At 41.6% G+C, this 60,492-nt stretch overlaps 1 protein-coding gene across 1 annotated transcript; it reads left to right on the top strand.

The window, feature by feature from the left end:
• Positions 1–5,677: 5,677 nt before the first annotated feature.
• Positions 5,678–57,825, top strand: whrnb (whirlin b; the record flags this gene model as incomplete). The annotated part of the gene is made up of 12 exons (XM_084551467.1): positions 5,678–6,385; positions 30,018–30,194; positions 36,021–36,146; positions 41,602–41,864; positions 43,445–43,481; positions 47,754–47,939; positions 48,024–48,215; positions 51,443–51,520; positions 52,614–53,322; positions 53,577–53,752; positions 54,937–55,068; positions 57,560–57,825. 12 exons carry the CDS (start codon positions 5,678–5,680, stop codon positions 57,734–57,736), a joined length of 2,961 nt encoding a protein of 986 aa, XP_084407593.1. The 3' UTR covers positions 57,737–57,825.
• Positions 57,826–60,492: the final 2,667 nt, after the last annotated feature.

Raw genomic sequence — 60,492 nt, 5'->3', positions numbered from 1 at the left:
TGGGCCAGTCAAATAATTTAGGTGAGCTTTATACGGTGATGGTCAGATGAGTAACATCGGCATGGCTCTGACTGGTTGTAGGACTAAAGGTATGTTCCAGGAGGCAGTAATTTATTGAGGGTTCATCTGCTTTTGTGGTTATTGTGGTTTGATTTGGTCACAGTCAAATCAAACCTTGAATCCTGCTCTTTTAGAGAAGACCAAACAAGCAGTGCTTGCACAAACACAGACACAATGATGAGCAGTTTAGTGTGGTCATTTCAAAGCAATGGCATGTAATTGCACATGTGCTGCGTGACATTTCTGAGCAAGTTTCTGGATTATGTCTGTTGTAATATTTTGAGGCATACATGAAATGAAAGCTTAAATTGGGGCCTTCATAATAAACCTAAGCAAGTTCACGATACACCTTCAAAGGAGAAACAGCATTCAAGGATTCTTTTAACAAGAACACTCTACCAAATATTCCTAACATCAAGAAGCTCTTCGGAACATTGTCAAACCATGCTAGGATAATGTGGTTATGGGTTTAAACAGTACTCTTTAAACTACAGATTGCCTTTGGATTCATTGCTTCTCCCAAAACTGAGGACTAGAGCACATTTAAAGTTACCATTTTCTGCAGCACACAGCTCAGTCCAGTCCTAATGGGTTTGTTTATGAAGGTCTTCAATGCAGGTGAGTTTGTAGCTTGTAAGGTTACTGGGAGACACTCGACACAGCATTGGCGCAATAATGCCATGTTTTAATGCAGGGTTGCTGCTTTCTAATCAACACAGTATTGATTTATTAATTTGTCTTCTGTAGTACTTTCTCCAGAGACAGCAGGAGGAGAGATGGGAGTCATGTGAACTCTTGGATATGGAGTTTTGACTCAGAGGGGTGGTGGATTAATGCAGCAAAACCAAAGCCCTCACCCACTCCACATATAATTTAAAACCAGAGTAAAGTCTGTACTTGAACGTATCTGTCCGATAAAGCGCTTTAGAAGAGGTTCTACTGTCTGTGGGAGGTCTGTTAATAAGGGTGGAAATGTATTACCTATGCCCTAGGGTTATGAAATCTTCAATGCAGCGAATACTCCTTACTATATATCCTTTTCAGAAGTCCAGGTGGAGCTGGAAGAAGCTTCAATATACATTTCAAGGTCTGTGTTTACTGCACTACTGGACTGGACACACTGAATATTCTGATATTCCTTCTGTTGGATGTTCTCAGATGCTGCTCAAGCAGTTATAAATGGATCACCTTCAAAGTGTTGTCATTCATATTTATGAAGCTACACATAAAAGCGACTATTTTTGGAAGCAATGCGGGCAATATGGATAAAAATTAACATTTTGTATTGTAAGATCATGCTCCATATGCTGTGTGAAGGTCAAAGTTGGCGGACTACACGTTAAATTATATTTATATCAACACAGATGCAATACTGAGCAAAGGTTTTTGGCACAAAAGTAAAGTGAGGATGCTCAAAATAATTCTGCCTGAACACTGAGGTGGTAATTAAGCTAAAACATTGGCTAAAGTCTGTGTGGAATGCAAGTAAAAAAGAAATGTCATGGGTGCATTTATATTTCCAGTGTGTTTGTTAAGTAGTAACAGTATAATTATTTATTTTGTGATGTCTTTGTAATCCTGGACATCTCACTGCAACATTTGGGATGAACATGGATTATGACCGAGAACAAGATCATGTCTCCCAGCAACAGTTTAGGCCATCACTAATCGTAGTGTGGCTTAGGGAAACATATCTATGCAGCCAGGCTCCTGGTGGAAGTCTCTGACTAGGAGAGTGGATCCTGCCCTAGCTTCACATTATTGTGCACAGCAGATCAAGACCTGTAGGTGTAACGTACGGTACTAGTTCTGGTCTGCGTCAGTGGGCTAGTATTAATAGCTAGTATTATCCTGGAGGCTAGTAGACTTGGAAGCTAGGAAGCTAGGAAGTGATACAAACCGTCATACAGGGCTGGCCTCTCTGGAATCACAGTAGTCTATTGGTCTACTGTTCATGTTATGTGATCATATTATTGAGAAAATATTTATATATTTTATGTAAAGATAAAATGAAAAGACAAAACAGGAAGAACCTCCTGGATCCCCTTTAAACTTAGTCGTTTAGTGTACTTGCTTCACTTCAGCTTATGTTCTCGAGCACTGGTTCTCTAAGGTGAAGAGTTCACCATGCTGAACATGTCTGAAAAGTTGCCGACAAGGGTCTGACTAGTGATGATTGTGTGAAAACAAGAGCCGCGCACAAACACTCACTGATGGCTTGACATCAGAAAATGGCTGACCGCCGGCTTGATGTGTCAAGGTCTTAAGACTGCCCGTCTGGAAGAATTAATAAATCAAATGTGTCAATATGAGTAAATCTGGATTTCTTACAAAATGACATTGTCAGTTTAATAAACATGCCCCGATGTTCATACTTGGTCACATCATGAGTGTTTTATACTGGAGTCACTAGATGTTTCTGGGTCTCACAACAGACACCCTTGTTAACTGCTCACTCTTTAGTCCAAATGGCTACAGGTCTTCCTGTCAGCCAGAGCCATCTAGATGCACTCTCTGCTTCATCCACTTTGTCTCCTGCAGAGCTCTGTAGACCTTGCTGGTGGAATGTCTTGTAAACCCTCAAGTCCATTTCCACTGGCGCGCACCTTGTCCTGGTGAGCTTTTGAATAATATCTTCTTGCCTGTACTTATCATGATATCATGTCAAAACACTGACCAGTCTAACCAAATACAGTCCAGATACCAGGATGTGTACTTGCCCCATTTTATCGAGGCCTCTCGAAATGAATTGTGTGGACTTGATACAGCCAGGTGTCCCAGAATACATTTTGAAGTATGCTGCAGTTCCAATTCAAGAATGAGTGTCTTGCATCCTCTTGTCCTTCAGAGTCCATACTTCAGAGTCAAACTGGTCTGGTCCGAACTACCAAGTACACAAGGCCGAAGTTCTACTTGGTCCTGATAAACACCCCTAGTCTTTTTTCAAGTGATATTGCACTTGGTATTAAGTTAATAGATAAAATTCAACTTTTTTGTGGCATTCTTGTTTTGTTTTTACTACAACTCTTATATAGCACTGTAAATATCAATTAAATGCTCATCAGTAGGACATACAGAGGGATCTAAATGGTACTTCTGCAAAGTGTGTGCACAAGTCTAACTTTGTGTGGGTGACAAAGAACAGGAGAGCTAATGCATAATCTTTAAGACTATAACCACCCCTCAGTTATTTAACAGGCATTAATGCGCCTTCCCTCCCCATGGACAATGCCTCCACACTTTGTGTAATACCCAGCAAATGTAAGACATTCCTACAGCTGGTTTAATATGCAAAACTGGAACAATGGGAGACATTCATTGGATTACTGTACATGCTAGTAGTTTTAGTGTATTTTTGTCACTTTAAAGCACAAGACAAGAAGAGATAAGATCATCATCAAACATGTTAACAGACACACGATTTTTCGTGTGCATTTCATTTGCCGCATTGTCTTATATTAGGTTAAAACAAAGAAACACCAAAAAGGAAAGTTTAAAATATCCAAATATTATTCTGTTCTGAGCCCTTTGTGGTTGTTATCTTGCAGGATTGTTCCTAATCTGTTACCTTTCACCATAACTAACAATAACAATTAAACTAGGCCATTCTGGTTCTCTGAAACTTTAGGTCTGTTAGTGATTCCATAGTCCAGGACACAAGTATTTGGTATAATCTGTGTTAACTCACAAGTCAAACACCACCTCCTCCATGCCACCTAGCTCAGTAGGTTACAAAACTGCACCTCCTGCAGCCTGCAAAGTAACCTGGGATTAAAACGATGTTTTAAACCCCTTCATCTGTTTATATTGTTTGATGGTATTTATCAGTTGCTGACCTTTTTATACTATATTAGATTTCTGTATCATGTGGAGAGTATTAGGGAGATTTGAACGAAAACAGATGCATCTGAGCGTGAGTTGCCAACTTTGCCTTCAGTTTCCCATTTAAAAAGCTGACCTTTGAGTGCCTTTAACTGTGCTGTGTTCACAATGTTGCCTGTACTGCCCCATGGGGCCCACAATTGCTGAATGCCCCTTTAAACCCTCATCCTTTTCCACCATGCACTGAGGCTAATTCAGTTCCTGATTTCTTGTTTTTATCTCATTATAATAGTTATTAAAGTTATTTCTATTTCACCTTGAATTACTTACAGTATGTGGAATGTATTCCTTTTGCCCCTTCATAGTATACATAGTATTTATGTGGGTATTTGTATAGGCCTTTAGAACACGTTCAGCACTCTGCAGGGATAATGGACGTCTGCTGAAGAGGTAAAGTGCACATTCCCCTATTTACAATTTGTTTGCAATAAACCCCTATTAAAACAATCACTACGGTCATCAGCGAATGGAAGACTGTGGGTGGCAGCTAGGCAATTATATATAGGAGCCTCCAGAAAACCATGTTCACCTGATGGGAAATACAGTAATTTAAGTGATTTTTGTGTGTTTAACAGCATCAACTGAACAGCTCTTTGGGGACCCGGCTATGCTGCAGCATCCAAGGCAGCACCCTGGTGTGGCAGAAAAGTTCCCTGGGACTCTCATTTCGCCAGAGGGCCAGACAGAGGGAGCTCGTTACTGTCATGAGGAGGAAGACAACTCTGGGCTCCCATAAATAGCTCTTTAAAAATAGCCTCAGGCCTTGGATATGACAAGGAGCCTCAGGAGGGCATTTGCTGTAATACAGCTTGATCAGCTTAAAGGCTGACAGGCAGACGCCTCCTGTCATCTGCATCCACATGAACCGTCAAGACACTGTCCCAGGCACATCCTTTTAAAGGTGTCCAGATAGATTGTCCCAAGCAGGGATTCACCTGACACAGGTATGTCACCCTATGTTTGTGGAGTTACAGTAGCCGAACTGAAAGTCCTGCTTTCACTCCACACTGGATGACATCAGCTCATGCCCTGCCAAAAATAATCATTTAAATAAGAGTGAGTAGTGTTAGTTTCTTAGCAACGCATAGCAACAAACAGGCTCACGTTGCTGCGGACTCACACACACACACACACACACACCTGCGTCATTTCCTACACACAACGGGTCTGAGAGCATCCAATTCAGCGGTCCCTGCCAGTTGCGCACGGAGGAGGCTCCATCAGCTGGACAGACCCTGGAGTTTGTTTCATGGACGCAGTGGGCATGAAGACATGAAGAGGATCATATGTTACTATCGGGCACCTTTATATGACATACAGTGATAAACCCTCCGTGGAGTTTAAATCTGCCGGCGTTCTGGTATCACACGGGACTCTATCTGAATCGCCGAGGCTCGTCCCGGTGAAGGCAGCAGCGACGCTTGTGCTGTGCGTGAAATAAAAGATTCGGAAAGGACGTTTACACCGCGATCAGCGCCCGAGTAATCTGGACATCGACTGGGAAAATGTTTTTTTTTTTTTTTTTTGTCAAGGTGTCACGCAGTGCTTGGCGCGCATCAATGCCGTCGCGCGTCTAGGTCACCGGTCACCTGTTGAAGTTGCCTGATGAGCGGTGCGCTTTTTCACATTACACTTACTCAAACGTTGGGATCTCCTTGCGCGGCGCTTAGACAAATGCAACACGAGCCGACCTCCCTATCTGCACAGTTTCCCCGTTATGTTGTAGGACTGTAGGATGAGCGCTGATTTGGAGCGCGCTTCGCCCAACAAATCGGTGAACTCGGCCGGCTTGGGCGGCCGTGCGCTCTCCGCCAACGTCCGGAGGCTCCACAACGCTCTCAACCTGCTGCTCAGCGACCTGGAGAGAAAGCAGTTCATCCACTGTCTCAATGTTTACCACGCCAAGCGCAACGTCTTCGACTTGGTCCAGACTCTCAAAGTGATTCTCAACACCCCCGGCAAACGACAACTGCTGCCCATGCTGCGCCTGGTCATCCCGAGGTCCGACCAGCTGCTGTTCGACCAGTACACGTCCGAGGGACTCTATCTGAAGACTGACTTGCTTTCTAGCAACGGCGCGGAGGGCTTTGGGGACGAAGGGGATTTAACTCTGCAAAAATATGTCAGTTCTATCCAGGAGCACCAGCTCGCGTCGGGCTGTCCGGACGGTTTCTGCATCGCCGCAGAGCTGGCGACCTCAGTGGCCCCGCAATTCTGCGAGAGTCCGTTTGGAGAGGTGCGCAAAGTCACCCTGACGCGCTCCAGGAGCCACGAGGGCGTGGGCTTCAGCATCCGCGGGGGTTCGGAGCACGGCGTGGGTATCTATGTATCCCTCGTGGAGCCGGGCTCATCTGCCGAGAGAGAGGGTCTGAGGGTCGGGGACCAGATAGTGGCCGCGAACGACATGGCGTTTGACAATGTCACACACATAGAAGCGGTGAAGGTAGGATTTCATGCATATGTGTGAGTGCGTGCATGACTTTGTGCAGATTATGTTTTTTAAGATGTAAACAGTGAATGCTGCAGGTGATGAGAACCTAATGAAGCACTGGTCCATGCAGCGCTGCCCCCGAAATACAACAGTATTTCCTCCGTCCAGTTGGAGGCTGCCTCCTTCTTCTTAAATTAAATCTCACCACTTGACTTAATACTCTGTGGCGCCAGGCGAAGCGAACCGGGACGAACTCAGATGTTTAAAAGCATGGGATAAATGTGGTCACCGCAGTAGAACGGACATTTGTGCCACACACAGGGAAATCTTTTCAGACACAGTGGATAACCCACAGAATATGGTAGCTTCTCTGCACAGATGGTATCAAATGTTGGTATCAACTGACTTTCTTTCTCTCACCAAGTTTTCATATAGTTTGGAGTAAACGGCTGCAATAACACCTGCCTGCAGAGTCAACATTCAAGTCCTGTTTATTGTCACCTCCACAATATGTTAATAAAAACATACAGACAAGACACACAATACCTAATACAACTGCAACTACTGCTGCACTACTTTAATACTCTATCTACTCCCCCACAACATATTACGATGCAGATTACAAAAAGATTGTCTAAACCAGGGGTGTCAAACTCATTTTAGTTCAGGGGCCACATCCAGCCCAATTTGATCTCAAGCGAACTGGACCAGTAACATGATAGAATAATAACCTATAAATAATATTTCACTTTATTTTAGCAAAGCAACACAAGTACAGTCTAAAAATGTATACATTTAATAAACTAAAACAAAAAATTTTATGTGTGGAGTTTGCATGTTCTCCCTGTGTCTGCGTGGGTTCTCTCTGGGTACTCCAGCTTCCTCCCACCGTCCAAAGACATGCTCATTAGGTTAATTGGTGATTCTAAATTGGCCGTAGGTGTGCGTGTGAATGCTTGTCTGTCTCTCTGTGTTAGACCTGTGATAGACTGGAGACCTGTCCAGGGTGTACCCCCGCCTCTCGCCCGATGACAGCTGGGATAGGCTCCAGCAGACCCCCGCGACCCTTAACAGGAATAAGCGGTTACAGAAGATGAATGAATGCATGAAATTTCATAAAAATAAGTGCAAATTCAGTGCATTGCTGTCATCTGTTGTTTAGTTCTGGGTCTCAGTGTTATGTTTTGTCTGCAACTCTTACTAAAGCAGACCTCCAGTAGAAGCCAAAGCTAAAAGAACTGTCCTGAGATAGACTGGAGATCTGTCCAGGGTGTACCCCGCCTCTCGTCCAATGGCAGCTGGGATAGGCTCCTCCCCACGGCTTCTGTCTTGTGGATTAATATGACTAATGGCAGTTGATTTAATTACAAGGCTAACATGCTCTCTGCAGCTAATTGTGGGTGCCTAACAGTGAGAGGCGTCGGTGCCAACTGTCTGGGGCCTTTCTGTGTGGAGTTTGCATGTTCTCCCTGTGACTGCATGGGTTGTCTCCAAGTACCCCAGCTTCCTCCCACAGTCCAAAGACATGCCCATTAGGTTAAACAGTGATTGTAAAATGACTGCAGGAGTGCATGTGAGTGACTGCTTGTCTCTCTGATTTATCCCTGTGACTGTGGTGATTGGCGACCTGCACTCTGTGTTTAATATCTGACAGGCATACCTCCAAGAATTTTGTCAAAGCTGCTGAACATAATGTCCATTAGGCAACCTCAAGTCCACCACTGGAGAAAAGTACTGTAGCTGGAAGCTTCAAATAGACATCAACATACCAAGCTACAGCCAGTTCCTTGTCAACTCAAACAGTGTAGTTTGCTCAAAACCTGACACTATTCAACTGCAGCTAAACGTTCATTATTATTAACTGGGAAACAAGACTGAAACACATCCAATGTTTTTTTTCCAGTGGACACATTTAAAAATAGTTATTATATAGACCCGCTTGCCACAACATTCGGCACACTGCTGTAAATCCGCTTTCATGGCTGTTCTGATGTCCAAAAGAAGATGAAACAGTCTGAGAGAGGCGTTAATGATCATCACAGAGGTCTTCCCAGTTATCCATGGACATCTCGTTAAATACAACAGAGTTATTTAGCCTAGTCCACTGACAAAATGGGGTTGTCAAAATAATAGAAACACGTGTCGTTGCAAAACAGTACAATTCAACAATACAACAAAACCTGTCAGTTATTTTAATCTTTCATTAAGGTAGGAGTTAGTTCAGGACTGTTACATTAGAATGCATTCTGCCCACCCTTGGATACTCTTATCATCTCAAGGGGTTTGCTTGGTCAGTGTGTACAATCAAAATTTGCCATTTTATTTTTAACTCAGGGTAAAGAGGCTTGCCCAAGCTTAGAAACTCCAGACCAGACTTGATCCCAGACCTGTCCCTCTCAAACTGCTTAAATAATCAGAAACCTCTATAAAACGTATTAAAAATGGAGAAGAAAGCAACACAGGACAACTGATTATTAGGGATCTGTCAGACAGACTGGCAGAGATATTTAAAAATCCCAACATCCTACTTTCCAAATGTTTTCTTTTTTTTTCTGTCACTCAAATGAAATTGTAGCCCAGTGTTCGTGCAGCACTCTAGACTGAAAACTGTCAGTAAGCTCATCCTCTCATTGTTGATGGAACATCTAAACCCATCAACGTGAGGAGAGAGCCAGACAGTTCCTATCATACCCTGAGGTTGTATAGTGGGTGGGCAGCAACTGCAGTGCCGCTTCTATTTGAGGTATCGTCATCTACGTTTGCGTTGCTTTAAGGCTTTTATGTACAGTTATTGTTATTCGGTAGAGGTGAAAATGTCACTTTTTGCTATGAGTCTTTCAGACCTCACTCTGTGGACAAGGTGAGTTGTTGTATTTCAAAAGTTTCCCCAGTTCTTCATAGAGCTCAAGGTTGTCCAGCGTATAGTGGGGGAGCTGTTACTGGAGGGGTTTTAGCGCCTGACTGGGGCCAGACTGCCTCCTAATAATCACATAACAGTAGTGAATAGAAACGCACATATTTTAATTTTCTTTTGCAGATATTCCTATCAGGCCTGAGAAAAACCAGCACAACGAATTACAATCAGATCAGGGACACATGCAAGTAAAGCTGTGTTATCGGCTTTGTTGTGCTCTTTATTCCAAAAGTAGAAGAAGCTTTCTCTGTCCAGAAGGTTGTGATTGATTGATCATATCCTATGAGAGAGTGTTAGTCATCAGAAAACCTGCCAGCCTGCAGTCCTAAATGCTCACAGTGGTGTCACTGTAAGGACTTTTAAAATTGGCATGTGGCCATAGAACCTCTTAGTGGTGTGCACCTTTAAACACACATATCCAAGAATCATTCAGCCATTTAATGGTCAGGTGCAACAGGTGATTGGATGATTTTCTCTACAGAGAATCTTCATCTGCCTAATGAAGTACACAAGTTAGCTTACACGTACATGCATCCACCAAGGTTTAATGATATGGTTCAAGACTTTGTCCGGATCCTGTTTGACCCTAAACCAACAAAATGTGGTTTCTGGGACCTCTGCACCAGCCACATAATCAATACTTACCTGGAAAACTTCTTGTATGCGATTTCAGAGTTGTCATCTGCCTCCTGTTGGATTTATCCACGCTCTGCGGTCAATAGCAAGCTTCTGGCAGCTGTCTCCAAAATGGCGGCTTTCATGGCTGTTTGTACCGATCGAGGAAAATCTTTGCTAATTTTGAAAAGGTTACCGTAAGAATACAGGATTATACTTATATTTTCTTGAAGCAACCTTTAAATACTTAATACATTGATTTACTTAATATTATAGAATTTTCAGGTATTTATGTTTGACATTTCTATGCAACTTGATGTTGCAGAGGTTCACTTGATAGTTATTCATAAATAAAATATTTAAATAAATATTTTTCTATTTTGGTTTTCATTTAAAAGTCTTATTAGCACTTCTATTTCAGCCTAGTATTTCATAAGTAAGGATTCACTGGGTTAGAGAAACGGAAGAACAAGGCAACCACTAAATTTACCGATCGGTACAAACAGACTTAGACAAACTTAGTTGTGTAGTAGCATGGTCACAAACAAAGGGTTTAATCAGATGAGTTCAGACAAACTTGGACAAAGTGGTCTGAGCAGAGCACACAGAGTCATTTGGAAAGACAGAATTGTCATTTGGGCTTGAGATTCTTTAACAGTGACTTAGTGCGAGTGAGGAAAAAGCACGTGGGAGGAAGAATACTTAACACAAAGGACGAAGCAAATGTCTCGAGCAGCAAGTGAAACGTCATCCTGTTGTCGCTGTGTTTAAAAATACCTCTGATGATGCACTGCTCCAGAGGCGTTGTTAGAACCTTGGAACAACGTGGGGGTGTCAGCCAGTGAAAGATGCTCCAGCACAGAGATGACGGGCCGCACTAATGGTATGATGCGGTGTAAACTTCCTGTCTCAGCGTCGTCCGAAGTGTCGTGAACATTTTGTAAACATTCTGCTAACGTCACATATTTACAACAATGTTTAGGATTAGGAAAATTAGTTTTAGCAATGGCCAAAGTCTGGTTTTGAACAAGATTGCAAGAGTGCATGAAAATCAAATGAGGTTCATGTGGTTCATCTGTATATGGTTTAAATAGGAACATCTGAGATCACAGATATGTTCCTATTTAAACCCCAACTCCACTCAAGTCTTTTAGAACTGAAGACTTAAATTAACATCTTTAACAAAACCTACAAGTCCAGCTGCCCCAGTTGTTCATCTTGTTTATTGGATATTCCATTTCTGTATTTGCTTGTATTGTATCTGCAAGAAAATTAAGATCCTTGGTGTCAAAGAAGCCATTTTTGAACTCTGGCAAACTGTGTTAACTCTGGTTCTGATGTGTCTGTCTGATACCCTCCTCTTCTTTGTTGTCTCCTCTTTCTGTTGAATTCGTCTCCTCTGCTCTCACCCCTCTTACTTTTTGTTCCACATTAGTATCAAAGTGCAGTACTGGTTCTCAAAACCACTACTGCAGCGATGGTCCACTGCATCATCCTATTATCCTGGACTGTTTTATAGGCTACGTGCATTTGAACCATCTGTCTCCAGAACTTTTTTTCTATGACCTTGCAAGCTTTTCTCACTGAGTCACACTCTAATACATTCAACCTGCAGCAGACTGAAAACAGGAATAGCCCTTCTTCTGGAGACTGAATGGATCAAGCCTTGGGCAGCATCTTAAGAGCTAATAAAGACGTTTTTCTCTCGCCTGCTCTACCTTTATTGAACCGATCCGACATGAGGGGAAAACAAGGTCCACTTCTTTGACAACACAGAAGATGTTTGGCAGATTATCTAGTTCACTCTGTCAGAGAGAAATAGTCCATTCTGAATATTAGATATATATCTATATAACATATAGAGGGAGCTGGGAGCTGTTTTGTTTCGTTGCTAGCATTGAAAATTCCACAATAGCAATTGCAGACATAGCAGAGACCTTTAAGTTGGATAAATGTAACATGACAACTCTTTTCCAAGAGAGAGTTTAATGAAGAGATACTAGTGGGCCCTTTCACACGTAACATTAGCATCCCTCCTGGGCAATCTGATTGCAGGTGTCCGGCTTAAGGTAGAGCTGTGAATACACCTAGGACGCACTGTGGTCACATTTATGAGATCAAATCTCAGGCCACATTTGGAGGTGGTCTTGGATGCATTTAACGTCCTTCCTTTGATAGTGTCAACACACAGTGAGTCCTAGGTCACATTAAAGACATTGGTGCTCTGTGGAAGAGGAGTTTTTCCTCCTTTATTCAGAAAAAAAACACCATTATTATAAATGATCACCTGAAAAGGAAAAGGCAATGCATGTGATGTCTGTCATTGGTAATGCCAGCCTTTTAAAACATCCTTGTAGCTGTTAACTAGCTAAAAAATAAATAAATGTAGACAAGAATTTACAAATGAAATGATTGAATATGAGTATATTTTGTGTGATTCTGTCATTACAAAAATGTGTCCATTTGCATACAAAGCGTAAACATTTTCATAAACCGAGATCTGGTTAGGGACGCATGCAGATGTGCATTTTGATGCCCGGTGTGACCACAGATTCTTAAAGCAAGCCATTTGCAATTGGATTGCGCAGGTCGGATGTTAATCCAATTGCTGAACGTTGCCAGTCAGAGTAGCTGGTGTCAGGGTCTAGATAACCCAGCTCAGCTCTTTGGAATTTACCTGATCCTGATATTGGAGCAGTTGCATCGGTATTTGAACTTAATCATCTTCATGTGGAAGAAACCTGACAGATAAATAAATAAAATGTGCTGAAAAATGTGCCTAACGTGGTAACGGATATTATCCTTTCCAGTACGTTCCAAAACCTTCTAGTGTGGACTCATTACTTGAACTGAATGTTAGTCTGCAGTTATAAGATGTGATTCTCCCGCTGAGATAAGATCCTTCGAAACACTGTTGCCGTGCTTGAAGCCAGGGAATCAACTGCAGTGTCTTCTCCAGACAGAAAGCACGTGAATGTTGTGATCAGCTCGAGTAAAGCCCACCACGCACCAAGCTAACCACTGGCCATTTGCCTGTGCTGATCCATCGGTGAGCATGTGTGGCCCTAGTTTTTGCATTGTGTGCCATAATGCCACAAGGACATGGATGAATCCAAATAAACCATGTTAATTCAATCTTTTATAGATTTTAAATGCTGGTTTAGATTCTTGATGGAATCCTCATGGATCACTGATATCAGTCTTTTCATCTAACTCTCAAAACCAAATTAAATACTTGGTTCTAAAAATGTGAATGTGAATTATTTTAGGGTAAAAGGTCATGGTTCAATGACGTGTCCTTATATCAACAATAACAGAAGCGAGACATTTAAACTCTGAATTCAATTAACCATCTCTTTCTCAACCAATGAAGGCAACATTACCCAGCTTGGCTGCAGCTAAAATAATCTATGTTTATTGCTTATCCATAATTATAGTTCTACTGGGACAAGTGTGCTATTTCATTATTAGACTCCACTGATATTCAGAGACATGTGAAGAGGCTTATATTTCCAGACCCTGGTAAAGGGCAAGGCTTTCCCTTGTTGCAGGTTCACGCCCCTGCATCAAGAGCTAATTTGTTACAGTTTTAAATGAAGCTGCTAAGATTTAAGGCCAGCTTACATCGTGGAGCTTTCGCTTGTCTGAAGCGTGACTTCAGAGCTGTTTATCAGCAGGGTGGAAAAGATCAGAAAGTTGCTGCATACACAGATGACCTCATCTTTAGTGAAACAGTGGCAGGCCGTGCATTTTCCACCTAGGCCTTCAGTGCCCTCCAACCTTATTCAAAACACCTCTTAATACAATCGTTATGACACCACCATCATACAAATATCCAATAAAACAGGACGTTGCATCGTATCTCACATAGCAAGATGAATGCCATTACTAAAGCAAGAAACTCACTTAGAACTATTCAAAAATTCTCCTCTCACTCACCACTTCCACCACCACCAGCGCCACATACATCAAATCCAGGAGAAACATTACTGTCGACCCAATAAAATGGCAAAAAATATACATAAAAGATGTAAATAGAATTTGTTTTACTCACCAGAACTTAAGAAACAATTTAGAGTTCTCCTCGGACCCTGTCAACCAAGGGTAGCACTCATAGTCGCTGTTCTGAAAGCATTCCCGACTGGGTCAGACTAGCTAGCTCCAGAACTGGGTGGCCTTTCCTCACAATTTCCAGACTTTCTAAGAAGATCTGCAACCAAATTGATAGCCTCTCCTCCTTCCGCCATCATGGTTCAAAAAATAGCAATCAAAATGTTAATGGGGACGATTTGCTTGTGCAGCTTACAAAACACAAACCGCTAGCTTGGTTTAAACGGAGCAGCTCTCTGACCCTCCAATCAGAGGATGCAAAACGCTGACGCTACCATGGGCCACGGAGAAGGCCTAAGAATATGAACTTGAAATGTGATTGGTTGAAGGAACAGCGTCATTACAATGTCTTTCTAGCTTCAGCTGCCTGCAGTTTTAGTTGTGAAGGCCCAGGCAGATTTCTTTGACTCCAGTAACACATGACGGCTGAAATATGATTGGATAAAAGCTCTAATGTAAAGTTACACTGCCAAACGCAACGCAGCTGAGAGACAGACAAGCCATAAAATGAAAAAAAAAATAAAAATAGGCTATTGGGTAATATTTAATAAGATGAATGGGGAAAATATATGATAAATGATATACGTTTCAATATGTTTTCTCTGAAAGAAATCTCTGTAGCAACTGCAAAGCCATTGTCCATATTTATACACAGTCTATGGTCTGTCCTGTGTGCAGGCATTCACTCCACCTCAGGATTTTTCATTACAATACCTCAGGTGATACTTTTCATCTAATGCCACGTTACGACCTGGCTCAAGGGTCGCAACATAAAATAGAAACCAGATGTCAGAGTTACAAAAATACACCTACACCTTTTTCAGTCTATCAGTTGAAACACACCCCATAAGGAAAACCAAATGAAGTGTTACCATTTTATTGTGAACTAAATCAACTCCATGGCAGACGACGGCATGACTACGTCGCCGGTACTTCTCAGTCCAACAATGCATAAAGCCTCACTCCAACCACACTGAATCTAAAATGTTTGACGTATACAGTATGTAGAAAAATAGATGTGGTGTGGAAAAATCACATTTTTTCTCCATCCACCCACCCACACACTGCTCAGGAGCAAACTTTCATTCAAAACATGATGCTATTTATACAGCAGCATTCATAAGGGCCAAGAACTTTATCTGGTATCCTCAAAAAGTGCCAGATTTGATATAAATGACAGGAAGAAAGCACAGTAACAACCAAAATTTATGAAAGTGAGAAGTAATTCTGTCTTCATAGAACTGTTTGATGAGATGCTCAAGACAAGCATGAAACATAGTCCTGAAGAGGAATTTATACTACTTTGACCTAGTCTGGGTGTAAAAAGACTCAGTTCTTGGATTTCATTATACAGAGAAAAAAATCCTGCACATGCAACTGGATAGTCTTACAACTAATCAGAGCAACAAAGTATGTGACATTAACCCTTTATAGGCCACTCAACCCCAGTCTACAAGGAAAAGTAGATACAATAGACCAGTTAAATGATTTATTTTTTTAAAACACATGTTTTCTAACATTTCAGAGAGTGACATTTGTATTTGGTAAATGGGAAAATCTATTCCATAATTTGGAATGAATGAAAATTGACCTCTGCAAGTTAAAATGTTTGGAGGACAAAGATCTAAAAACTGACGAGCTGAACAAGTGTAGTGAATTTGCTAGCTTTGCATGGAAGTCGTAGATAAAAGCGTGGAATGATGACATGATTCAATGCAGTGAGAACAAATAAGTGAGAAATCACAAATGTTATCTATGTCTGTGTAATTTATCAAATCTACACAGATGCAGGGTTTATCAGGGAGGCAGCAGCTGCAACTAGAGGGAGGCTGAGGCCGCAGCCTTTGAGCACAGCAGCAGGTGTAAGTAAGACACCTGTTAAGGCGCAGTTTGTGCGAGGCTTTAAGTCTATGTTGCTGTCGCCATGGTGAGTGTGATCATAGATCTAGGGGCTTTGTTACAAGTCTATCATTCTCACTGTACGCTCTGTTTCCCTTTGTTGGAGCTGTCTCCTTGACTCTACTTCCCGCAGACGTGTAAACTCCTCAGACATGACTATCTCTCTCTCTCTCTCTCTCTCTCGCTGCTTTTCTTCTTTGTCTGTTTCCTCCACCCTTCTTCTCTTTCCCTCTTAATAGCCGTGCCTATGCTTCTCACAAACTGAAAACTGAATCTGACAGAATATTAAACCCAGAAACTCGCCACAGAGGAATGCATATCAACAAACACCATCTCTCCATCCATCTTGAAACGGAATAGATATTCAGCAATGTTTGCTCTGCAGAGGGCATCGATCTGTGTCTATTTATTTCTGTGTGAAATTAGGATTCTGGGAGTTGATGTTTGCTGTGTGCTGTGTCTCAAGCTGATGCTTGATTGTGTAGGGAAAAAGCCTTCAGTGACTTAGTGGACATTTATTTAAATACTATTTCTAATATACGCTGATGCGATTTAATCTACACTTCAGTACACACAATACGAACACAGCCAGTAGTGGGTCTTTTTCATGCTTTGGGCCTCCTGCAAAGCCAGCGTGACAGATAAGGACACAAGCTGCTGAAAGAGGCTGGCCGAGCGCTTGACAGGAGGTTGAACCCCTGGGGACTGTGGTGGAAAGATGCACATGCAGTGAAGTGCAGGCCGTCCTGAGCTGCAGGACAGAGTATTTAAGGAGATGCTTTGTCTTCACAGATATCAGACTTTATTACAACAATTTAGCTGACGGAATTGGCTCAGGACTTAGGTTTAAGCTCAATCCAGACATGTTGCACCGTACTATTTTGTACTGTTTATTGTATATCAGCTTCCATTTTACATGCCTGTAGTTATGTGAGTGAGGAATTAAGTCTGTCTACAGAGAACAGAGAAGGGGAATGATGAGCAGGGAATTCCAGAAACAAGAGTCAATCAAAATCCAATAATCCAAAAGAGAAATCAAGACGAGGTAGAATCCACAAAGAACAAAAGGCCAAGGCACACGAAAGGTCAGAGACAAAACCAGAGAAGACGATCAGGGGACGGCAATGAAACACAGGCAAACTGACAAAAGACAAAGGCAGGACTAAATTTATGCATGCACAAGTAACTGGGAAACAAAAGACAAAGGCGAAACTAATGGGTGGAGGAGCACGCAGACAAAATACACCAGGCAAGACAGGTGAGTGAAAAGATGGGACAGGAGGGAAGAAACCAATACAGGAAGTGAAACTAACTTAAATGCGGTTACGACCCCCTGCAACAGTCTCTCAACAAAGAGGTGCAACACAAACAGAACTTGCATCAAAACTTTATTAGCGACAACACAAATTAGGCAACCAAAACTACAAAGCTCAAAATAAGTAAAAGAATAAGAAGATCAGGCTGCAAAAGGCTGCAGGACCTGGTGTCTATCCTCTAATGGTACCCCATACATTAGAACTAAACCCTAATCAAAAATAAGACAGAGAACACAACAAAAACAACATAGCTCCTTGTGCAGTTGCAGGGAATCTTTTCAATGCAAGGATAAATCTGCTGTCGTCATGAAGGGTAAAGCCTTGTCAGACTTGTGTCAGAGCATCACTGCACTGACACAAGTAAAATACAACGTAACGACCGTGCTTAACGGCTGGCGCTGCTACACTAATCCTGTTTCCTTAATCAGGTTGTCTGCCGTATACCACATACATACAGCTGTGACGAGTGGGCGGGCTTCTCCTGGATGCTGTCCTTGAGACGATGGCATGTTTTCTCAGAAATAGTGGCGGGAGGGGGAACAGTGACATTATGGAATCATCATTATGAATTCAGTGTCATTCACATCCGTCATAATGAAGAGTAGCTAGAGAAAGAGTCCAGAGCAGCTCAACCTGAGATTTTATTCCCTGCATAGAATCATCTGTTCACTGTCATTACCTTTTGTGCTGTAAAGTAACTCTTCATGAAGATGCAGCCACATAGCCGTGATTTCCTACTTTTACATTTGTATATATAAGTGGGGTCAAGTTTTATATATTAATAATAATAATCGTCTTTATCGCCACGTCTGTTCACACATAGTAGGAATTTGTTGTGGGGGTTGGTACATTAAACGTAAGAAGAAATCAGACAATATAAAATATACACTGCCTGGTCAAAAAAAGTCTCCACCTGGATTTATCTAAGCAAATAGGTACGAGCCTCCTATTGGATAATTACTGCATGGGTGATTATCTTTCAGCTGTTCTAACCTGTTCCAAATGTTCTAACCTCCAGTGGATCTTAAATAAAGATCGAAAAGCCTTTAAAACACTTATCAAGTCTTAATCTCATTGTACTTTTGTAAAAAATACATATTCTGATTCTGTCAGTTCATAGAATCAGGCACATTTGAATATGAGGTTTCAAAGCTCTGTGCTGCATGCCGCACTCAAGTTTCTGATCAAATTTATTTTTAAAACAATGACGGCTTCATTCCACTTGTGTGTGGAGGAATTATTACATAATCACAGCAGAAATGACTCCACTCGCACATCAGGCATTCATCAAACTCCAGAAAAAGCAACTCTCCATCAGATTGCTCCTTGGATGGAGGAGGACGTTTTTAGCATGTGAATCTATACTTTGGCATCAGTTTGATAAGGGTGATGTGATGTGGCCGCTTATTATTAGAACAAACCTCCTTGACTGCTCAGCTCCCTTGGCAGTTTTCCCTATCAAACATCCACTGCTGGATGCTGTCGTTGTCAAGTGTCCTTGAATGCAGCTCTTCGTTTTGCAAAGCACATATTCCAGATAACAGGCATCAGTGTGTGGGAGAAGCCGATGGGAATCGGCTCCCTGATGTGGAGGAACGGGCTGCCATGTTCTGAAGCTGCAGTAGATCAAAGAGCAAAACGGCGATTGCAATTTTCTCTATGTGCATTTATTTTATTATTGGGAGGCCTAGAAAAGGGAACGCAGCCCATTTTTGGGGTCCCAAAGTAGAGTTAAAAATTGGTTTTAGATTTCAGTTAAGTTAAGGGTTAGTTAAGCTGTAGATCATCATCTATGATCATATATACTGCTACCCCAAGGATGTGCTAAGGTTATGGACTGTCCCTCGCCTGATGGAAGATGATAATAATGAATCATTTGTTTTCAGGTGTTTTCAACATAAACAATAAAATATTTTCCAATGTGCTCCCACCTGTCTTCATTCTATTCTGTCTATTTTCTTCTTTGTTATTAGCCTTTAAAACTAAACCACAAAACCAAGACTAAAAACACACTACAACTACAGCTAATAGTAACTCTTCCTAGCTTCCTAGCCTCCCAGCTAATAGTAGCTCTTCCTAGCTTCCTAGCCTAACAAACTAATACAAGCCCTCCCAGCTAATAGTAGCTCTTCCTAGCTTCCTAGCCTCCCAGCTAATAGTAGCTCTTCCTAGCTTCCTAGCCTCCCAGTTAATACAAGCCCTCCCAGCTAATAGTAGCTCTTCTGAAGCAATACCTGCAGTGACCACTAGATGTGTGCCATAAAAGCCAACCGCTGTTTATGCAACTTTTAAAGATTAACGTCTCTCTCCTGATCAGCGCTCAGTTGGGAACATCAAATAGCTACCAGGACACAATAGATGGGGGATTTCTCGTTTATAAAGACCAACAATTTTCCAGGTTAGCTGGAGGCAAAGATCAGCAGTACTTCGAGGCTGAAACAGCAGTACAGTCACAGTGGAGGACCCTCAAAGTGGCCACCACAGTCTGAGTGATCAGTGCTGACGTCTGCACTGGCCTTTTGTTCCGCTCATCACCTCTCCTTTAGCATAAAAATATATCCAACCACCTCTGTCATAGAAACAATTCCCTCCCTCACTCCATCCACCCACCCATCCTGCCCAATGCAAGACCTGCTAAGCACTCCTCTTTAACTCACTCCATTCCAGCTTGAGTACCGTGGCGATGCACAAATAGCACAAATTGCACATGAGTATCACTCGTCTCTGTGGTGCTGGTTCTTGCCTCTCTCTAGCCCTGAATGTCTCTGTGCCTGCAGAAACACTGGGCTGAAAATAGAAAGCAAACGCTAACACACAGTTGTGATACAGCGCTGAACAAAGTGAATGAACCCGCCCGCGGAGATTTTCTTTGTTATCGAGCACTTTATGTCTATCATTTGTTAGTGAAGCTCTATTTGCAGACTACCATTGCTCCCTCTAGTTTATCTGGGTCAGTCTTGAATGAGCGGGTACATCCATTAAAGGTCCAGTGTTCAGGATTTAGTGATATCTAGTGGTGATGTTGCAGATTGCAGACAAGTAAACACCTTTACCTTGACCAAGTGTGAAGGAGAAACTATAGTAGCTGCAACATCAATGTAAAAACACATAAGGCCCTCTATGGAATCAGTATTTGATTTGTCCTTTCTAGGCTACTGTAGAAACATACTAGCACAACATGGCAGGCTCTATGGAAGAGTGACCCCTCCCTATGTTGATAGAAAGGGCTTATTCAAGTCAAAGAGATTTTGCATCATTTTGATGAAACACTAATTTAAAACATACATTTCTGCTAATACGTTTATCTGAATCCTACAAACAGTTTAATGTTGTGTTTGTCTTTACTATGTCAGAAGAATGGCTGGAAAAGCAAATTTGTTTGTTGTTCCAAGTCTACCTGAACCATCCCTTGGTTATGCTGCTATAGGTCTAGGCTGCTGGGCGACTTCCCATGATGCACTAAGGACATGTCCTGTATTTTCTTTTCTCACACTCTCAGTGATTTCTTCTCTAATTTCTTTTTTTTTCTTGTTATCCATGCATTTATGTTCTACTAATGTATAGTGTGTATGCTAAATTTAATCAGATGTCTGTAACATCTTGTTCCTCCCTCTCCTCTCCTCTCCTCTCCTCTCCTCTCCTTTCTGTCTCTGGCCTCAAGCAAATGGGTTCCCCCACATGAGGAAGTTTATCCTTGCCACCATCGCCTTAATGCTTGCTCTGGGGGTTTCAGGCTGGGTTATTGACACTGTATAAATGAAAATTCAACTGCAATTGAAAATGACTCTAGTAACACTCCATTTGGATTTTAGTTTGGGACGTGTTTAAACTGGTACAGAGAAGAAACATTTGGCTGCCACCAGCCTTTGCATTGGCTTTTGGCCTGGTTGGGAGAAGTAAAGGGTGGCATTGAAAATATGCCAACTCAGTCCTGGAAATGCTGGAAACAATAGGCAAGGGGTGACCCACAGATATGTTGCACAGGAGCATGGGGCGAGCATGTTCAAAAACCATATGCAGCCCAGTGACAGCTATGTTGAAAGCTAGTACGTATTACATATGGCTCCCATATACAAATCCCAAATGAATGGCTCCTGTGATGGCAAGGGACACACAGGGCAACAAGGTTAACTTTGCCGGCCACAGGCTGTACGTCCATTGTGACTCAGCTGCCTTGGCCCTGTCAAACACGCTGCCTTATGTTCTATAAATGCTGTGAACTGGTGGGCCTCGGAGCGGAAGTTTCAGATGAGATATCCAATGGTTGGACATGTACCTGACGTTGAATGAGGTTTCACTTTTGAAACATATGTATCTGCCAGATCCATACATTACAAATCTACTGTTTTGAGCACAGTGTTTGCAAAGAAGATAAACATTTACAGTAATTGAAATGTGAAGTAATTTGTACTTCAGTTTTCATACTCAGTTCTCAAAGCCTAGCTATAAATCTGTGGTGCCTGAGCACTGTACAAGTCTGTGGAAAGAGTGTTGTTAAACTTCATGACTATCTCAAGTTGTTTTCAAACCTCAAATGTGACCTTGTTTGCCACTAAATCCATTTGCATTCACATGCAGTCTTCTGCTGGCCTCTGTAATCAGACCTGTGAACAGTCCTAGTCATTATATAGCGTGTGGCTACTGCAGATACTTCTATATCTCACACCATGCTCAAGATGATAAAGTCAGCTGTTAAAACTATCTATAATTAGTTCCTTAGTGAGTGATCACCTGTCAGTGCTGCTTTCCGTTATTCCTTCTCAGGGCTCGTCAAACAGAACCAACTGAGCTGTCACACAAAATGGAGAACTTTTCATGCCCCATCAAAAAGCTGTTGTGCCGGCTTAATGGTGACATATCTGGGAGAGCCATGGGATGAGCGTCATCCATCACAGATATAATCAGGGCCGATTGAACCCTGTTTTAATCTTTATTACAAAATCCCACTGAACAAAAGTCAAATATCCTGTGAATACAAGCTGGAGGTAGGAGGTAGGCGGGTCGAAAGTTTGTCTCGATTGCTTTGTCTTCATCGCCCTGTGACCACAAACAGAACCAAGGTTAAATACAGCTGAATACTGTACTGAGTGGTCCTTGAACCTGCCCTAGGGTGCAGTCTGATGCCCTTTCTGTGAATTATCAGCATGTCTATGGTCTATGGTTTATTTCTTGCACACAGTTGCTTCTCAAAAACCAGATGCTTCTGTTATAGTTTTAACATTTATTCATGTTCATGCTATAAGAGTTTAATCGCCCTGGGTACAACATGCAATTGAATGATTTATTCCCCAAATACTCACCACAGAAACTCAGCTTCTTTTAAAGGTTCTTATAGTTGCTATGGTAATAGGGACTCGGTGCACTACTTGGCGATGACAGACTAACATCAGAAATTATAGTTCTGAAAACAGACAATACTTATGTTTGAAACCATTGCTCAGTGTGTTGATTTTTATTTTTTCTCTCTGCTGTAATTTTTCACCCATGTAACAAACGTGGGAACTACTGCTCAGAACACTGCGATGTACCTGCAATAATGAGGGCTCTAACAAACCAACATCTTTATCTACTTGCATGAAACATAAATGTAATCAGTATTCAGGTGAGAATGTGATAGATGAAAAGCTCGTAGACTGACCAGAATGGAAAGGGGACTCAAGGTTTCTTTTTGCATTATGGTGGCACTAGAAGAAATACAGTATGTTCTCCTAAAACGAAAATGACCTGAATCTGAAATAAATAAAACACAATAGTTCATTGAATTTATCAGACAGGCTGAAGGAAAAATGCAAAAAAATTGTGTTTGAAAAATTATGTATTTGTTTGTCTCCAAACTCAATGTTTATGAGACTGCGGTGTCTTCAGGCACTAAGTGCTGAGTGTGCCAACGGTCTACTTAATGAACTAGAACCATCTGCTGGAACTGCAGTGTTTCTCCCTGTGGATGGGGGAGGCTGAGGACCCGGAGTGCAGGGATGGCATTAAAAGGCCTGGGAGCGCCAGCGGCTCTTCAGCTGAGTCAGATAACGTTGGAGGTCAGACAAATTGGTCATTCCCCCACTGGTCAAACTTCCACATTCAATTAGGAGCAATTAATTTCCAAACTGCCATATGATTGATTATCCACTTAATGCACTAGATGGTGTGAATGGAGGCTGAAATGCCGGTAGCCTTAGAGGTTGTTAACAACTAATTCAATCTTTCAGTAGAGTGGGGTAGTTTTAGGACCTTACTTACAGGAAAACATTATGATCTGCTTTAATACAGAACTGATACAGTGTACATTTCAACCTCAACCAACCTGAAGCCTAGTCTTTGGAGTGCTGAATACTTTGAAAACCCTCCATCCACCACATCCACCTCCAGCCAACTTTGATGCATTTTGCAATGGGGGGAGAAAAAGGTTTCTAGGTTCTAGGATAGTGTTGGAGAGGTGCAAGGAGTCTTGTAAGAGATGATATGATCTCAACTTCATGAAGTCAGTTTGGGAGTACATGATAGGCAATACTAAGAGAGTTTAATTCTTGGTACAACCTGCCCAGGTGAAAAGCCAAATAAAAACTGTTCACGCCAGCAGACATGAGCACGATTCTTTTACATGAACCTTGATTAAAAGCTTTACCTCTGCACAACCTGGAGCCTAGCCACAGCCTGATGGTTATAGGGAGGAAATAACACTTTGCAGTAATGAGGATAAGAGGATATATAAAAAAAAAGAAAGGAAGTATGAATTGCTCTGTGTCAAAGACCAAGGAATAATTGAATTTCTTCGGTATCAATCAAGTTTCAATTTGAGTGAACGACACTCAGTAAAAGCTTTATTCATCAACAGCTTTTCTCTCCAGGCAGGTTACCAATATGACCACTAACTGCTTTTATGTACTATCTGAACACACTCATCTGCCGTCGGCGCGATACTCATGGGCTTTCCTCACCACTCTGCACCAGAAACAGAAGGCAATTTTTGTGAAGAAGATCAATCACATTACGGATATTACCTTGTGATTTTTGTTATTAAAAACAACAACCAATTTGCACAATTTCTTAATATTTTATTATTGAAGATCGTATTTTCGCTAGATGGATATTTCAATTTAAAGCAAATTGTTTGAGTAGACTGCATCTCCCTAGGCATTAGTTTACAAGGCTGGCCCAAGCTGCTTTATGCAAACTGAATGGAAATTTGTTTTCTGGGAGAGGGCAGTGATATACAGCAAGTGTTACTGAAAAGGCTGTCAGGGTGAATTATACCCTGTCAAAGGCTGCACAAATTTCTAACTTGGGCACAGCCAACTATGTAGCTAATTCATCATGTCTTGGTAGTGGACTGTGCGGGGCAGGTTATTGTAACTCAAGTGACATTAATGAACAATGCCAAGTCTTATACCTGACAAGACTGATAATGGAACTGTTAAGAGTGCTGGTTTAAAGAGTCAGTAACAATGTGGAGCGCATCTTAAATTAGACGTCCCTGGAACATGCTAGGGTGGCCTACTTAAATTTTTGCATATAACCTACAGTGCCACTTTATGCTTATTAAGTTTATGTGCTCTGAGGATTTTTCTACATTTCTGCCTAAAAGAATACTCAAAACATGAAGGGATTTTCAAAAAAAGTCCTGAAAGTAGACAAAGACGGTAAATGGTCTTGTTTTTAATAAAGCACTTTCCTACCTATTGGTTCTCGAAGCACTGTACAGTCACAGTGACACATCTACCCATTCACTCACTCAAGCATTTACACACCAATGCCGAGCACTGGGAACAGAATGTCTTGCCGAAAGGTCACTTCGGCATGTGGCATGTTACGGGGACAATTTCCACTAACCCTCCCCGCTCTATCTACTGAGCCACAGCCGCAAAGAGAAACAGAAATATTGTACATTTGCATTTGTTTATTCAGGATGAGAGTGGAAAAGTATGTGTGTCTCTAAGATTACAAGTTAATTTCAAGGCCAAATTAGCGTCCATCTGTTCAGAGGTGTTGTCAATCAATGTAATGAGACTCAAGTGTCGTTCAAAATCTGGGATTTGTCACGGTCTGATTTTCACAACACATTTGTGGAAGTGTGTGATGGCACGGACAAGGGAGCTTTCTGAGGACCTCAGAAAAAGAGCTGTTGTTGCTCATCAGGCTGGAAACAGTTGTAAAACCACCTCTAAAAAGTTTGTTGACTGTCACCCTCCATAGGAGTGGTCAACCAACAAAGATGACTCCAAAAGAAAGACACATACAGTCCAAGAGGTCACAAAGGAACCCAGGGTAACTTAAGGCTTCTCTCACACTGACTAATGTTAATGTTCATGAATCCAAAAATAACATTTGGTGTATGCACTTTGCTAAACATTGTGAACATGCCAGAAGCCCATTGGTAAAATGTTTTGTGGATAAATGAGACCAAAGTAGAATTGTTTCTCCAAACCACTGATCAGCAGTAACCAGAAATATTTAGTTGCTGTTATTGCTACAAAAGGGGGTCACACCAGATACTGAAAAAAAGGGATTATATACTTTTACAACTCACAGGTATGGACAAATTATTAATTTGATATTTCTGGTTCGGTTTTATGTATCTGGTTGTGCGATGACTTGTGTGATGTTGTGAGGCATTGTGACGCAAAAATGTAGAAACTTCTGAGGCATAAACTTTTAAGTGGCACTTAATATGTATGATCTTCCAAAATTTAGTGCCCTATACACCTGCCTCATGGGGGGGCCTTTTTCAAAATGAGTGCAACAAGAATGTCTTCCTAGAAAAATTTGGAAGGAACCAAAGCTGAAGAGAGGGAGGAGGCTTACATAGCTCCTCCAACCACAAGTTCATATTTGAAGAGTCCATCGTCTTTGCTGGTGACAAGAGATGAGGTTAACTAAATTAATTTATGTGGAAATCTTACCACACTTGTTGTCAACCCTTCATCCTCTGAATGGCACTTTGTCAGCTACTGTATCTCCGCAGACACAAGTCAGACATGAGGTACAACCTCTTATCAGAGTGTACAGCAGGTTCTGATGTGATGGCCTTCATGAGCAGGAGCACATGTGTGGCAGGCAGTCTCGACCCATTAACAAGGCGCACTTAGTCCTTGACTGCCAATTTTGGTTTTCGATAAAGGAGCTCAGTGAGCGCTGATTTATGACCGTGGCACTGGCGGAATGACACATTGCAGTCTCAGTGCTGAGGCACACAAGGCACAGTCATCCATAAAAATCACTAAATTGTTGGGAGGGAAGAAAGCAAAGCAGTGAATGTGTTTTAAATGTAGAAACAGTCTGCCTCTGTAATTAGATGAGTTGTGGAGGACAGGACACAAAAAAGACAATCTTAAATAATGTAATTATTTATTGATCCCTGAGGGGAAACAATCTATGCTCCTAATTGCCCTCCTTGTAAAGGCAAGAGGTCATAGTCAGTTACAGCAGCCCTTGCTCTTTAGGCCTCTTCGGGAGTGCCTCAACAATTGCAGACCTCTCTTTGAGCAAGAGTTGCCAGGAGGACTGAAATAAAAGAAACAGATAACAGAAAAGAAAAATACTGACCACTGTTGCGCCTAAAAATTCCTTCATATTAATCCTTTTTTCATGATGATGATTCATTCATTCATTTTCTATGACCACTTGTCCTCTGGAGGGTCGTGGGGGGAGCCTATCCCAGCTGTCATTGGGCGAGATGCGGGGCACACCCTGGACAGGTCTCCAGTCTATCACAAGGCTTGATTGAGATTGTTGCCAACACATTTTCTGATTCAGGAAGCGGGACATTCTTATTCTGCACAGATGTCGTGATCCGGAGTGGATTGAAGGATTTATAACAAGGAGCCCAGGACAGTCTGATTAAAGCGTTATTGCAAATTGTAACACAACACATCAAGTTATTGTGGCAATTCCTTTAAGATCCTTCAACACAACACTAATGGTTAATTTGCAATGAGCTAATATTCAAGAAAAGAATAACATACATTGGTAGTAAAACTTTTGCAGATAAGGTCAAGGTGACTGTTTGCTCTTTAAGTTGATGACACCCCACGGCGCTCAGATGAGTTGTATGACGCATCACCACATAGAACCCGTCCAAGCTATTCGATTGGCCTGGCAGATCTTTGCGGAAGCCTAATCAATTCCTAACAGAGCGACTCCAGACCAAGTTTCTGTAACAAAAACAATCGTGTCGAGCTCTTGTTCCACAACTTCTTTCATCTGGAACACATTCATGGGGTATATTCAGCAGCACATGCCAAAAAGACTTGGGTCCATATTTGCGAGGGATTGTCATTGTATGTCATCCTAGCAGTTTCTTCTGTGAGTTATATATTATTTTTCTTGGTATTTTGAATTTCTTCCAGTTGTGGTTTCCTTTGCCAGCCACCTATGGGCAATGATTCAACTGATACAGTGAACATCACCTGAGTTGCTGTTGAGAAAAAAACATGTTCCTGCAAGGGATTTGGAATAATGTGGAATAATGTTTAATAATTTACTGCTATTGCTCTTTTTTTTTCTACTTCTCAAACAGAACCCAGCTGTTCACTTTCCCTTTCGGTTCTAACTATATATTTACACTACTTTAAAGAGTCAGTGTTGCTATTTGAGGTCTTGCCTAGAATTGTGGGATCATTGAACAGGGCTGTGATAATCTTGACCTCTGTCAATGTGGCAGAGAGAGAACCAGTGATTAGAGCAACTTTATAAATCACATACAACACTAAATGACAGATGCAGACTCCAGACACGTTTTAAATCAGTCTTGCACAGTATTGGCCATTCAAGATCATTTACTTGTTTATGGGATGGCAGACAGTTGCAGAGAATAAGGAGGAGGCACTTTGCCCTAATGACTATTGGGACCTGTAGCCGAATCCTCTCATCTGTGACCCCTGATAGAGCAGCCTGTCTGGACGCGGTATATGATGAAATGTCTCTCAGCAAGTCTCTATGCCCCAACGTGATCACTCATTACACTTTTTTATGGACTAGAGGCTCAGAGAAGAGCCAAAAAATAGCCAACTTTAAGCCGCTTTTTTCTTTCAGCAACTGCCAAATGTTTTGATGCTCATGCAGGCAGGCAGAAATTACAGTTCAGCTCTGAGATTACCGTTGCTCTGACTAAAAATAGTTCAAAGAAGCATCTTCCAGACCCTTTGTTTGTGAGCCACTGTGCTCATAATCGTATTGTAAAAAGTGAAAAGTGCATGTTTCTTTACTGGGTTAAACAAACAAAAGAAAAAATCTTGTTTTTGTAAAACTGTGGAACACAACACACTAAATACTCTGTAAACAACTGAAACCCACTGCCTCTTTTTCAGTGGAACTGTACATAAATACAGATCTTTATCCTTTATCCTATCACTAAAATATGAAATACTGATTATTTAAATCAGAAAAAGTAGGAATCAAGAACATACAGTGATTGCACTGACACTAGTGTGTTCTTATACATTATAACTATTGAAGTCTCCATATGTCTGTTTCATTTTCTGTTTCCTACATTTCACTGTAGTTTGTGCTCTCTGAAATTACTGTTATATAGTTCAGGCCTTTTAATTTTATTTTGCCACGGGGAAAAGTTATTTTCCCCGTACTTTTCATGAAACCAATGAGCACTGGAAATGCATATCCTCCATTCATGTCTCAAATCTGACCCCCTCTCTCTCGTCTTCATGCGCATTTGCTGCATCTCCAAAGGCGCCTGTGTGAGTCACAAATATAGTGAGCTCTGTGGCCTCAGATCCTCAGATAGCCTCTCCCATAAAACAACTAAATGATGTGACAGCAGATGCATGAGGCAAAAAGGGAGCTCCAGCAATTTAAATACCACAACTGAATGAAACGACTCAAGGGGAAATGATGAAAGGGTGCGATGATTCAGTACCAAACAGAGGTTCGGCCCATTGTATGTGCACCAGCAGACAGGGGGGCATTGTTACTCAGACTCACTGCTTGGTATAATAGCCCGAGATCAAACAAGAACAAATAGCAGTCATGTCTCATGACTTGTCTGATGGAAGAGGGTTGTGGGTGCACATATTGTTTGTGTGCTACCCGGGACACAGCTACACAAAAAACAAGCTGAAACAAGAGCAACTGGACTTGTAGAAGACGTTTCATTCAAGCCTTTGGTTTTAAAAGACTGCTGGGGGCTTGGGGTTTAAATAGGAACATGTGTGGGTGTTGCCCAATTTACATGAGGCTCTGTTACAGTTACACATCTGGCCATTAGAAACCTATCTTATCTTATCTTATCTTATCGAATGACCAGATATGTAATTGTAGATAGAGGAATCTTTTTTTTTTTTTTTTATCTCATTTTCTTCTCAAATGACATGTATGATTGCGTTACTCTTCACATAATCCCTGCCCAAACAATCTGATTGGCCCAGCAGGTCTTTGAAAGAGCATAATCAGTTCCTCAATGGAGAGACTCCAGACCAAGTTTCCACCACAAGTAATTTGTAGGCACTACAAATACTGCAGCACCTTGAGACATTACACCACTGGAGACTGGAGATTTGTTGCTGAAATGGTGTTGAGTTAAGTTTTATAAGAACTTAAAGCGTAGACTAAAATTTTAGATGCCTTTGTTTAAAACCTCTAATTGGATGCCTTCACCCTTATAGCTGTATAAAACAGAAACATAGATAATCATTTAATTGCCTTAACATGCTCTGGATGTTTCTTTGAATGTTCTCTGCTTTTCTCTGAACCAGTGTGCCAAGAATTTACTGAGGCACACAAAGTCATCATTTATATACTACAAGGAGAACCCACAACCTCACCTCCTCTTCTTACCCAGGTACTGAAGGGATGCAAGAAGCTGACCATGTCTGTGTGCTCCATGGGACGGATCCCTGGAGGCTACATCACCAACCACATGTACAGCTGGGTGGACCCTCAGGGACGGAGTGTCTCTGCGCCACCTGATGATATGGAGGCCAACCAGAGGCAAGGGCTCGGCATGGAGGAGAGGACGGTAAGGCTGCAGGCTGTGAGAGGGAGTGCTTTTCAGCATTTTGAAAATGACCTCGGTCAAATTCAAAACTATTATCGAGGATAATTCAGTTTTTTTTTTTTGCAAATGTCATCCCACTTGTGTCTGACAGCAGTCAGCATAGGACAGAAATATGTCTCCCTGAGGACATCGTGACCTTTGGTGCTGTGAAATTATGGAAGACAGACTTACAACAAAGTTGTATAAAGCCACCACAGTTCTATGACTGTGGCTGCACATTTAGAGATGATTTAATTGAATTCATCAAATGAAAAGCACACCTGTTACTATGTGTTTTGACTGGATACACAATTCATTACTGTTGTGACAGCCATACACACTCTTAGTCAGAAACATGCCTGGATTTGTTAGGCTACAAAAAATCAGTTACATACCATTTTATCTTTCTTTGACTGGTTTAATAATTCTAGAGTCATTTTCAGCTTTTCTTGCTTGTAGACTATTACAGTTTAACCCAGTGAGATTTGATAAAGAATTCCAGAGAATTGGAATTAATTAGTAGATTTGTGACTGAATTTTGGTTCTTTCAGCAAAAGAAGAACAAAAATTCCAAGAAAACCCAAAAACGGGATCAAAAATGGGGAAGAAACACAACAAGCGGGTAACTCAGACAATTTGAAAAGGGGAAAGACTGCTGTAAACACAGAAGGGCTGATGGGATAACAAAAAAACGGGGGGGACTATGAGTGAAGGGTCCACAGACAAAAGACAAGGCAAGACAGGTGAAAGCAATAAGAAGTGAAGGAAAAATAACAGATACACAGGAAAACAAAAATCCAGGACACGCTAAAAATAATGATGACATCTTGACAGTCAATAGGCAACAGGCAGGGCCCCCAGTGATTGCTGACAAACTTTAAACTACAGCAGTGGCAATCTGCTGATTTCAATGACAGTAGGAGGCCCCCCTAAGGGGCCCCCCATCTTACATAACTCTGCACACTCAATCCAGAGATATTTCTCTCATTAAAGTAGTTATGTATGGTGTGTAATTTCAAATGAAAATGATGACTAATAGCTAACTAAATAGCTAACTGAATTCAGTTCTGCTGACCAAGTCTAGTGTGTGCACCACTAACAAGTGTGGAGACGCCACCAGTCGACTGGTTGGCTGATAGCCAGGAGGCAGAAAGACAGGAAAACATTAACAGTGAATGTAACCCTGGCTTCTTGGTATTGCGCTCTCCAGACTCTCTGGGCTGTGGAAGTTATGCAGGTTATAATTTTGCATCTTCAGTCAGTCAACACCAATACAGCTCCGTCGCACACACGCAAGACTGTGTGTGATGGGGGGGGACCATACATTATCAAATGGATATTTTTTCAAGGGGTCCAGTGAACTCTAGAACCACCTCTGGGTTTACTCAAGTATTCATACATCACCAGTCCATCAGCTTTCTTGAGTCAACCCTTTCTCACAGGGTAAGCAGTTCACTGAGGCAGAAACTGTCACAGAAACAACCGTGAAATTGTTTCTATTTGCCTTGCCCATCAGATTTCAGAAAAAAGGGGGACATCAATTTCCCCATCACCATTGCAGGATGCAGTTAACACCGCGGCGGAAACCTCAACATCAGCAGCCAACGGTCGTACCTGTCAATACAAGGGGTTCAGTCGATGGGAGATCTGTGCAAAAACTGCTCGTATGCTGATTCGTGCCCATTGGATTAAATGTTGCTATAGCAGAAAACTGATTATATTTGCAAGAGCTTGGATGACCTGAGGAGGAGAAGCTGAGGAGAGCTAATTAAATAGACCTGAAAAGCTGTTACTACAACAGAGGCAGAATGGCCTGCATTTACAGTGGAGCGATGAATTTTTTGGCTCGTAATTTTCACACATAACGTAACATCTTGGCCAGTGAAGATGCCAGATATACAGTAAGCCAACTGATCTACAATATGCCATCTGTCTGTCTGCTTTATGAATCAAGTTTGCTGGAACTGAACTGTTCCTATTCAGCTAAGCTCAGATGACTAATTGTAATGTGAAGGGACAAACCCAAAGACATTTACCACCAGCTCTCCAGTTTGTCTCAGCTTTTTAGCTTTTTCAAGCTCATTTTTTACTCAACCTGGTTTCCGTCTGATTAACACATTATATTCAGACTGAAAGGATTAGGGTCGAAAGATTCTCTGAAACTCATCTCTATTGTCAATAGTCATCATTCACATTTCTGAATTTCTAGAAACTTTCTTTTTTTGATAGACAAGGGTTGTATTTTTGGATAAAACACTATTTTAAGCCTTATTCACACACCTGGGGACGTCACGCGATTTAGAAATGACCCCCTACATTTGTGTTTTGTGTGGTTCCTTCACACAGGATGAATAAAATCTGTGTTGTACTCTAATTTACTGACTCCTGGTTCTGACTGCTTTCTGGTTTCTGCTTCCACTGCACTACATGTCAGAGGTAATATGATATCTTTTTTGCTACACTACACTTTTTGACAGCTTTAGTTAGTTTTGAAGATTTGGATTAATAAGGGATGAAAACGAAAATCGAACATGATGTGGATGTGATGAGACTGTATTGATCCTGAGGTATTATTTATGAACTGCCTGTCAGTATTTAAATCAGCTCCACCTTTATCAATGTGATGAACACATGAATGAATCCCCAGATCAGGGGGCTGTCAGACAACCTCTAAACTACAGAGAGGGATTCTGCAGGACTTTTGCAGGATCTCGCAAAAAAGTTTCTCAGTATCTCGCAAATGTACTTTTTTCCCTCCATGTCCCTTCTGGGGCTCTGTACTTTAAAATAACATGGCAACAGTACATTTCATAATTAAGTACTTCATCTGGGCTGTATCTTCTGATATAAGCCACGCCCATTTCTGCCACTTGTTTACAATGCAACATCTGAATAGAACAGAATAGAATAGAATAGAATAGAATGTCCTTTACTGTCATTGCAGCACACAAGTTGTACAGTGAAACAACATTTTGTTTAGAGCTCTGTAAGATGCTCAGAATAAACAGTAACATGAACAGTAGTAAAAAGGAAAATAGTGTCTATAGCATCTACATCTAAGTCAGAATGGAATATAAATATGAACAACAATATAAATATGTGCAATAGAAAATATGGCTATGGAATATACAGTGACATATACAGTCATGGACGAAAGTATTGGCACCCCTGGAACTTTTCCAGAAAATGCACCATTTCTCCCAGAAAAGTGTTGAAATTACAAATGTTTTGGTATACACGTTTATTTCCTTTAAGTGCATTGGGACAACACAAAAAAGCAGAAGAAAAAAGCCAAATTTGACATAATTTTACACAAAACTCAAAAATTGACTGGACAAAATCATTGGCACCCTATTAAAACTGTGGGTAAAGAATTTCATTTCAAGCATGTGATCCTCATTTAAACTCACCTGTGGCAAGTAACAGGTGCTGGCAATATAGAAATCAAAACTGAAGCCAGTTGGAATGTATAAAAGTTGACTCAACCTTTGTGTTGTTTGCCTGTGTATGCCACACCAAGCATGGAGAAGAGAAAGAAGAGCCGAGAATTGTCTGAGGACTTAAGAAGCAAAATTGTGGAAAAATATCAACAATCTCAAGGTTACAAGTCAATCTCCAGAGATCTTAAAGTTCCTTTGTCAACTGTGCGCAATATAATCAAGAAGTTTTTAACCCATGGAACTGTGGCAAATCTCCCTGGACGTGGACGAAAGAGAAAAATTGATGCAAGAATGCAACGCAGGATTGTTCGAATGGTGGATAAACAACCTCAGTCAACTTCCACACAAATTCAGGCTGTCTTGCAGACTCAGGGTGCAACGGTGTCAGCTCGAACAATACGTCGTTGTCTGAATGAGATGAAGCGCTATGGCAGGAGACCGAGGAGAACCCCACTTCTGACACAGAGGCATAAAAAAGCAAGACTGCAGTTTGCAAGAACATACCTGAGTAAGGGACAATGTTTTGTGGACAGATGAGACTAAGGTAGAGCTTTTTAGCAAAGCACGTCATTCTACTGTTTACAGAAAACCGAATGAGGCCTACAAAGAAAAGAACACGGTACCTACAGTCAAATACGGTGGGGGTTCAAAGATGTTTTGGGGTTGTTTTGCTGCCTCTGGGACTGGGTGCATTGATTGTGTGCAAGGAATCATGAAATCTGGAGACTATCAAAACATTCTGGCCCGTAATGTAGGGCCTAGTGTCAGAAAGCTGGGTCTGCATCAGAGGTCATGGGTGTTCCAGCAGGACAATGATCCAAAACACCTCACAAAGCACCCAGAAATGGTTGGAGACAAAGCGCTGGAGAATTCTGAAGTGGCCAGCAATGAGTCCGGATCTAAATCCCATAGAACACCTATGGAAATATCTAAAAATTGCTGTTGCGAGAAGGCACCCTTCAAATCTGAGAGACCTGGAACAGTTTGCAAAAGAAGAGTGGTCCAAAATTCCAGTTGAGAGGTGTAAGAAACTTGTTGATGGTTATAGGAAGCGATTGGTTTTAGTTATTTTGTCCAAAGGGTGTGCAACCAAATATTAAGTTGAGTGTGCCAATGATTTTGTCCAGTCAATTTTTGAGTTTTGTGTAAAATTATGTCAAATTTGGCTTTTTTCTTCTGCTTTTTTGTGTTGTCCCAATGCACTTAAAGGAAATAAACGTGTATACCAAAACATTTGTAATTTCAACGCTTTTCTGGGAGAAATGGTGCATTTTCTGGAAAAGTTCCAGGGGTGCCAATACTTTCGTCCATGACTGTATAGCATTGTGCAAATTGTCATCCAGTATAGATATGGGTTGTTTACACAGCAGCAGCATGGTTACAATGTAAACAGCTGACATGATTGTGTTAACAGGCGGAGAACTTCTTGGGCTGATTTAGAGCAGCCACAGCTCTGAGGAGTAAACTATTGTTCTGTGTGGATGTGTGGGTTCAGAGGGCTTTATAACGTCAGCCTGATGGCAGCAGTTCAAATAGGTGGTGGCACGGATAGGGTCCTTGCAGATGGTAGTTGCTTTACTGAGGCACCTGGTGGTGTTGATCTCCTCCAGTGCAGGGTTTGTTGAGTCCCGATTACTCTTTGTGCACTGAACACAACGTGCTGGAGTGCCTTCCTGTCCACTGCAGAGCAGCTGGAACACCATGTTGCGATGCAGTATGTTAAGATGGTCTCTATGGAGCAGCGGTACAAAGTTACCAGCATCTCTTGTGGTAGTCCGGCCTGCAACCCACTTTATAATGCTAGTCCATGGTTTTCCACTCAAACTGACAAGCTGATGCTGGTTTGGGATCAGTTTTTTTTTTTTTCAAAGTTCTTTTAAATACTGATTAGAAACAAAATCTATTTACAAAGGCTACAATAAAGTAGCAGTCGGGTCAAAGACAAGACAAAATATTGATCTAAATTCTGGGTGGTATTGTGTGCGTTTTTGATATTCTTTTGGACTGGAAACCATTGACTGTATCTGGCAACACAGCTCACCACCCATGAAAGGGTTATTATGAAAATTCCAGCAGTGATGTTTTAAGTTCAAAACACCAATATGACTGTTAAGGTTGGGGCACTGATCATTGGAATCATATATTTTGCTTAGTGAAGTGATTTAATACGACTTGTGATACATTTTTCATCCCACGATAATGACACCATCCTGCACTGATTGTCACTCACACACCCTGTTGTATCCTTAATCTAATTTCCAAAATTTGACCGCTGCTCACTTTGCTTTTTTTTTTCATTTTTATTCACACCAAATAGATTGATTTACTGACAACACTCAGTGATAATAATGTCATGTCTTTCCTGCAGGTAAACCTGAATATGGACGATGGTCGCTCTCTGGGTCTAATGATTCGGGGCGGTGCTGAGTATGGACTGGGGATCTACATCACCGGGGTAGACCCTGGATCTGCTGCAGACGCTGGTGCACTAAAGGTACCCATTCTAAGCCTGCCTGCCTGCCTGCACAACACCGTATGAGCAACACATTTGCAAAGCTTCAGTTCCAGCTTTAAGTACCATAATCACATTTTCAAATGTAAACTAGCATCTAATCCAAGCATGCCTTAGTTTGTCTAAACTCTCATGCGATTTTCTTCATTAGTTTGCAACCAGCTGTTTAATATTTATGCTCGTATTCTATCAAAATTAGCTCACAGAGATTGAAAGTAGCTTGAAATATGGTAATCCATCAAAATGAGACATATCTGCTACATTACCGCTGTGTGGTAATGAAACAGTAAGTAAAGACTGATGGTAGAACACGCTGAAACATTTGTAAATTCCATTACGGTCCTTTAAGTCTTAATAAGGATTACACAAGTTCTTTCTGCCACTGTCGGCTGTCACCACTAACATCTGCCGCCAGATGAACCTGTTAGCTCTCCTGCCACATGTTCTCTATCAGCCTGCAAAACCTGTTAGCATTGCTAACATCTGCTCCTGCCTTACAGTCTCTCTGTAAGGCAGTGGAATTTGCTGCAATGACAGGGCTGCACAAATGCTTTATTAGCCACACGAGATCGTCCGCCGTGTGCTTTCAGGCCTGATTTCTGCCTCAGCAAGCAGACCACTCTCCTCCCGTTCTATTCTTCAAACTGCCTGAGGCGAGAGCTGCACAGCCGGCGTTTCATACCTGTAGACAATGTGGCTTTCATGATGACCCTGTGCCCTACTTGGAGATAAAAATCAAATATTTATGGCTACCTTCCGTATTAGTTTTAGCTAATTCGAACCACTGGATGCTGTGTGGCATTTCTCAGTTTCTTTGTTGGAAAGAGATGAAGTACATTTTCATTTTTTACTACAGCAGATTGGCTGATTGTCCTAAAGAACTTGTTGACATGCTATGAATGATGCTACGAAAGCATAGAAAGGAGAGAGATGGGAGGAGGTGTAAAGGTGCATATAAAAATGCTTTCTGTTCCTCTCAGAGGAGCGCCACTCTTCATTAACAATCTGCAGTTATTCATTGCTACTGGACAGGAGCTGCTGCCTGTCTTTCAGGTCTGTGTGTGTATGTGTGTGTGTGGTCTGCAGCAGATTGAGTGATCCCGTCGTTAGAGTAGGAGCTGCAGGCATAAACAGGCTGTATATCCTTTCCTGGAAAACCTTCCCCTATTTCCATCCATCACTTCCTCCCTGTCTGGCAGTAAATAAGATGGAGTGTTGGTCAGACACTGCAGCAGGTTACAAGTCAAATACCCACTGCCTGCTATTCAAAGTGCTATCACTTAGAACACTCACTTCTTATCTTTTCTAAGGATAAGAACGTTGAAAAGATTCATGTCCAAGATTACACGTACACTATATTTTGAACTACCACTTTGATACAGAGATTTTGAATATAACTTTTCCATGTTGTAGATTTATTTTCACAGCTAGAATTCCTGGTAAAATTGATCATTATGCTCTCATAAAGCAGAAAGAAAAAGAGCAACCTTGAGCAACAACATTTGAAAATGTGCTCTTAATTATTCTTGAACTCAGCAGTTCTGGGAAACTAGTTGCTCCATCACTTCACAGCTCCATATAGGCTCAGTTGAAAGTAATATGACTCAGCATATATTTGTGCAACACACTGACAGCTGGTGTTGGCCGTTCATTAATTTAAGTGAGTAAAACACTCAACCATATCCATTAGAAATTCATATAAATATGCTCTATGTCCCTTCAGTCACAATCTGTTTTCTAACCTTGGAGAGGATACACTGTTGCCAGATTAGAAATATAAAGACACATTGAATTTAATTCAGTGGTAACACTGCTGAATACAGATTCTGATGCTGGCTGTTATGTTTCAGTATGTGGATGAATTCTGGCTCTTGGAGCGGTCTGTGCACTACAGCACAGTATGTCATGCTACGATGTAATCGCTAATTAGAGTTTGCCCATCTCTTGCCAGGGGGTCAAGCCTCAGATTTGGCTGTCTCATCCAGTTCACTGGAGTGTGTTTCAGGCATGCAAAAAAGCAGAGCTTCTTTCTCCATAGAAGCATCAGCAGAGACATAAAGAGTATGTCTGGCTTGTTAAACTGAAGCCAGAGCTGCTTTAACACATGGGCTGTTGTTCTGAGACTGGGAGCGATTATCCCTCTGCTTGGTTAGTTTGTTCTGCTGTGAACACAGCTATGTTCTGGATAAAATTAAACGAGCTGATTATGGTCAGAGAGAGCGGTCTTAACCCGACTGCAATCGCTCCCTGAAGTGGTTCATTTGCAGCGTGAACACGAGTCACCCACAGATCGATATGGCTACCTGTAATTATAAACCCAAGTAGTTTACCAGATGTGTGTTTAGAAGAGTGTGCATCCGACAGATGTGTCTGGCAGCACACTGCTGCAAGTTTTGTGGAAGCACCAGTGCACCTTTCACCAAATGTTGCTGCACACAGCCTAGATGCTCAATCATACTGAACATGTTGTTCATGTACAGAACTCTGGTACATCAACCACAGACCAGCAATACATGCCAGGGACAACACACGCTGCCCATGCTCCATTTTTCATTTGATTGTTTACTTATAGACAGTCACAAAAGTGTTGTAGTGTTGAGGGCGTGTGAGAACTTTGTCTTGGTTGCTTTGTCTTGATCTCCCTGAACAATAACTGAACCAATGCTAAATGCAACATTGTAACAAATCAATTGTTCCCCGATTTGGAACAAAACATAGGTGTGAAAGCACCACGGTATTACTAGGAAAATACTTAAAGCATCAAAACAAAAGTACTCAGTCCAGACAAATGTCCCCTGACAATTATGAGCAGTGTCATTAAATTATTATTACTCATATGTGAACGGAGGATTTTACTATTGGATAAGGTGGAGATCAGGTATTTTGTGTAGAACTGAAACTAAAGATTATTTTCAATAATAAATAGTCTTCCCATTATTTTCTCCCTAAATTGAAACAACAAAGTATTTAAAAGAAAAATCTGATATGGTGCATTATGACGGGCACAGTGGCGAGGTGGTTAGCACTGATGCCTCACAGCGAGAAGGTCCCGGGTTCAAATCCATGGGCCGACTGGGCCTTTCTGTGTGGAGTTTGCATGTTCTCCCTGTGTCTGCGTGGGTTCTCTCCAGGTACTCCAGCTTCCTCCCACTGTCCAAAGACATGCTGGTTAGGTTCATTGGTGATTCTAAATTGGCCGTAGGTGTGCATGTGAGTGTGAATGGTTGTCTGTCTGTCTTTGTTAGCCCTGCGATAGACTGGAGACCTGTCCAGGGTGTACCCCACCTCTTGCCAATGACAGCTGGGATCGGCTCCAGCAGACCCTGTGACCCTTAACAGGAATAAGCGGTTACAGAAGATGAATGAATGAATGAATGTTACCTGATGTCCTGAAATCCACACTTTTCCTGAAAAATTATGACCAGTCACAGAAGTGTTGTACTGTTGAGGGCATGTGAGAACTTTGTCTCGGTTGCTTTGTCTTGATCTCCCTGAACAATAAATGAACCAATGCTAAATGCAACATTATAAGAATATTGCATCAATTGCTCCCCGCATTGGAATGAATTGTTAATAAATAGTGTTCCCATTGTTTTCTCCCTAAACTGAAACATCTCCTCATTTATGAAGCTAATATGGTGCATTATGACCTGTTAGGACTTAGAGTTAAGGACTTGATTTTCCACTCAGGTCAGGAAATTTACTTGTGTCAATGACGTGTGCCCACCTTTGCTAGGCAGTACGTGAAATTCACATCAGTAACACTTCAAATTGTCTCCAGACCTTTTACATAACCCAGAGCCTGAAATCCCCAGAACAACACTATGGCAATGAAAGACTACCCCTGAAACACACAATGTAGCCATACTAAAGTGTTTAATAGACTGTCGCTGCAGTTTCATCTGCGTACAGTTTTAAACTGTAGGGCCTTAAAAGATCCTCTGCTTAAAGTTGACCGCCAAACGGCACGTACTGTGCTGTTTGATAAGGGCAGCACTGTTGTATTCTGTTTCACAGTAAGAGCCAGTGCTTTGGATAATAATATGGGAGGAAGAAATTTACTGATTATGAAAGAGTCATGAGAGTTTGATCTGAGACTGCTAAAGATGTTATCCTCTCTTGCGGTCTAGTGACGTTGCTCATCTCATTGTCTTATCTGTAATATTCTCCTCTGACACGCTGGGCCAGGAACTCAGCTGATTGTCTGCATGCATGAATAAAGGAGAATTATCTTCAGTGCAGCATTAGTGTGCGTGCATGTGTGTGTGTGCGTGGCCCCCTGGAGACAACTCAACGAGCCAGGAAGGTTGGGACAACCTTGGATTTCATACTCTTGTTTGGGATGAAATCTGTGGCCTGGGGTTGCGATGATTACCATAAACATGTCTGAATACGGCACTGGGATACACACTATACACAAACACACATTGTACTGCACATATAACCTCAGACAATAATGTTCGGAGAGTAAATGGTAAATGGCCTTGCTTTTATATAGCGCTTTTCTACCTATTGGTACTCAAAGCTCTTTACAGTCACAGACACATCTACCCATTCGCTCACACAAGCACACACACATTCACACACCAGTGCCCTCACAACAAAAGAAGTCAATCTTCAAAACCTACAGCTTCCATTTTTCCCAAATTAACTTCACATATATAGAACAGTAAAAAAAAAAAAAGCTATGTCACAAAACTGCTCACAGTTAGAAAATTTAAAGGTTTCTCAAAGGTGAAGACATGTATGTTAAAGGAGATAATTGTGCTTTTTTTCCTATCAGAATATGAGTCTGGATTTCAAAAACTAACAACCTCTGAATCCAGCTGGATAGTCCTGCAACCAAAGACATTTTGTTGTCACCAAATTCAACTCAATGAGCTCAGACAACTTTGTATGACAATGTTGCTTTTACTTTTCTCTCCATTACCACGTAAAGACCACCCAAACGATTTGATTGGACAGATCTTTGCATAATCAGTTCCCAGAAGGGAGACTCCAGACTCCAACTTCCCACCATAAAAATTTTGCAGGTCCGGAAAGTTGGGCTGGCTTTCAGGCAAGAGCAAAACTAAAAATGAAAATCACAGTGGACCCGTTATTTCAAAACTAACAACAGAAACGCCACAAACTCTCTCATTGATCAAATCTCATGCAAGCTCAGCTACTGAGACTGGAGACTGGTGATTGCTAGGGGGTCCAGAACATGAAAACATTTTCCTGTCCATCACATCGTAAAGTACACATTTATAGCGACCAGACAGAGTTTCAAATTAGTAATCCTAACTCCACCGATTTCTTATAAGAAATCTGGATGTATAAATGACGAGCAGGGTCTCAGTGATGCTCTTTCACGCCTTACTCTGGTGTCTGCCCTTGGTCTGCATAGGGAAGATGACGACACAGAGCTTCTTCTAATTAGACTGGTCTGTTGCAGGTGGGTGACCAGATAGTGGAAGTGAACGGTCAGAGCTTTATCACCATCTCCCACGACGAGGCGGTTAACATCCTCAAAACAGGACGCCACCTCCTGATGAAAGTGAGGGATGTGGGCCGCCTGCCTCATGCACGCACACTGGTGGATGAGACCAGGTGGATCTGCAGTCAGGCCATTGCTGAAAGCAAAGCGACAGCAAACCCCAGTTCTGTCACCCACTCTGCTGTCGGTGCTGCCATCAACGCCAGCACCTGCAGTTCAAGGTGAGTGCATGCCTCTGATGGAGAATGACTGTTTGCTAAATAAGACAGACAACTCTGTGATTGTTGAAGTCCTTCTCCACTCAAATGTTTAATGTTTAGGTTGTGGTAACTTTTCTTTAATAGTTGAGTTTCACTGTGCAGAATGATGCTTAAGTCTGGACCTTCTGCAAGTCGTGTGACATTACAGTTAGCTCCTCAGTTGATGATCAGCAGGCAACTTCCGCCACTGTGACTTCCCATTTGCCACTTGTGTGCGTAACACTGAGAATGGATGGAAAGAAGGTGGAGTTAGGCCATCTTTTATCCAGTGGTTAAATCTTTTAAGTAAAGACATCTGCTTATGTATAGATCCAGGCTTTTCACATATGTGATTTTATTGGCTGTTAACCAGGTAGTGTGATGTTTTTTAAGTAGGAAAATCACATCAAATACAATAGTAAAGTACCTAGGAAAGTTACCTTTGGGTACACTATGGACCCTGCAACAAGACCTGACCTTGTTTGACAGTCTAGGACAGTTTGAAATCACCAGCCAGGGGATCCTGAGATGTTCCAGATGAAATACATATATTACTCCAGTGTGGTTTAGGTCAACTTTTTATTGTATTTATTTATTTTTTTAACAATTGGTCGCACCTGGAAAAGCTGACGCTAGAGTCATCTCCAGTGGAAAGCGCCAGGGGATGGTGGAATAATGCTCAAACCACCACAGCTGGGTCCTTCCACCTCGAAGGAAAAGCAGCTGCTCTGTGTTGACCCAATTCTTATCAGAATATTAGTCAATGGATTTCATTATGTTTCAACCATTACAGAGGAAAACATACCTCTGCATGCAACCGGATAGTCCCAATCAGAGCCATTTTGTTGTATACAAATTCAACTCCAAAGTGTTTAGATGATGTGTATGACTACATCACTGTTACTCTTCTCTTCATCACATAAATCCTGCTTAAACTATTTGACTGGCCCGGCAGGTCATGGCTGGGTCATAATCAGTTACCAAGGAACCGACCCCAGACCAAGTTTCTGTCACTAAAATTTTGCAGGCTGTAAAAGTCAGGCTGGCTTTCAGGCTGAAAACTGAAAACAAAAGTCACAGCGGATGCATTAATTCAAAACTAGCAACAGAAACATTACCATATGGAATCTTTTTGAAAAAAAAAATCAACGGAAACTCCACCACTGAGACTGGTGATTGTTATGGGATCCAGGACATGGAAACATTTCCCTGCAGTGGAGAATCGTGTTTGACTGCTCTATTGTGTATGACGGCAAAGTCCACCCTTTCTCCCCCTCCTCTCACCCCAATCCGTCTGTTTCCTACTCCTAATGGCTCTTGCGCTAACTGAGAATTTGGGCAGGGGCCCGCTGCTGCCTTGGAAATCATACAAGGTGGCTCTCAGCTCCAGACTTCATTTAACTCACGTTGCCGCAGTTTCACCTCAGGCTGGGCAAGGCTGTGATGATGAAGCTGTTGTGTTTCAGTTCTGTGTAAAGGACTTCATGCTGATGCTCTTACTTTAATGTGTAAGTAAGCATTGTTTTTGTTTTGTTTTTGTTTTTTTGTCTTTTTTTTTGCAGACCATCTTCAGCAAGGGAAACTCCTGTACTAGGACAGGTGAGAATAACGGCTGTTTACATTTACTTAAATGACACATTCCATCTCCATTTCCAAGCTCCTCCATAGAGGTGGGACCGTTTTCTTATATACATCTAACCCGTCTGGACTTAAAATAGTGCCCAGCAGCTCCTTTGTAGGTAAGAACAGGAAATAGAATGAGATGGGCCGTGGTCTTGTCATGATAGCTTCAATAAAAAGTCAGGTATCTGGCTTTTCACTGGCACGTTCACCAGTTAAAGTGTCCTCAATACTTATTAGAAGAAGTGATCAATTGTAATTAATGTTTCATATGTTACTTGTTAAAAAGGCTGAACAAATGGCAGTGTCTCAGCTCAGTCAATGTTAACTTTGGTTTTTAAACTGTGGAGAACCCATACACAGACTCAAATGTGAGTAACAAAGGTTTCACTAAGAAAGACCAAAGAAGTTCATTGGCAGACAGGACGTGAGGGGAATCAATATGGTAGGAGGGAGGAGAGGGGTCAAAGGTGGTAGATGATAAGGGTCGAAGGGATGGAGATGAAGGGAGTGGAATGTGTAGATGGATGAAGGTAGAGGAATCCAAGGAGTGAGACTCAGGTTCAGGGCACATCTCAGGAAGCTTTGGCCCCTTGCCCCCAGGTTCCTGTAATGACAGGTTGAAGAGGAAGAAAGAGGAAGAGAGGGATGGGGAGAATGGAGGGTGGGAGAACAGAGAGGGAAAAGGTTAGGACACACCATTATAGGTAAGCAAGGGAAATAGAATGACATAGGGTGTGGTTTTGTTCCTGAACTTCATTTATTATAACCAGTTCACAGAGCTGAGGAATTGTGCAGAGGATTAGATCAGTTTGGAAGCTGATTTGGCTGAAGTGTTGGGCCGGCATGATGGGAGTGACTGGTCCGCCAGGTGGCTAGCTGAAGACAGGAGGGTATGTAGTATGAGTGGGCGAGAACAGATTTGGCACACAAGGAAACTAACCAGAAAGCGAACAGAGTAGGTTGGTGATGAACCTCCAGTGTGCCAGCCACAGCAGGAGAGGCATCCACACAAACACATTCAGGCATAGATAAAGACGTTTATACGTTAAAAAATCTAGCTATGACTGTGCACTGTCATTGCAACAAGATAACTAATGGCTCATTAGCTGCCTCTGTGCCTGTAAACTATTATCCATAATGATGCTGCAAATTCTCTAAAACACTGTAATATACAGGAGTGTATTTGTAGTGACAGGTGGATGTTTCAGTGCAGCCGAACGAGCTTCAGAGTATAGCACTGTGGTAGAAATTGCAAAACAGAGAGAAAAGCTGACTGCTACAACGATAGTATCAACCTCAATACAAGCTAAAGATGCTTCCAGATAGTGAGCAGTTGCAACACAATGTGACTGTCGTTCTTCAGAGATCAAACTACAATGCAGTATCAATGACAGTAGTGGTTAAAGTCAGGGATTTTAGTTTCTGCTCTTATTAACCAGCTGGTCTTCCAAAAGTGTTTCTGTGCCCACGGCAGCCATGACCTAATGAGTTTTGTAATTTAAGACTGAATGACTGACTATGTTGATTTAGTCCAAAAGTTTCAACAGCCGACAGATAGCCATTAATGAATTAAGGCCAGAGTATAAAGGGCTCTGCTCTGAAAGCTGAATGGGATCTGATAAGACAAGTAGTATCCAGTGGTCGGTCGTGTTCCAATGACTCAAATAAAAATGGGCTGTCAAAAAGTAGCTTGTTAGTGAAGGCTACTTCACTGCTGTGTGTTAATTAGGGCCTCCACTTATCTGTCCACACAGACTGAGGAAGCATTTCTAATGAATATGCCTGCAAACTCTTTCCTGAGCACAAAGTGTTGCACACATTTTGCAAAATATTCTCTGTCAGTTCCGAGGACTAAGCTTTGCTGTTAAGCCCCTATTGATCGCTCTGTCTTCTGTCCTCTGTGTACGTCCTGTGTCATCTTGTAACATTTAAAATTGCATAGATGATTGTTATTGCTCTAGAGCTGGCGTGTCAAACTCATTTTAGTTCAGGGGCCACATACAGGACCAGTAATACAATAGCATAATAACCTATAAATAATTATTTTCCCTTTATTTTATTGCACAGAAATGCAAGTATATTATGAAAATGTTTACATTTATTGAACTAGCCTTTTACAAAACATTTTATGAGGAATTTGATATATGATACTGTCTGCTGTTTAGTTCTGGGTATTGTGTTCTGTCTGCTAATCTTACTAAAACAATGGACAAATTAGGAATAGCAGTTACTTTTATTGAAAAATTCCAGTTAATGTCTTTGCAAATTCACGGGCCATATTAGACCCTCTAGCGGGCTGTTCCTGTCTCGCCGACCATATGTTTGACACCACTGCTCTGCAGCAATGGAATGGATCAATGTGGTCTATGAAGAAGACTTCTATTTTACACTACTGTTGTAAGGTGTTTAGCTAGCGACTATATATCAAAACTGCTTTTCCAACACCGTCAAACATCAAGCAGGTGCAACAGCAAAAGGCGTAGCCAATCAGTTAATTTTACTGGTCCAGCAGCAAGGAGGCCAGCTTGGTGTCTGTCTTGCAAGATTATGTTTGTCCTCACCATCATTTGCTTTCTTTTTAGACCCTAATGGTGGTTTCACACGAGCAGTGAGAGCAACTACAATATTTTTCAGTGGCCAGCGACATGTATTGACACCGGACAATTGTCACTATGTTGGAAAAGCTGAAGCTGGTTTCAGATTGTTTTGACATTCCATTGATGCAGTGACGTGTCAACCAATCATATGCATCATATGCGTTGTTGTAGCTTTTGTCGCTCACTGTGTGAATGCACCACAGACCTTCCTTATAAACCAGATTTAATGAATGCTTCATATTTTCTACTTCATTCTTCCGTACATCAGTGAGGGTCATGCAAAATGTATAAGACATTCAAATGAAAACGTTTGTACATATTTTTGAATTGAAGATTCAAGTGTTGGCAATTTTGCGTGATCCCAGGTCTGCTGGCTCTTTGAAATGTTGGTGGTTTGATTGCCATAGTAACACATCTTGAAGGAACAACGTACTTGAATGCAGATTCATACAGCACAAAGTGATCAATGTCATCATCAAAGGAAATCTGCCCAGCCATGACTACACTAATCTTGCAAGGCAAACCAGGTCAACTGCTAAAAACTGTATTTCAAAGTCAGAGAATGTTGCACGACCTTCAACACCTTTGCGTGTACCTTGACTGACGCTTTAGCATAACATGTGTTGTAATTTTAACGCACATGTCTGTGGAATGAAAGAGTATTTTCCTGTGGTCAAGTCTCAGAAAAATCTAATACATTAGTAAAACAATTCTATACACATAACATTACTTTGATGCATGCATAAGTTATTAAGTACATGCAAAAAAAATAAAAAAATGAATATTGAAATACATTGCACAAGATGCCAAAGTGTTCCTTTTATCCTTGAGCTTTAAAATGATCCATTTCCTCATTTATCATGTCAGGACTCATAAAGTCAGTCCCGTAACTTGACAGATGCAGACTCAAGGTCGAATTCAATCTGCAAACTCTTCTAAAGTATGGATTTTTCAGCTGTAAGAGCTCTTTATCCCAGTGATCGCTTTGTGTTTCTGTCCTTTTTCTGTCCTCTTTTTTCCTTCAGGCTACCTCCAAGCATGCCAGCCTTGGGTTTTGCATGTATTTTAAACTTAAGCACACAAAAGAGCCTTCTTATTATTGTCTTTTTATAGTGTCATTCACTGTAATGTGTTTTTCTTGAGCTTCAGTGTAAGTCTCAGCACTGAACTGTGTTATGCAGTGCCTTTTCAACTAATATTTCCAACATAGTGAACTGTTTATTTTACCTTATTTGCAACTAAAACTTTGTGGGAGGGAAAATCTCTCCCAGCAGCATATTTCCTACTTGCAAGGTCATGCTTATTCTATTTAATCCATACAACGGTTTTCATGGTCGGCGTAAAGCCACAGGGCCGCGCTGAAACTCAGTCAGTCTGCCAACAGTGAGAAGAGCTGTTTCCTAGTCAAGCTGCTTACAAAGATAACAATGATGGCAATAAAGGCAAGCAACGCCTCACTGACGAGCCCCGCAGCTTTGAAGTGGTGGCTTTTCTCTTCGTTTCAGGGTGATAAGCTCAGCCTCTTCGTTGTGTCATAGGACTAGGGAGGGGGTTGGAAGGCGTGCACACATATTTAGACTTTTTATTTGCATGTTACGGTCCAATCAGTTTTCGTCCAATCAGTAGGTGACCCCTATCTATCCATCCACAGCCGTCAGGATACAGAGGAGTGCTTCTTCCTGGTGCTCAGGTGTCTCTGGAGCAGCAGGCTTACATGCTGCTGACCGACACAGAGAGGCAGACCATGGACTACTACCTGCAGGAGTACCAGCAGGGACACATAGGAGTGGAGCCGCTGGTCATGGCTCTGTTTGAGCTTTTCAACACACATGCAAAGGTACATTGGTCCGCAGCAGCTGCTCTTTCCGTCATACATGCTCTCGTCTTTTACCTTAGTGTGTCTTATCTGTTTTCTCCTCAGTTGTCTATGTTCACTGAGGTGAGAAGTCTGGTGACTCCCCAGGATCTGGAGGTGTATGACAGTCTGGTGTTACACCGTGAAAGAGAGGCCCACCCAGCCTGGCATGGAGGCCTGGGAGTGCTGCATCCACAGGACCACTGCAACCATACTGCTCCTGTCAGCTTTGAGACAGGACATACCATCCCTGCTATGGTAGATCCATTATCTAATACACCTACACTTGTTGGCCAGTTGACTAGTAACACCTTAGTACTGGATTGGCTTAACTCGTCTTGCCATAGTTTCTGGCAAGTTGCTGGTAGCATTACTAATCTCCCTTTCTGTCACATCCCAAAGGTGTGTTTGTGATACTCAGTTGGTACCAAGAAGGCCAAAGTGTTTCAAGAAAATATCCCCCACACCCCTCACCACCAGCATGAGCCTAAAGCGTTAATACAAGGCAGGATGGGTCCATGCTGTTTACACCAATTTGTGACCATACCATCTAAAAGTTGTAGTAGAAATCCAGACTCATCAATCTGTAGGAGCCATAATATATATATATATATATATATATATATATATATATATATTAATGTATGCTGTGTTAGGTCTAATTGAGGGCTGAATCTATAAATAGGAACCAATCTTTACTGGGTCAGGTGTTCCACCCGGAAGGTTAATAGTGTTTGACCCCTGAAGCAGCATTTGGCTGCAGGAGTTATTGGACGAGTTCATTCACATTTTTGTGTGTAATTATGTTGGAGCATGTCTTTTGGAGTAATAGCACTTCGTTGGCTTAAAGCATTAGCTTAGCTTCTCTACAATCTTCAACTGTCCAGATTGTGTGAGCCCTTCAGATATGCTCTTATGCATACCTTGGTTCTAACAAGTGCCTATCTGAGTTACCTGTCACTGCTTATCATGGATAATAATTTTGTCGGGTCATTCTATGAAAACCTAGAAATGCTTGTGCATAAAAATCCAGGTAGATCAGCAGTTTCTGAAATAAACAACAACTGTTGAATTGTTGAGCTGTTGAAGGTGCTGCCATTTGATTGGCTTATTGAATATTCATATTATTGAGCAGTTGAGCAGGTATACCCAATGAGCTGTCCAGTGAGCATATATTTTTGTGGTACCTGTAATTATTTTTTTTTGTTGTTGTTCCAAAGTGAACTTTGTCCATTTATTTTGCACTGGCCACCTTGTTGTACCTGCTTTTTACACGGTTGCCTACTAAATCATCTGAACGAAAATACAGATTGAAAAATATTCACTTAAGCTAAATACAATTTATTAGCTGTAGCAGCTGGCTGTCTCAAAGTGTTGCTTGTTAATTTCATTAGCAGTTAAGGAAATAGACTTCACGCTCTGATCCGGTATTAATGTAATTGCTGAGTCCCCATTCTGCCAAAACTGTGAGAAAGGTGACAAAAACCAAGGTTTCATCACATAAATTATTATATTTTGATTCAATAGGGTCTTGCTTAGGTTAAAGGTTAGGTTAGTCCTCAAGATGAATGTACTGTAAGTCAAAGTAATGTCCTCTGAAATAATGGAATAATGACTGTATGTGTGAGACATTTTCTACTTTTTCATCCATCTAAGTGGCCTATCATCAGTCTCTGATACTCTGACTGTGTTGTATGAATGTCTCATTTTGGCCGACATCAATCCTCAGAGACCTCATTCTGCCGGGTTACAGCATATACGATTCACTGCTTCTATAGCAGCTTGGCCCTGTGAAGACCCAACATTATCTGATAACACTGACCTGTTAGCGCTTTTTGTCTTGTCATGGCTTCCTGGCTGCCATTAATTAAAACTTTTCTGTTGATGGAGTTTGCACCAGCACGTTATGTACCTATGTAATAGCCCGTGCCGACACACTCATTTATGTGCCATGAAATTACAAGCCTCCATATAAGAGCTGATTGCTTTTAATTGACAGCCACTTAGTTGCTCAATGAGAAACAGTAAGATTCATTGTGGTAACACCATGCTATGGTTTACCATTATCTAATTAGACAGACATTTCTGTGTAGGCTGGTTGCAAGGCAGAAAACCCAATAGCTGTAATTAAGATAGCTAAAAATGTGGGAGCATGGCGTGAAGGTGGTGGGGGTGTTTGGAGATTAAAATGTTTTCATATGGAAGCTTAAGAAATGATTATGTCAAGGCCAACTATTTAGATTTAATATTGGAATGAGAAGCCTGCCGTTTCTTTTCTTTTTCTGTGCAGTGGAGCAAATGTTATATAAATAATATGATGAAATTATTATTATCACATGATTTAGAAAATGAAATAGTCCACATACTGTGCATTCGTTGACATAACATGATGAATGACAAGCATCAATTTCTATTAGAAATAAAAATAAGGATGTGAAGTCTCATTTTTTCTCTTCAGTTGCCAAGTTTGGATTTTTCACATTGAATTTCACAGACCTTTTTCACATCAGACATTTTCACTTGCCAAAGAAGGAAAAGCACAGGAGCTACTAATAGTATTAACTGCTGCTCTCCTCTAATACTGTATGGCAGGTGGCCAGCACGAACAATACCAGGGCCCTTCAGCCATAATTTACTTCATTATTTATACCTGTTCTTTTCCAAATATGTCACATCTGAACATCTTCAATATTGTGCTGCAGTAACCCATGAGCACTGGAGCATACACAGAGGTACCATCAGATTCACACAAGACTCACAGTAAAACCAGAAATGAAATTCGGTAATAACAGGTGGTTACAGCAAAAGAAAGTGTGATTGTATTCCCGATTGCAGGTAGTAACAATAGCAGCAACTTTATTTAGAGGTAATCAGTGAAAGCAACTCAAAATAAAATTCACTCTCAGCAGTTCAAGCCTGGCTAAGGAGGATATTTCATAAATCAAACATCAACAAAAGACAAAAAGTATGCAAGCTATTCCGTACCAAGCTAATTATTGGAGAAAAAAAATATTAAATATTAAATATGTGTGCAAGTTGATTCTCTTGAAGAAGTTGAAGATTTTAAAATCTTCCATTTTTCACCAATCTGCTATGACAACATTTTTCTAGGAGCTATTTTAAACCATATTCTTTGTGGCTAACTTGGAGTGAATGAAAATAGTGAAATACAGGCATTGCACATGTTAATGGAGGACCATCTGGGTGCCCTCAAAGGATTGCTGGGGCTCCCTGAAGTCCACTTTGAAAACCGCTGCAATGAAACAATAAAGCCTCCAGCCTCCAATAATTCAGCTGTTACGGGAGAAAAAAAAAACAAACTCAAACACTTTGTTCTAAGTGTCTAAACTTTTTTTGCGCTCATTATGTTGTCTCCTGGGGCAAATCCCAGCCATCTGGCATCTGCATTAAGTAGGCTGAAGTAAACCATACCATGTTTGTACCGGAGCACTGCAGCACAGTGACGATCATTTGGGTTCTTTCAGACTGATGCCTCCCTGGGTGGCTTGACAGAAAAAGACCAGGAGGAGAAGACTATTAATGCCTTACAAAACACTTCACGGGTATGTGCCATTCTTTGTTTAATTCACAATATATATATATGCAAGGACTGTGACTGTATGTGAATGGTTTTCTGTACTGGGCCATCTTTAACACCTGAGGCATCACATTTGGTTTAAAAAATTCAGATCCGATGCGCCACAGAGCATGAGGTGTAAATGTCCCACTCGGGGTTATGTTGAAGCTGTAATATTCATTATTTCCAACAACAACAAAGATTAGGATAATTAACTCTCTACTGGGGCTACAGTTGGAAGCTTACCCTGAGGCTGAGACATGAAGACACTAAAATCAAGAGTTGATTCCCATGGGAGCATTGCCCTGATCAGCACAGTTCATGGTAATCTGACCACGGATTCATTAGACAATTCATTTGTAACTGTAACTTTAAAGCTGGAGGCAGGAGAAGGAGGAAAGCATGGGAAGTGTCCAAATTGAATCAGGGATGTGCTCTTGTAATCATAGATTTTGAGTACACAGGTAAAAGTATGTTGTTGTTTTTTTCTAAATACGAGCAGGGTTTGTAGATTTAGAAAATTTATGTCAAAATCAGTTTGCGATGCCACAAATCAGCAGACCTACGTCCCTGTCTTTGTCTGCTGCCCAGATTACACTGCACACAACCCCAATGCCTGTTGGTGGTGGGTCCAGCTGGAGAATTAGTAGAGTCCCGACTCCTTGGCACAGGAAGAAGCCACTAAAGGTTGTTTGGGCATCTAATGAGGATGCCTTCTGGGCGCCTCCCCTTGGAGGTTTGCCGAAAATGGCCAGCTGGGAGGGTAACCTGGTGTAGACCCAGAATTCACTGGAGTGATTACATATCTCAACTGAGCTGGGATACCTCAAGAGGAACTGGGAAGCACTGATAGAGAGAGAGGGAGATTGGGAATTCCTTGCTTAGGCTGGTACCACTAGGACTGGACCTCTTATAAATTGATGGAAATGGATGGATGGAGTCTCAAAGTCTTTAGAAGTGATATGGGTATGAGCTTGTGGCTGGTGGACAAACTGACCAAAAGGACCAACATCCCTATTCCCATTCAATGCACCATTCAAGTAGGGTATATGTATGCTGTCTTTTTTTTTCACTGACAGGATGAAATGCAGGCTTCTGGTGAATCTCCTCCACCCTTCAGAGCTGTTCCTCATCACACCAAGAGCAGGTCACCCAGAGAGATGGAGCTCAGCCGGAAGCCTTCAGCACGGCTGGTGCAGACTGGTTCCAGCCTGCTCTTCACCGGCCCCACCCGGCTGTTCCACAACTGCCTCCACAAGTCACTTAAATCCCTCCCCACCACCTCCCCAGACACTGCCCACCACACCTGCGCTGGTGCCAGCCACCACACTTCCCTAAATGCGCTCCATCACACCTGCCAGAGCTCCCTCCAGCTCTCTGACGCTGAACAACACAACCACCCCCACTTCGCTCATAATTTCCACCACCATGCTGCCCACCATAACTGGCCCAGTACAGGACATCAAACCTGCCCGGGCTTCCTGCACCACCGGGACTCCTCCAAGTCTGCCAAGCTAGAGGCATCAGTCAAGCTCTCGTCCAGATCCAGCTCCTATGAAAAGTCCTGCATCTTGTCAAAGTCTGCGACCTCTTCCAAAGCGGCATCTCCTATGCCTTCCCCTCATATATCTCCCCATCCCTCCCCATGTCCCTCACCCTGCCCCTCTCTCATTACACCTGCTGCTCCACCCTGCAGTCCTGATCGGCCCTGCTCGCCTGCCTTTACTCAGAAAGTCGCTGTGACAGATATGAATCGGTTGTCTGCAGACTCCAGACCTCAACAAAGAGGTACACTGTCAATGTGTTTGTTGCCTGTGTTTGGTGTGGAAATAAATATAATTTAAACTTTATCATACAAGTTACAATTAAGAGCATAAATTGTAAATTATTACAAGAATCCTGCCTAAGTGATTAAATAATGCAAGTAAATGTGCATAGATTTGCGGATCTCTTGATTTGTTAGAGATTTTGTTATATTGTCTTGACAGGTATGTCTTGATGCATCACCTGTTTGTATGCTAACTAGATAATGTCCCCTGCAGGGGCTACCCTGTCCCAGTTGTCAGACAGTGGCCAGACTCTGAGTGAAGACAGCGGTGTGGATATCGCAGAAGCAGGAGGCCTCAGTAAGGACGGCAGCCCTCGCCCCAGCAAGAACCAGCTGGGCCATCTTGAACATCCAGGGGCCCACGCACCTCTTCCAGGAGCCAACAGACAAGTAAGGCCTTCATTCTGTCATAGATAATCACTCATGAGATTCATCATGATGCTCATAGTTAACTCATAGTCAGATTGTAAATCAATACTGGCCTGGGTGGCACCACTGTGGCTTTCACTACATTTTAATGAATTAAGAGAGTCACAGGTTTTTACAGAGAAAATCAGATAAAAACAGTATAACACAGAACAACAGTATGTGCTGTGTCCCAAGTACAACACTGTACAGCAGCAGTCTGAACGGTTTCAATTCATTTGCTGACAAAGAGCAGTAGCATTCATTTTTTGCAGTCTAGTACTGGTGACAAAGCACCATTTGGATTTCATTATGAGGCATGTTTCAACCAATACAGAGAAAATAATACCTCTGCAAAGCCAACCTCCATTTCAGTCCATATTCAGTATGTTGGCCTGCATCTACATTTGTGATTACACCCACATTAACTAGAGGTAAAACCACAGTTTAAACAAACCCCACATGTTACTAACACAGTCCAAGTTGCTGAGAACCAGAAGAGGCCACATATCTGTCTGGGAATACAGTGAGGAATGGTAGTGCAAAGTAGCAGTGATGTAAGACACACATTGGATGGGTGGCAGTTGAGTGTGTTGAGTATGTGTGAAAATGTGGAAGGTAACCTAAAAGGACCAACAGGAGGTAGCTAGATAGGTAGCTAGCTAGGTAGGAAGAGAGGAAGCATAGCAAAGGTGGGTTTTGTAATGTTGACCTCGCTTCCAGAGTGGTACTCTACTGTTTGGCCAAACAATTTATGAAAGTTTATTAAATGTGATCCATCTGAGCCAACAAACTAGGGATGACCCGAACGGTATCAGGAGATCAGGACCAGGGCCGATCCAGACATTTTAAGTTGATCAGATCAGATCAGTATCAGGCTTCAGCCAAGCCTGACCTTATGTAGTTATTTATTTTAGCTCTGCCCTAAACCAAAACCACATCTCTGTAGCATCAAAACACCTTTTTCCTCTTCTGTTTTAATGGCAGCTGGCTAGCATATAGGCTGCTAAAAGACCAAAGAAAAAAAAAGAAGACTACTACTTCTCCTAAGATCAGACTGAATATTAAAAGAATGCCATCGAGTTACCTGCCTTAGCATTCAGTTCTGACATTATTGCACCATGCTCCTTGTAGCTTGCCTCTGATTTCTCTTCTGTCTGTTTTCACAGCAGACTAACTCACCCATCCCAGCGCCTTCCACTAATCTTGTTCGAGTGGTGAAAAATGCTAGTACCCTGGGTATCGCTATAGAAGGTGGAGCCAATACATGCCAACCTTTACCGCGCATAGTCACCATTCAGGTAAGACGGTGACACAAAACAGTTTGTCTTGAAGTTACTGCTTTGTATGATTGCTTTTTATAATAAGCAGCCCCTCATATTTAACAGAACCTCTGGTCTGATTAGTATCTGTAATACAAATCTTGATATGTTTCTCTAAAACTGTTTATATATTGTTAAGCCAAACAAAGCACCAAGAAAGCAAAGCTCTAGATATCCATTTCAGAAATGTTTTACATAAGCAGATGATGAGAGGCGATAACAGTTAATCATTGTACAATTTGCAGCCTCAGCCACCTCCCAGTCTCTTACGAGCTGGGAATCCTTGAGTTTCATTAGTGCTTAATAATGGTGCGTTCACACAATGGGTGATAAAAGCTTCAACCCGGATGGTTGCCAGTGATGTTGCTGCCTTTGGAGTGACACTCAAGCACTCTGTAACATCATCAACGGTGGGGTTTGGAACGGGCATTGACTGTACACCAAGCAGCCACAACATTAAAACCACTGACAGGAGAAGTAAATAACATTCACCATCTTGTGACAATTCAATGTTCTGCTGGGAAACTTTTGGACCTGGCATTCATTCATGTGGATGTTACTTAGACATGTACCACCCACCTAGACCAGACCAGGCACACACAAAAACAGTTTAGAAACAACTCAAAAAACATGAAGAACAGCACAAGGTGTTGACCTGGCCTCCAAATTCACTAGATCCCAAACTGATCAAGTATCTGTGGGATGATCCACAGAGGCCCCTCCCCTCAACCCATAGGACCCAAAGGCCCCCACTAACAACATTCTGTTGCCAGACACCACAGGACACCCTCAGAAGGCCCATGTCCATTCTCTGATGAGACACAACTGTTTTGGAGGCACAAGGGAGACCTACACAATATTAGGAAGGTGGTCATTATGTTATGCCTGATCAGTGATCAATATAACACAGCGATGGGTGAAGCAAACAACTATGATTGGTTGATGCGTCAGGACAAAAAAGGTTTGAGTCAGTTCCTCCTCAGCTTGGGCTTCACAGGCTTCCATTAAAAATGTACTGTAGCTTGTCGCTCTCTCACGCATCGCTCTCTCACACAATCAGGTCTGCTGCAGATTGTTGGGAACAGCTGGCCTCCTCTGTTGACACCTTCAGGAACATTGTCAGCACTGACAGGTGGTTTGATGCTTGTCCAAAAACCTGTCAGAAGAAAACAGTGACCGAAATCAAACCTGGGTGCCAAAAATGTTTGCTCCCATATGCCACAGTTTTTCTGAAAGAAACAACTGATTGAAATCGTACATCTGTGACTCAAGCTGACCAGTGTTTTATTTCTATTTATTCTATTCTCTTCCACTGTACGACACAAAGCCTACGTTTGATTATAACTTAACTGTTTTATATGTACTTAAAACACAGATTTATCCTTCAATGTGCTTTGTGCATTATTAACTTTGGGCCACCAGAAGCTGCTGCGCTGAATCAGCTGGGAGTGTTTCTGATTCATTACCTTACACAGTGCTTCGTGACCCATCTGCAGAATCAGAATTCATTATTACTGGCCTTCATACCCTGCGGTGATGTTTTCAGCTGCTCCTTTGTATCGAATGTCACAGCAAATAAACTTGTTTAGCACTGAGGGTTAAATTGAACTGGGCAATTTTGGATGTTGTCCTTTTTGTCTGGAGTGTAGGAGGGATCAGTGGACAGATAGGTAGATTAAGCCTGTGGATCTGTCAGCCTGCCTAATAGAAGGCCAAATAATCTTGTGACACACACACACATATACACACAGAGACAAATTTGGGTTTCTATGTACCTTTAAAAGCACTTTCTATTAACTCAGTGCATTCCCTAACCATATGCCCTAACCCTAACCCTCTTTACAAAGTGTCTTACCGGGACCCTGACCCCTATAGCCTGATGGAAGAATTATCAAAATGGTCCTTGTGGTAATCTTCCAACGCCTGACCGTGACCCTGGCAAAATCTTCATTGTAATCTCTACCCTGAAACCATGTCTTAACAGGTTTTCCATAAGTGTTAGGCACCAACGACTTAATAAAAACAAGAAACCACACATAAACTTCATGTTTCTCAAAAACTGACCAATGAAGTAAGTAGTATAGAAAGTATGTTAGTCCCTCCAAAGTCAAACCAGATGATTTCCTAAATTAAAGTACAAGAATAGAGGAAAATGTGTTTTTCAAGTAGGGACTTGGACTGACTTTGACTTGTGAACTGCACTGACAATAACTGTATTTTAGAGCAGCATTACCTGATTTAGACTGGCCACTTAAGGGAAGTAAAACACACTATAAAACCCAGCTGCAGCATTAATCTGCACGTTCATTCATCAGCTGGCACAAGTACGTATGTGCCAACTGATGAATGAACACCTCATTTACTGCCATTTTAGTCTCCAATGAACTGAACTGATCAATCTGTCATTGAATGTCTTCATCCTTCTAATGACACGTCCCCTCCTTCCTTCTCTCCATGCCCCTGTTGACAGAAAGGAGGATCGGCCCATAACTGCGGCCAGCTGAAAGTGGGTCAGGTCATTCTGGAGGTCAACAGCATTTCCCTGAGAGGTCGGGAGCACAAAGATGCGGCCCGGATCATCGCTGAGGCCTTCAAGACCAAAGAGAAGGACCACATTGACTTCCTGGTGTTTGAGCCAGGACTCTAGGAACTTGCACTTTATGAAGCTTGATTTAAAAAAAGACACTGTTAAATTGCTTTGAGGGATCCGTGTGAAGTCCACATGGTGTTGTCCTGTAATATCAGGGAAAGGATTAGTGGAAAGATGTGTTATGTTATTTACTGATTGCACTCGACAGAGATTTGCACAATTTAAATTTAGAAAAGCATATTATATTAATATTTGCTATGAAAGTCATACCTGGGTCAAATGCTATTTGCAAATGTTTAATTGTTTTTCTTTCATTTAACTTCAAAGTGTGAATGTTGTATGTTTCATAAGGAGAACAATTAATACCAATAGTGTGCTTGCTACAGTGAATAATATTGAAAACAGCCAGTCATATCATAGCCAGGAGAATCGGTCATCAAGTGTCTTGTATGTTTTATCAGTATTATTATCATTGACCCAATATCTAAAGTAACAGTCAAAATGATCTGGTTTAATAATCTTTCTGTTTTATTTTTTTGTTGTAATTTTTGTGAAAAAAAAAATACCCATTCAGTTTTGAAAGTAGGAACCCAGTTAGGTTGAAGACAAGTTTAGTTAGAGAAACTACTATTTAATTTTAATATTGACAATTTTTAATACTGATGTGAGTTGGCCACAAAACTGGAACATTTCCAGTCTTAAGCTCACAATAGACAAGAACCAGGATTAAACACACTCCCAGGTACGTAACGTATTTGAGGGAGAAACTGGAGGTGAATTGTAAGATTATTAACCGAACTGTGCTGCCTGTTGAAATACCCTACTCTGGCTTCCCCTGCAACCTGCTTCTCCTATCCCCTGTTTTTGTGTGTGCAATATTTTTCAATCCATTCTGGGTGTGGTGAGATGTCGGCTATTGATGTGGTGGGGTGCAGGGAAACCACAGCTGAGAAAAATGATTGTTGAAGCTCAGTTTGCACTACACCCGATGACTATGGGTTCAATAAGGAGAGATCATGTGCATGCAGAATGAATAATTATTGAGGAAACATGAACATTGAAGGAGATATTTCAGCGGTTAGCAACGGTGTCACAGAGCTGAATCTCAAATGATGAAGTTAGATAGGGACAGGAGTCTAGACGCTGGTGGTGACCGAGAAGATGTAGTTAACAGGTGGCTGAAGGAGACCTCTGATGAAGACTTTTGGGATGATCATTAAGAGGTGGAGATGGGGACAGAGTGACTTTAATGCACAGGGATGAGGGATTGATTGGCTGGGAGTAGGCAGGTGAATAGTTCATTGGGTGAGTGATGTAGTGATGCAGAAATGAAGGACAGACTGATTTTGACAGCGTGGGAAGATGGATAGCCCACATTCACCTGAGGGGACGGGTCTTCTTATTGAACTTTCAGCAAGTTTCATTTAAGTTTGGAAGCAAACATTCTTGCAAATATACTTGGACTCATGTATCATGAAGGAAAACCCCAACCTGAAGTGAGGAAAATTACAGTTGCATGGCATTTTTCAGCCTTAAAAGAAGCATTTGAATTAAATCAATTTGACTCAATCCTGTGATTCATGAATTGACCTTTTGACATGAAACCACATAAAACTCTTTCTCCTAACAGATTTAAGAACGTCCAGCTCCTTTATAATGACCCAAATGGTGGTTACTGGAGCACGTCCTGTCATAATCATTTCCAATACGTTCATCTTTTCAGTATTTTAGCAATACTAGCCGTCGAGCTGTTCTTCAATGTCTCTAACACAAAAATAAATAGTATTTTGTATATATTGTAGATAGCTTATAGTCCCTACATAAAATAACCTTATAACTTTTTATCTCATAAAATGTAGTGGAAGAGCAGTTTAATTTATTGTACAAATATCCCCAACAAGTTAACTGTGTTCCACACTCCACACAATATGAAACCATTTTCCAAACACAGTGGAAATCAATGGAGCTCTCACAGGAATTAGTAAATTCATATCCAACATTCTGGTGAATGGGTCAGTGATCTGGTAACGCACTGTGCAGGGAGCGCAGATCACATTATCTCTTAATAAAAATGGAGCACATGAAAATGACACTGACACTCCAGTTACGCAGGTCCACCTGCTTAGAACTAAATGCAGTTGTAGTAAATGCAACCACTTCATAGGAGAAGCAGCTTACATTGAAGAAAATGTTATGCAATGCTATGCAACAAGAAAATATTGGCTCAGCTGATTAGTTCAAAATTAGTTCAGTTTATTAGGAACACCCACCTAAAAGTTAAGCCCCCCCAGTACAGCAGTCCATTAGCAAAGCCTTCCTCCACGATAGTCCAATTGTTCAGATTTTGAAGTGGAAAGCTTTGTGGTCATTTTCAGAGGCTGCAGTTTGCAGTTTGAGTATAACGTCTGTGAATGTGTTGGATGACCTCCTCCCTGAAACAGTCTCAATGAAAAGTGAACCTGATAACCTCTATGAGGGAGGATTTATTAGAGAACTGTTGCACTAGGCCTCTTTAGTTTTTGCTGGTTGCGCTTAAGCATCTGCAGGCTGTTCAAACCCTGGACAGCTTTAGAAGTGGCACTGGACACCTATTGTAAAATCTTCACACAGTAAAGGCTTTATTGTATGCTGATGGACACGGGACACTTAACTCTACAGTGAGTGCAGATTATGATTACTACACAGAGGCTGTTGAAGTTAATGTGCGGTCAGCTGCAATCCTAGGGTTCCGGGACACGACAAGCAAAGGCCATTGTTGTCAGATATAACTGATGGATTCCAGCCATCACACACAAAACCACCCCAAACCCACA

Source organism: Chelon labrosus, assembly GCF_963514085.1.
Source record: "Chelon labrosus genome assembly, chromosome: 9".
Lineage (NCBI taxonomy): Eukaryota > Metazoa > Chordata > Actinopteri > Mugiliformes > Mugilidae > Chelon > Chelon labrosus.
This window is presented reverse-complemented; position numbering and strand designations above follow the sequence as displayed.